General features: G+C 39.6%; 3 protein-coding genes across 5 annotated transcripts; 2 read left to right on the forward strand and 1 right to left on the reverse strand.

Moving 5' to 3' along the window:
- The first annotated feature begins 29,492 nt into the window (after window positions 1–29,492).
- Window positions 29,493–31,337, forward strand: LOC122034760. Its single transcript, XM_042594100.1, has one exon. The coding sequence runs from the start codon at window positions 29,624–29,626 to the stop codon at window positions 31,151–31,153; it is 1,530 nt and encodes a 509-aa protein (XP_042450034.1). The 5' UTR covers window positions 29,493–29,623; the 3' UTR covers window positions 31,154–31,337.
- A 19,760-nt stretch (window positions 31,338–51,097) lies between these two features.
- LOC122034346 lies at window positions 51,098–55,538 on the forward strand. 2 transcript variants are annotated; one of them, XM_042593554.1, is made up of 10 exons: window positions 51,098–51,407; window positions 52,489–52,730; window positions 52,856–52,939; window positions 53,027–53,500; window positions 53,580–53,715; window positions 53,826–53,988; window positions 54,085–54,213; window positions 54,288–54,482; window positions 54,682–54,804; window positions 54,959–55,538. In XM_042593554.1, the coding sequence occupies exons 2-10, from the start codon at window positions 52,505–52,507 to the stop codon at window positions 55,070–55,072; spliced, it is 1,644 nt and encodes a 547-aa protein (XP_042449488.1). In that variant the 5' UTR covers window positions 51,098–51,407; window positions 52,489–52,504; the 3' UTR covers window positions 55,073–55,538. The 2 variants fall into 2 exon arrangements, with proteins under 2 accessions (XP_042449488.1, XP_042449489.1); XM_042593555.1 differs by having other exon boundaries at window positions 52,489–52,724.
- LOC122034345 (protein IMPAIRED IN BABA-INDUCED STERILITY 1-like) lies at window positions 55,472–59,897 on the reverse strand. Of its 2 annotated transcripts, XR_006126688.1 has the most exons (10): window positions 59,221–59,897; window positions 58,664–58,948; window positions 58,243–58,560; window positions 57,648–57,875; window positions 57,391–57,488; window positions 57,107–57,209; window positions 56,475–57,005; window positions 56,257–56,386; window positions 55,861–55,952; window positions 55,472–55,750 (listed from the first exon to the last, which is right to left on the reverse strand). XR_006126688.1 is itself a non-coding variant. In XM_042593553.1 (9 exons), the coding sequence occupies exons 1-9, from the start codon at window positions 59,587–59,589 to the stop codon at window positions 55,927–55,929; spliced, it is 2,088 nt and encodes a 695-aa protein (XP_042449487.1). In that variant the 5' UTR covers window positions 59,590–59,897; the 3' UTR covers window positions 55,472–55,926. The 2 variants fall into 2 exon arrangements, 1 of the variants encoding a protein (XP_042449487.1); XM_042593553.1 differs by having other exon boundaries at window positions 55,472–55,952.
- Window positions 59,898–60,948: the final 1,051 nt, after the last annotated feature.

The following is a 60,948-nucleotide window of genomic DNA, read 5'->3' on the forward strand; positions in this document are numbered from 1 at the left end:
ATTCTGTTAATTGGAACAGTTTTTATTTATTTATCTATTGTCAAATATAATGCGAGGGTGCCCAGAAATGGAAGAAAATAGAGTTGATGATCAGGAATTCATTCCACAAGTTGCAGATGATCTAAAGCCAAAAATTGGAATGGAATTCTCATCTCTAGAGGATGAATATTCGTTCTACAACCAATATGCACGAGAAGCCGGATTTAGTTCAAGGAATAGCATGAGTAGGAAAAACAAAATGACAAATGAAGTGACATGGAAACAAATTGTATGTTTTAAAGAAGGACATACAGATCTAATGTGACACAATAAACATCCAAACCCTGATCAATAAACCCTGATCATCCAAACCCTGATCTAATTCTACAACACCTGATGATTTTGAGAAGTCATGGGAAGAGACTATCAAGGAAGCTAATTTAGATAAGAATGATTGGTTGTCCTTGATGTATGAATTACGACACAGATGGGTGCCAACATATTTTAGTCATGTATCTTCTGCAGGAATGTCAACTAGCCAGAGATCTGAAGGGTCATATGCATTTTTCAAGAAATATGTCTCAAATAAGAACTCATTAATAGATTTTATCACACGTTTTAATAAAGCACTGAAACACCAAAGACACAATGAGTTAGTTACGGACCATATTGATATGAATGAGAATCTCAAAGTTAAAACAACCTGACCAATGGAAAGTCAAATGGTTAAGCTTGATACAAAAAAAAATGGATGGAGTTTCAAAGTGAAATGATCGAGAGTCATAGTTATTATGTGCAACAGACATTTACAGAAATTGCCTCAGCGGTTTACCACGTGATGAAATTTCAAAGTTCCTCTTCCTCAAAATCAAGAGTGCTCATGCATGACAAACAAAGGGATTACATATCGTGTAGCTGCTGAAAATTTGAGTTTGAGGGCATTCCATGTAGACATATGTTAGCTTTTTTTCGTATCAACCAAGTGTTTCATTTGCCTGATATGTATATACTCAAACGATGGGCGCGATATGCAAAAGTTGGAGCAATATATGCTTTAGGAGAGCAAAATTTCATTGATGATCCAGATTCAGAAAGATATTTGATGTCGAGGCGCTCGAGGTTATTCTATAAAGCTTCAGTGTTAGTTGATGATGCATCTTTGAATAATGAGAGGATAACCTTCTTGGAAGAACAATTTGATTGTATTTACAACAAAATTCAAGAGATGTCCATTAATACAACATGCAGTGATAGAAGTCAAAGAAAAAAAATCAATGGATGAGACTCTTAGTATTATTGATCCTTCTGTACTAAGAACTAAGGGATGTGGGAAGAGATTAAAATCATCAAAGGAGAAGTCAACATCAAATTCTAGACTTTGTCGTGGATGCGGACTTTGAGGAGTGTCACATGACAAGCGTAACTGTCCCAATTTGCAACAAAGGTATATGTCGATTTAATTTTTCTTGCAAACAAATTTATTTTATTATCTTTTGTATATGACAATGTGCCAATTATCAGATCAATTGAAAATAATAATCATATCAGTCTTGACGACACATATTAACCGGATTTGGGATCTATAATCGGTACTATCAAAGTTTTAATTTTTTAAATTATAGTAGTTTATTGTTTATTGAGATAATAAAATTAATAAATTATCTTTATTGTTACAGGTTCTAATAACATGCGCTAAGATGTTGTAATTATCTATGGTTGGTATATCTATTTTCTTTATTTGTATTTTGATTGTTTTAGTGTATTTCTTGTATTGAGGTGTTTGTTATTTAGTTTAGTGCATTTCCTGTGTTTATTGGATGATGCTTTTGTTTATTCTGGTGCTTTTGTTTGACGACACATATGAACCGGATTTGCGATCTATAGCCGGTACTATCAAAGTTTTAATTTTTTAAATTATAGTGGTTTATTGTTTATTGAGATAATAAAATTAATAAATTATCTTTATTGTTACAGGTTCTAATAGCATGCACTAAGATGTTGTAATTATCTATGGTTGGTATATCTATTTTCTTTATTTGTATTTTGATTGTTTTAGTGTATTTCTTGTATTGAGGTGTTATTTAGTTTAGTGCATTTCCTATGTTTATTGGATGATGCTTTTGTTTATTCTGGTGCTGTTACAGACACTTAGAACAGAAATAACTGATGGAATCAACACAACGTTTTATTAGCTTTGTTTCCAGCCAAATGTGAGCAATGGAAGGAAAGAAAGTTCCCAAAGTGTAAAATAACTATGCAATTCTTGTCTCTCCTTTCAAGCAACGAGCAACTACACTGTGTCAATAAACTAAGGAAATTAAGGCCACACAAGTTTCAACCATAGCATATCCCTAACTGATGGATCTCTTGTTGATAATAACTCATGGAAAGTGAGCCTCAATTTTTGCATGTTCAAAAGGGTAAAGGAAAGAGTTAAAAACTTTGGAATTAAGGAGTGGTACTGAAAAATGAGAACAATAAGAAGTATGTATAGTAGTGATTTTAGGCAACCATTGCAAGTCTTCTATAATAATGCCAACTGTATATCTTAGTTTGAAAAATCAATTTACGAGTCTGGTGTTGTAACTCTTATTTGCATTTTGGTTTTGGTTTTATTGCAAGGATGATAACCTTTGTAAAGTAATGTGTTGTTTTGATCTCATATCCCCAATGCAATGGTAATACTAGTAAAATGATAATAAAAAAATCCTAATGGTTAATTCTTTTCCTATTTTTGATTTCAAGATTTGTGTTGGTGATGAATAACCAGAAGTAATCCATTAATTTACAAGTTATCTTGGATTCATGTTGAATTTAAAATTGCACTAAATGATTGTCTGTTTATTTATCTATTTCATACTTAACTCATCCTTTATTTGTCTGATTTTTACAGCCATGGGAAACGGATGGCAATGTCACGCCCCAAAGAAGCCCCTGTCCGAAGAAATTTCGGCAGCATCTCCCCTGTACGGGTGACAATATGAAACATTACTACATACAAAATATACATCAGCCACACTCGGCTGGAATATATATACAAAATATAAACAACATGACACGCAGTTTAATATACTCAGCCTACCCGGCTGGACAAAAATGAAATAAACACGCAGTTTAATAAGCTTACATGGCTGAATCCAAAACACACAGCAGCGGAAGACATAAAACGATACGAACGTAAAACCAACAACGACACCGATAAAAATACATGTCATCACAGACTTGACCTAAAATTCACATCGACTTGTTCAAAAGCAAAGTACGCAAAATTAACATACAATCCAAACGATAACAAAACCAAAACGAAAACTATCCTCGAGTGTGACGTAGGACCCAGGACCGGCAGCCGACATCTCTCCAAGCATCCATGACTCATCTACCTGTTACCTGACGAAAGAAAACCATTTTACGGGGTGGTGAGTATTGGAACTCAGCGAGTAAGGAAAGAGATAGTGCATGAACATAATAAACCAATAGAGAATGCAAAAAGGAATACAGTCTCATAAGAGGAATAGCAGATACTACAATAGAACCAAAATAAATGCTCATACCTGAAACCATATCCTAGGCTAGGTATAGTAGGTCAGAACTGGTACTAATCTGCTACAGTACTGCTCATAACTATAGAGGTAATAAGCAAGGTATATATACAAATTTCCAATGACTAAACATCTATAATGAGAATATATCTCAACACAAGTGCATCAGCATATGTGAACATCAGCAGTAAGTAAGTAATAACAGCATATATAACCAGCAGCAGCCAAAACAAATATAATAACAACAGTGTATGCACGGATGGTCACTCCCGCCCACCTCTCCGCACCATGACCCCTGTATGGTCGAGAAGCCAAGTCAGTGACAGACTGTACACCACTCCAGCTACCACTCACACAAGTGGCCGAGGGGACAATTGCATAGTAGCTAACTAGCTACATCTGGACGGGGTCCCTGCTGCTCGTACTCCAGCTACCACTCACACGAGTGGCCGAATGCGGCACGACAGGACAAGCGGCATCAACTCCAGCTACCACTCTCTCGAGTGGCCGAGGATGCGGCATGCATGCAATGACATGATGCGAACAATGCAATAGTCATCATATATAAGCAGAAACAGGTATGCTACATGAAGCCAACATGCTTAATTTAGTACATAAATAAACAACAGTCAAAGCATACAAACATGGTATCTAGTATCTGCTACTGATCATGGACAATAACAAGAGACTGTATAGATATGGAAATGAATTTCTCAAAGATCACGTGGAAGTATCAAGCGCAGGAAAAATAAGAGTGGAGTCAAGGTAAAAATAATTTCTTATCCAAAATAGTTCATGCACCAAGGTCAAAGTACTAAAAGAAACAAAGCAAAAAGTACCCGCCTCAAAAGAATATTGTATCCAAAAATCCTACGTCGTGATGTCGTCTCAATCAGAGTCCTCGATATAGCGTGTCCAACCATCTTCAAGTCAAAGGTCTGCCTCAAACTCGAATCCTACAAGTATAGGAATGAAGTCAATCTAAGTACCAAAATAATCCCCCTAATCAAACCATGATCAATTTAGTTAGTAGATCAATTAACTGCTCAGTTAATTAATCCTATTAGTTATTACATTGATTACGTCTAATCATCCCCGGTTCTGATATTCTGGTTAAGTACGACTTAAAAGGTTAGATGGTATTATCCATATCACCAAGGTGCACCTTCCTTTTCGGAAGCCCAAACTCAAAGAACTCCAAAGTTAAGCGTGCTTGGCTTGGAGAAATCTGAGGATGGGTGACCTCCTGGGAAGTTTTCCAGGGTGCATGCGAGTGAGGACAAAACACGCTGAAAGGACCTACGGTGGTCTATGGAGCTAGTCGTCAACCCGATGGGCAATTCAGGTGGCGTTCCCGGTTCGGTCCGGGTGGGGCCCGCCCTAGCCGGGACGTTACAAATGGTATCAGAGCGACCTTGCGACCGTGAGTGCGCCTGTGACAGGAGCACCCAGGGCACCACCTAGCGAGGGAGATTCTAGGATTTGTCTATGGTGTGATTCATGGTTACACAACGAGGACGTTGTGTCTTTAAGTAGGGGTGATTGTAATACCCCGGTTTTGATATTCTGGTTAAGTACGACTTAAAAGGTTAGATGGTACTATCCATATCACCAAGGTGCACCTTCCTTTTCGGAAGCCCAAACTCAAAGAACTCCAAAGTTAAGCGTGCTTGGCTTGGAGAAATCTGAGGATGGGTGACCTCCTGGGAAGTTTTCCAGGGTGCATGCGAGTGAGGACAAAACATGCTGAAAGGACCTACGGTGGTCTATGGAGCTAGTCGTCAACCCGATGGGCAATTCAGGTGGCGTTCCCGGTTCGGTCCGGGTGGGGCCCGCCCGAGCCGGGATGTTACAGGCAACCTGAGTGGAAGACTATTGTCATTATGCAATCTTGAGATGTTTTCAACTGTGCTGTAATGGGATGCTGATTTTGTTTAGATTTAAGGTTGGAATGTCTAATTGTACCTATTTTACTTCGTGTAAGAAAGATGTACAATGTTGGAATGTCTGATTGCTCCTATTTTTCATATTTTACATCCTATAGGCTGACTTCCTGTATCCTGCTATGGTGGAAGATAGATATTTTTACCTATCCTGCTGTGGTGGAAATGTGATGGCGATACATAATTCATTTATCTGTGTAACGACACAAACATGGTAGCTTAAAATACATAATACTTGTGTGATTATGCATTAATGTGGTCAGATATTTTACAATTTATAAGTGCATGATGATACATTCACTGCAGCATAGAAGATGATGTGAGATTATTGATCAATTAGTTATGTCTTCCCTATTCTTTCATAAGTGTGACTTTAACTTATCGATTATACTTGGTGGGCACGGAATTTGTTTACATTGTCAATTATGCTGTTGTTTCTTTGCTTTACGTTTGGAAAGCTTGATGGACTTTGATTGTGGATGATGTATAGGTCCTTTGTTTACAACATGGCTGATCAGGTTAATCACCCAAGTGTATTATAGAAATTGTCTGGCCAATTCCATCTTAGGTCCCAATTTTCACAAGATGTGTTATCTCAGAGATGTAGCCTGTATAATCCTTCCATGTATGAGAGACGTTTCACGATTGTAAACTGCTTAAATTGGAGGTTTCAAACATCAAGCACACATGCGGAAAAATATATTGTTGTTATCTGCAATGAAGAAAACAAGTTTAATTTGTAAGCAGATCTCACAACTTGTAGCAAATGGAAGACATCAAAAATAAAACCATAATTGAAAACTAAATTACCGAAACCCTTTTGCAGAATGTACAACCTGAGGCTTACCAACATCTCAGCGAATCCAAAGTTTGCATATGAACTCTTGACTAACAAGATAAAAAGTACATGCAAAAATAAAAAATTTAAAATAACGATGAAGTCAAACTCATATAATACCATTACAAAAAATTAAATTACATGTTCAAAAATAAATATGAATTCATTTCACTTCTTTAATTGTACTATGAATTTTAATTGTAGTGTTAGATGATTTATTACTTTTACGGGGAAATTATGCCAAATACATACATTCATTCAACTCTGTCAAATACATTCATTCAACTAAATAAAAAAGTCAACTAAATAAAGAAGTCTACTGATTAATCACTAATATGAACAGAGCCCATTTTTTTAATCTCTTCACACATTTCGGCGATCTTAGCTGCATTACGACGATATTCATCAGCTAAATCTAGCTGACTTTTTATCAACTTCGCTAGTTCTTCAATCTGCTTCATTTTTTCACCAGAACTTGAGGATGCAGTTGAAGTTGAACCCAAAGTTGAGCTTGAACATTTTTGGGCAGTAGGGGCAAAGAAACCATGTTGTTGCTCCTTGTATGAATTAAAAGCTCTAAATGCTTCCTCTTTACTGAGATATGATCTATGCAATGCACCGTTATATTTGTTAACTTGAGTATGAATTTTTTTCCCAACTATCATAAACACCGGGATTCCGTCCAACAAAAACCACATATGTTTTTCCCTACTTTACAATAAATTAACATTTCAAAAATAAATTCTAATATTATAATACAGATTGTGAAATTCAAATAGGAAGCTAAAATCAAATCAAATGGCTCACCATTTGAGTATTGAAATCCGGCTACGACACCAACCTGTTTAATTCAATATAAAAGTTAAAATTTGTTGAATCAAACATATTACAAACAATAGCATCAGCCCAAGATGTTGTACACTCTGGACTTATCATTCTCTGCCCATAATGCGGATTATAAAAGTTTAAAAAAATAACAAGAAACAAATATAATTTGCATCTGATTCTATTTATTCAATGTCTATGATATCATAATCCACAAATGAAATACAGAATTACATCCACCATTAGTCTATAAATGAAAGTATTCACACCATTGATGACACCTATCCTTCTCCAGAAAAGATAACTCGACATATGATGTATGAATCAATAAGGACAAACTAGATGACCTAACAGATGATGTGTGAATCAAGGACCAACTAAGTCCAAACCTGGTTGATCTTGATGCACACATAACCCATTCTTCCTATGATTGATGTCCTCGATAGTCCTTATCAAGCCTAAGTCCCATTTTATGCCTTTGCCTCGCACTATGGGGCTTGAGTTCTTTACCTTCAAATGTAGCTTCAATAATACAATGCCGGGGATAGCTAATTCATCGACACCAACACCAATAGTCTAGCCATTGTCCATCATCTAATATATGAACCATAATGCATGTCCCTAGTGGCTTACTCTTGTGATATGATAACTTTATTAGCAGAATGCATATAATAATTGGGTCAATCTAGGGGAGATAAAGTATTTGAACAATTCAAACATGGGGTGTGCACTGTTAGAATGTCCAAAATCCAAGTATAGTTTGAGAATTTTGTCGGTCTTTTACATCCACCATTAGTCTATAAATTGAAGTATTCACAACAGTTTCACATTGGATATAATTGGGAAAAAAAGAAGTGAAATTACAAAGTTTCTAGTGACTGAAATAACACTCGTATGAATTCTTGATAACATCACTTATTGTTACAACACACTGGCAACAACTCAACATATTGGGCGAAAAAATGTGCCCAGATCAGGAAACTTTGTCTCTTTCAGCTATCATAGTCCTTAGTGCGATAAACTTCAATATTTTTATCCTACAATTGGATTCATTAATGGAATAAGGATATATGTATATTGGAGCAGAAAAAAGCTAGCTTTTATCGGAGAAGGATTTTCCTCGCGAAGAGAGGAAGGAGAGGACGCGGCAGGAGAGCTCGGCGCTTCTGCTAGGACTCCGAGGAGAGGACCTGTCGCCGAAGAGTGGGAGAGCTCGGCGCTTCTGCTAGGGCTCGCGGCAGGAGAGGACTTGTCGCCGAAGAGAGGAAGGAGAGGACGCGGCAGGAGAGGGGAGAGCTCGGCGCTTCTGCTAGGGCTCCGAGAAGAGGGCGCGGCAGGAGGGGACTCGCTTCTGCTAGGGCTCCGAGGAGAGGACACGGCAGGAAGGGACTCGCGGCGCAGATGGAGGACGCAGCAGGTGTAAAATACCAGAAAATGGGTAGAAAAATAATAAGGGAAATTTTCGGAATTTTTGGAGATTTTTCGGGAATTTTTCGGAGCTCGTATGGACGAGTTAACGGGGATAAAATCAGGGGCCCCGGGAAAACCTGTTTAGGCTACCCATTTGATTGAGGAAATGTTTTATTTTCCTTTTAAATTTCTTTTCCTTTTCTTTTATTTCTTTTTCCCGTTTCTTTTCCCGATCCTCGCCGAACCTGCGCCGCACCCTTGCGGTTGTCTCCTCCCAAGCCAACCCGATTGCCCCTTCTCCTTCTACTTCTTCCCTTCTCCTTTCTCCTCCGTCCCTGCACAAGCGCCGGCGAGCACGAGCCACTGCCGGCCGAGCCATCGCCGCCTGATTTGGCCGATTTCCCCCTCTTCTTCTTCCCTCGATTGCGCCACTTCTCTTCCGTCCGGTTGTGTCCTAGATCAGCCCTCTTCCTCTTCTCCTCTCCGGCACCGATTCCTCCAGCGCCGGTCTTCTCCGAGCCGAGCCCTAGATTTCAGTAGCCGCCGTCGCCAGCCGAGGTCCCTACTTCTTTCTCTTCTCTGTGAAGCTGAGCCATCGCCTAACGCCGAGACTCTTCATCGCCGGCACAGAGCCACGGCAGGCTTCACCTTCCGTGCATCGATCCTTAAGGGAATGGGGTGGATCAGTTTAATTCCTTTTTCCTCCTGATCAGATGTTGCACCTTCTTGCCTTTGCTTGTGGATTGAGGTAATAAGGTTGGAGAGGAGGTAATGTGCAGAATTATTGCTGGAAATTGAATAGAGATAGATTATCTTGTTGGATTTCTTGATTCCCTTATTTGATCTGATTGTTGAGGTAGATTCCAATAGTGAGGTTCTGTGCTATGGGGTGTTTTGGTTCCGACAGCCACTCCAATCAGCAACTTCCCTTGTTCTAGCATCAACAGTGGCTACATATTTGGATGAGGTAAGAAATGTGTAGAATTTCATTTCATTTATGAAATGATAGTTTGGATTGGTTGATTTGGCAGTATTATGTCAGCAAGAAAAGAGTGGGCAGCAGTAGATCATCTTTCGATGGTGAAACCCTTTCAGTCGTGAGCCACCATTAGCTACGATAATATTTGGTGAGTTTGTAGGATGATAAGAGTTCATGGATTGAGTTTAATTTAATTGGACTAACGAGAATGGATTCCTAATCAGATTAGGGTAAAGTTAACTATTGGTTCATGATGGATTTAGCTCACTAGTCTATATTTGACCTCGTTGTACTATGTGTTGTGTTTGCAGGACTTTGTTTGGAGACAGATGTCTTGATACGAGATTTATTGCGATACAGACTACGTATAAAGGCGGGTACCTCTTGACTTATCTTTTATGATATTGTCATTTGGATATGCATAGTATTTTATAACTACAAGCAATGAACATGTTTGCCTTTGGTATGTCACTGTTTGATATCCATAGCATGTTAGGTTTGTCGCCTGTGATGTGTCCGTGCTTATATCTCGTGATTTGTTGCCATGAGTACCTTATTGCCATGAGTATCTTAGTTTCTAGAGTGACATACCATGCTTTACTGAGGTTAGGATTAGACTCTGGATTTTTGTGTCTGGCATGTGTATCCAAATTATCTGATACTTAGGTTTTTATGTCATGCCTGGATTGTGTATTTCTATTAGTATATCATATATGATTCGTGTACCTAGACCTTGTGGCTTTGATTTGTGCATATTGTTGGTACATATGCTATGGAAGGGGGATAGATTTAGGATCTAGGTTGTTATACCATAGAGGACATGTATACCCTAGATCCGTGGATTTAACCTACTGATACTGTGGTACACATATTATATATATATGGATTTTTCTATGCTGATCAGGATATACCATACTTGTTATGTTCAGGACATATGTTTTGATATTCTATCTGACTTGTGTACTCTAGATTTTGGTATGTGACCATCGCTTTTACAGTACCCATTTTGTATATATGGATATGGTTATGTTGATCAGTTTTTGCTATGCATAGTGACATGCATCATGATTGCATGCTGTGCGATTGTCGGCTCCACTATGGTTGAGCCCATCGCCAGTTACATGTACTGCACACACCCCCACTCATGGTTTAGTGGTATATCAGGCAAGTGTGTGGCGGTTCTGCTGTTTGGCTCCGTTGGTCATATGACTCAGCGTGGTAACCGACAGTCAGTTCCGCTCTGTTTGGCTCTGCTGGCATTTAGTGTAGCAGCGTGGTAGCCGACAGATGGTGGACTTTGTTTGGCTCCGTTGGTCAGGTGACTCAGCGTGGTAGCCGGCAGAGATATCCTCCCCGTCATCGTGTACCGAGAGATGAGAGCATTGAGCTCCCCCATTTATGATTTGGGGTCAGAGGACAGGAGTACTCCGACAGCATTCCGTACACTCGGTCACAGTTCAGGAGCAGTGATGTTAGAGTGCACGGTCATCACATGCATTGATTGTATTTATTTGCTTGTGTTTGCTGCACTTATATGCTGCATTTTGGTGGATGTATTTGTTTGACATGCATACAGGAGACATACTGCGTATCGGTTTGATGACCCTTTAGTTCAGGATAGGAGTTCCTGGTGAGTACAGCTTCCTTGGTTACTTTTCAGTTTGGTATATTTCCTATATATTATTCGGAAGCTGTATTCCATGTTTATTGCTGTTAGATATATCTTACTAGGCATGTCTATTGGTATTCGCTGAGTTGTTGAACTCACCCCCGTGGACACTATATTTTCAGGTACCAGGTTATTTATGGTGTCGTTTGGAGCATCCAGTTTGCTGGTCCCCGCGTCACATCAGAAGACATGTCGCTATCTTTTTGCTGTTTTATCATGGTATATGATTTGTGAGTTTTTGGTTCTGTGTTCCGGTTTTGTTTCTGGAAATGTTGCTTTGTTTATTGTGTAAGCCTAGTCGGCTAATAGTTTTCGTTTTGGGTGGTATGTGTTGTCTTTTCCCGCTGTGTTTTTGGTTTTAGTACAGCTGTGTAGGTTGTTAAATATATATATAACTGCGTGGTTATTTATTTTGTTCCAGCCGAGTGGGCTGATGATATAAACTGCGTGGTTGTGTGTATATTCCAGCCGCTTGTGGCTGATGTATATTTTGTATGTAGGATTGCTTCAGATTGTCACCCGTACAGGGGAGGTGCTGCCGAAATTTCTTCGGACAGGGACTCCCTCGGGGCGTGACAATTTAGTGGTATCAGAGCAGGTATACGATACTTGCTATGTATTCTGGATTTTGAGATTTATCTGATACCAATTTATTTGGTATCAGAGCTCAGATTACGAGTCTTATTTTCGGTGTTTCGGATTTCGTGATTTGATTTTCTCGATGTGATTTTTTGGGACCTGGCAGCAGCAGGACATCTCCAAGCTATAGGAGGTATGTTGGTATATGATATCCTACCTTTTTGATTAGTTTATGCCTTGTTCACTATTACAGTCTATGACATGTATTAGTATTCTTTATTAGTACATGTCTAGTTGATATAGCATATACTTTATGTGTTAGGTAAATCACTGATTAGGGTAGACCTTGATAGAGATTAAGGGCTACAATTTCTGGTGATTTATCATATCATACACCAGTAGTTTTTAGCTTCTGTTATTACTAGTTGGTTAGCAGATTGAGGTACATACCAGCCTCTGCTTTTATTAGCTGGGTAGTGGATAGTATCTATATCTTTATGTTGACCTAGCCAGTAGTATACCAGGTTATCTTAGTTAATTTCATCCGTAGATAATTGATTTACTCTTGTTAGATCGGTCAGTAGAAGATAGATTGACGTTTGTTGACTTGGGTAGTCGTGATCGATTTACCTTAAATGCTTGTAGAGGCTTTATTTATTCTTGATTAGTTAGTAGATGACCGATTAGTTTTGTTGATCCAATCAGTAGGGGATTGACCTACTTTACTTTTAGATGTTTGAATCTTGGGTTATTCGTGCTTAGTTGGATATCTTGAGCACATCGAGTACCTAGCTTATACTGATGTGGGAAAGGGTTGAACTAGCCATATACTATTGACGACTTGGTCAGTCGATAGAGGATCGATGTATCCTATTCCATGAGTACTTTAATTTTAGACTGTATGTACCTAATTGGATAACTTAGAAGGTGGCATAGGGTTTGTGTGGTAGATTGGATTAAATATGTTGATTATGCATATATATGAAGTGTACATATGATTGTTATGAGTTGAAGGAGTTCTATGATGGATAGTTCATTTGTAAATAGTGTGGGTATTCCCACCTAGATATGGTTATTGTAGGTTCCTTGTGGATTATAGCTATTTAGTTAGTTGTACGTGCCTGATTGACATATTGGAGGTATCTTATCGATTTAAATCGGTGTCGTGGTATGTGCACATGGGTGTGAGTGTCATGTTGGAAGTATCTTGTCGACTACATCGGTGTTGTGATATGTACATATGTGTTTGGTGTGGTATCTTAGGTATCTTGTTGATTATGTGTGATTTGTGAATGCACATGGGTTTTAGTATGCCTTATTGGAAGTATATGTTGATTATACTCTTGACATATGTGTATATTTATCATTTGAGTGTTGTTTGAGGGGTATTGTTGATTTTACCTACGATGATATATGCACACGGGTTCGGTATACATTGTTGGAGGTATCACAGTGATTTATACCTATGATGTGAGTATTTTTGGTGTGTACTAATTGGAGGATTAGGTCGATCATACATATGTTGTGTGTGCACATGTGTCAGATGTATGGTTGGTAGCATCATGATGATTCTACCTATGTTAAATGTAGAATGTTAAATGTCTACATTATGATATTGGTTGTTTTACCCTGTCAACTAATTCTCCCATTAGTGGGTGACCGACCCACTAGGAGGATGATAGAGTTGACTATGGATTTGATTTGCTTACTGAGTGGTTATACCCTAGGCTACCCACAGTGATCTGTGGTAGAGAGATCTCGTGCAGTCTCTAGCTAGATAGTTAGGTGCTTTGGGCACTTATGTATTATTGTGGTAGAGCGTAGCTCCCATATGTTATGGATCGTTTGTGGTAGAGCGTAGCTTCCACATATTCTGGATTCCCATATATTTAGGGATTGTTTTGTAGTGGAGCGTTGCTCCTACATATTGCGGATTGTTTGTAGCGGAGCATTGCTCCCATATTTATTGTGGATACATATTTTGGATTACATATGGAGGATTTTTTGTGGTAGAGCGTTGCTCCCACATATGTGGTATTTCGTGTGATAGATCATTGCTCTCACACTGAAGGTTCTATTCTTTGGTGATTATATATCGTTGGTGATTAGATCTGTTTATTGTTGGGGATCTTATTGTTAGGAATGTCTGTGATATGGACATTATGTGTCTTGGTTTTACCATTAGTGCTTGCGGTGCCCTAGATGTTATCATGGACTCGATGATTTGGGTATCCCTAGAATGTTTGGATCGATTTCCATTGTCTTTGTTGACGATATTGTGATCTATTTCGGATCCGAGGTGAGTCACGTACACCACCTTTGCTTAGATCTAGAGATGTTTCGACGAGAACATCTATATGTGATGATCAGTAGTGCTTATTTGGATTGTCTTATGTGATGATGATTTGGACACACGGTCACCAGTAGGAGTATACCGTGGTTTCACAGGAGATCGAGGTTGTTACCGTTGGGAGTAGACGGAGTCGATATAAGAGGCTCGCAACTTCCTTTGTTTGGCTCGATATTTCCGGAGATACGTTGAGGGTTTCTCACGGATTGCTATGCTACTTACACGCCTGATCAGGAAAGGCGTGAAGTTCACTTGGACTGAGGTTTGCAAGACCAGCTTTTAGGAGCTGACGGAGTTTAGTGTCGGCTCCGATTTTGGTTTTACCTTCGGAGAGGACGAATTTGTGCTCGATACCGACGCATCTCTTCTGGGTTTGACGATGTTTTGATGCAGCACGATAGAGTAGTCTCCTATGCTTCTCGTCGGTTGAAGAAGCATGAGAAGAATTACCCTGTACATGATCTGGAGCTAGTCGCCATTATTTTGCCATGAAGATTTGGCGACATTATTTATATGACGTTACATTTGAGATTCTCACTGACCATAAGAGTCTCAAATATCTGTTTTACTTAGAAGGAACCTAATCTCCGACAGAGGAGATGGATGGAGTTCCTGAAGGATTTTGATTATACCATTAGCTATCACCTAGGAAAAGCTAATGTGGTTGTCGACGCACTTAGCCGGAAGTCTAGAGTGACTTTGGCTTGCCACCGAGTTGTGGTCACAGACTGGTTACCATGGTTGCTCAGTCGTCGATCAGGACGAGGATCCGAGAGCCCTAGGCTGTATTTACGGGTTATTTGCAGCCAGATAGCTTCCGGGTAGCAGACCGAGTTCACACGAGACGAGGAGGGTATTATATACTTCCGAGGTAGATTATGCATACCTCAGTCTCATCCGGTCTTATAAGAGTTACTTCCGGAGGCTCATCGCTCATGATTTGCTGTCCACCCAGGCGGTACCCGTGTGTACCAAGATTTGAGGTGTTTCTATTGGTGAAACGACATGAAGGAAGACATCGCGGATTTTATAGCTAGATGTCTCATCTGTCAGCAAGTGAAAGCCGAGCATTAGAGATCTGCCGGCTTACTTCAGCAGATTTCTATTCCTGAGTGGAAATGAGAACATATTACTAAGGACTTTGTGGTGAGTTTGTCGAGGACATGACGAGACCAAGACGCGATTTGGGTAATCGTTGATCAATTAACCAAATCCGCGCACTTTTTAGCGATCCGGAAGACTGATTTCCTGGATCGATTGGTAGATCTGTTTTGCCGGGAGATCATCAGATCACATGGTGTCCCGTTGACTATTATTTCGGATAGAGGCCCTGTTTCACGTCTCGTTTCTGGCAGAGTCTACAGCAGCCTTTAGGCACTGAGCTCTGTTACAGTACAGTTTTCCATCCGCAGACAGATGGACAGTCAGAGCGGACCTTTCAGACTCTAGAGGATTTGCTGAGATCGTGTGTGTTGGATTTTGGAGGCAGTTGGGAGGACCATCTGCCATTTGTAGAGTTCGCCTACAACGACAGCTTTCTTTTGGCTATCCGGATGGCACCGTTTGAAGCGTTGTAAGGTAGGTCTTATAGGGCACCCACCCTCTGGGATGAGGTTGGGGAGACCCAGTTGATGGGACCTCATAGAGCTCAGCAGAATGAAGAGTTGGTCCGTATTATCAGACGGATGATGTTAGAGGCACAGGATCACCAGAAGTGTTATGCTGATCGAAGATGCAGACCCCTAGCGTTCTCTATTGGCGACCATGTATTTCTGCGAATTTCACCCACAAAAGGAGCGAAGAGATTTGGCTTCAGAGGTAAGCTAGCTCCGCGATACATTGGATTTTTCCATATCTCGGAAAGGATTGGAGTGGTAGTTTACCGGTTGGCACCACCATCGTTCCTGGCAGGAGTTCATGACGTATTTCAGGTATCTATGCTGAGGAGATACATAGCAGACCCAGCTCACGTGCTGTCTGATATCTCAGTTCCTATTCATCCTAACGTCACTTATGAGGAGATTCCAGTACGGATTCTAGATCGGAAAAGAGCGTCAGTTGTGGAACAAGATTATCCGGCTGGTTAAAGTCGGATGACAGCTTCATACGGACGAGGAGGCTATTTGGGAGCTCGAGGATACTATTCGAGCTCGATACCCCCATATGTTTACATGAGGTATGTGATTAAATTTACCGTTCAGTATATATACTCTTTGCCTGTTGTTAGTATTTGCTGATGGTAGATAAGGAAATTTGGAGGACCAAATTTTTATTAGTGGTGGAGAATGTAAAATACCGTAAAATGGGTAGAAAAATAATAAGGGAAATTTTCAAAATTTTTGGAGATTTTTCGGAAATTTTTCGGAGCTCGTATGGACGAGTTAACGGGGATAAAATCAGGGGCCCCGGGAAAGCCTGTTTAGGCTACCCATTTGATTGAGGAAATGTTTTATTTTCCTTTTAAATTTCTTTTCCTTTTCTTTTATTTCTTTTTCCCGTTTCTTTTCCCGATCCTCGCCGAACCTGCGCCGCACCCTTGCGGTTGTCTCCTCCCAAGCCAACCCGATTGCCCCTTCTCCTTCTACTTCTTCCCTTCTCCTTTCTCCTCCATCCCTGCACAAGCGCCGGCGAGCACGAGCCACTGCCGGCCGAGCCATCGCCGCCTGATTTGGCCGATTTCCCCCTCTTCTTCTTCCCTCGATTGCGCCACTTCTCTTCTGTCCGGCTGTGTCCTAGATCAGCCCTCTTCCTCTTCTCCTCTCCGGCACCGATTCCTCCAGCGCCGGTCTTCTCCGAGCCGAGCCCTAGATTTCAGTAGCCGCCGTCGCCAGCCGAGGTCCCTACTTCTTTCTCTTCTCTATGAAGTCGAGCCATCGCCTAGCGCCGAGACTCTTCATCGCCGGCACAGAGCCACGACAGGCTTCACCTTCCGTGCATCGATCCTTAAGGGAATGGGGTGGATCAGTTTCATTCCTTTTTCCTCCTGATCAGATGTTGCACCTTCTTGCCTTTGCTTGTGGATTGAGGTAATAAGGTTGGAGAGGAGGTAATGTGCAGAATTATTGCTGGAAATTGAATAGAGATAGATTATCTTGTTGGATTTCTTGATTCCCTTATTTGATCTGATTGTTGAGGTAGATTCCAATAGTGAGGTTATGTGCTATGGGGTGTTTTGATTCCGACAGCTACTCCAATCAGCAACTTCCCTTGTTCTAGCATCAACAGTGGCTACATATTTGGATGAGGTAAGAAATGTGTAGAATTTCATTTCATTTATGAAATGATAGTTTGGATTGGTTGATTTGGCAGTATTATGTCAGCAAGAAAAGAGTGGGCAGCAGTAGATCATCTTTCGATGGTGAAACCCTTTCAGTCGTGAGCCACCATTAGCTACGATAATATTTGGTGAGTTTGTAGGATGATAAGAGTTCATGGATTGAGTTTAATTTAATTGGACTAACGAGAATGGATTCCTAATCAGATTAGGGTAAAGTTAACTATTGGTTCATGATGGATTTAGCTCACTAGTCCATATTTGACCTCGTTGTACTATGTGTTGTGTTTGCAAGACTTTGTTTGGAGACAGATGTCTTGATACGAGATTTATTGCGATACAGACTACGTATAAAGGCGGGTACCTCTTGACTTATCTTTTATGATATTGTCATTTGGATATGCATAGTATTTTATAACTACAAGCAATGAACATGTTTGCCTTTGGTATGTCACTGTTTGATATCCATAGCATGTTAGGTTTGTCGCCTGTGATGTGTCCGTGCTTATATCTCGTGATTTGTTGCCATGAGTATCTTAGTTTCTAGAGTGACATACCATGCTTTACTGAGGTTAGGATTAGACTCTGGATTTTTGTTTCTGGCATGTGTATCCAAATTATCTGATACTTAGGTTTTTATGTCATGCCTGGATTGTGTATTTCTATTAGTATATCATATATGATTCGTGTACCTAGACCTTGTGGCTTTGATTTGTGCATATTGTTGGTACATATGCTATGGAAGGGGGATAGATTTAGGATCTAGGTTGTTATACCATAGAGGACATGTATACCCTAGATCCGTGGATTTGACCTACTGATACTGTGGTACCCATATTATATATATATGGATTTTTCTATGCTGATCAGGATATACCATAATTGTTATGTTCAGGACATATGTTTTGATATTCTATCTGACCTGTGTACTCTAGATTTTGGTATGTGACCATCGCTTTTACAGTACCCATTTTGTATATATGGATATGGTTATGTTGATCAGATTTTGCTATGCATAGTGACATGCATCATGATTGCATGCTGTGCGATTGTCGGCTCCACTATGGTTGAGCCCATCGCCAGTTACATGTACTGCACACACCCCCACTCATGGTTTAGTGGTATATCAGGCAGGTGTGTGGCGGTTCTGCTGTTTGGCTCCGTTGGTCATATGACTCAGCGTGGTAGCCGGCAGACAGTTCCGCTCTGTTTGGCTTCGTTGGCATTTAGTGTAGCAGCGTGGTAGTCGGCAGATGGTGGACTCTGTTTGGCTCCGTTGGTCAGATGACTCAGCTTGGTAGCCGGCAGAGATTTCCTCCCCGTCATCGTGTACCGGGAGATGAGAGCATTGAGCTCCCCCATTTATGATTTGGGGTCAGAGGACAGGAGTACTCCGACAGCATTCCGTCCACTCGGTCACTGTTCAGGAGCAGTGATGTTAGAGTGCACGGTCATCACATGCATTGATTGTATTTATTTGCTTGTGTTTGCTGCACTTATATGCTGCATTTTGGTGGATGCATTTGTTTGACATGCATACAGGAGACATACTACGTATCGGTTTGATGACCCTTTAGTTCAGGATAGGAGTTCCTGGTGAGTACAGCTTCCTTGGTTACTTTTCAGTTTGGTATATTTCCTATATATTATTCGGAAGCTGTATTCCATGTTTATTGCTGTTAGATATATCTTACTAGGCATGTCTATTGGTATTCGCTGAGTTGTTGAACTCACCCCCGTGGACACTATATTTTCAGGTACCAGGTTATTTATGGTGTCGTTTGGAGCATCCTGTTTGCTGGTCCCCGCGTCACATCAGAAGACATGTCGCTGTCTTTTTGCTGTTTTATCATGGTATATGATATGTGAGTTTTTGGTTCTGTGTTCCGGTTTTGTTTCTGGAAATGTTGCTTTGTTTATTGTGTAAGCCTAGTCGGCTAACAGTTTTCGTTTTGGGTGGTATGTGTTGTCTTTTCCCGCTGTGTTTTTGGTTTTAGTACAGCTGTGTAGGTTGTTAAATATATATATAACTGCGTGGTTGTTTATTTTGTTCCAGCCGAGTGGGCTGATGATATAAACTGCGTGGTTGTGTGTATATTCCAGCCGCTTGTGGCTGATGTATATTTTGTATGTAGGATTGCTTCAGATTGTCACCCGTACAGGGGAGGTGCTGCCGAAATTTCTTCGGACAGGGACTCCCTCGGGGCGTGACAACAGGAGAGGGGAGAGATCGGCGTTTCTACTAGGGCTCCGAGGAGAGGACGCGGCAGGAGGGGACTCGCAGCACAGGAGCAAACTTGTATCAGCTTAGTTGACGTGGCAGCACCATGACAGCTTCACCGCACGCAGCCGCAGCAAACCAACCGCAGCACATAAGTTCTGTGTGTATATATATATATATATATATATATATATATATATATATATATATATATAATTAAAAAAAATAAAATGTATTTTTAATATTTTATTTGTAGGATTCAGACTTCTTAATTAGGTTATAATTTTTAAGTTAATTTTCTTTTTTAAGATTTTACCTCTAGGATTCAGACTTCCCAATTGGATTATAGTATTAAGTTAAAAAAAATTAAAAATGAAATAAATTTAAGTATTTACGGAGTATTGTAATGTGATAAGGGGATATGTTAACGTATTAGGTATTTATATAAACAAATTTTTTTTTTTAATTCAAAATTTCTTTGTTTTTTTTATTTTTTAAATTTTGAATTAAAAAATAATTAAAATATTTTTTTAAGATTTTATTTCTAAGATTCAAGTTTCTCAATTGGGTTATAATTTTTAAGCTAATTTTCTTTTTAAAATTTTACCTCTTGGGTTCAGTCTTTCCAATTGGTTATAGTATTTAATTAAAAGAAAAATTAAAAATGAAATAAATTTAAGTATTTATGGAGTATTGTAATGTGTTTAGGGGATATATTTATGTATTAATATTTTATATAAGGAAATGTTGAATTTTTTAAATTTAAAATCTTAAAAAATAATAATTAAAAAAAAAGAATGTTGATATGCTGCGCGACGTGCACAGTCACTCACTGCAGCGTCACGTAGCATATCACAACTATATATATATATATATATATATATATATATATATATATATATATATATATATGAGAAAATAAAAAAATATTAAAATATTTGTAACATAATCTCATTGAATTTCATAAAGATATTTTGGATTTGCATGTTGCATGATTTTATTAGATTTCTCATAGATTTTGTTATGTTACAATGGATTTATCAAAATCCTACTTTTTTTTTTTTTATCCCTCCTATCAAATCTTTCTTTTCATTGGATTTCTCTGTTATTTTACTCTCTTCTCTTTAGGCCTTTTTCCAACTTGAAGCCCATTTGAAAAAGTGACAAAGGGTGAAACTATGATGCACATTAATTACTTTTTGGTAAAAAATATATTCTTTTCAATTTTTTTAAAGAAAAGTTATTGTTTTATTTCGTTACCTTAAAGTTTAAGGACAACAACTCATTATTTTTTTTTAGTGTATAATTAAATTTATTATTATGTAATGAGATTTTTTTTATCAAAACATTGTGCTCTTTTGGCTAGAGGGAGTATGTAATTAATTATTGTTGAATAAAGAAATCAAAGAATACAAAGATTTAGTGGTAGAATTTCTTTTTACAGAGAATGTAAGATTACTCTAAAAATAAATTGAACAAGATGATGATTTAGGAAAGAGAATGGGAAATGATAATTATTATTATTTTAAAAAATTGATTTAATTTTGAAATATATTGATTGTATATTGATTAAATCATTTTATTTTTTTCCCTTTTATTTATAAAAAAAATGTCTAAACGAATGCTTATTATATCTGTATAGTAGGAGTCAAATTTCGAATTATCATTATATTAAAATTATAAGATATAAATCAAATTTTTATTCCTTTAATTTTTAATATTTTTATTTTGATAAATTAATAGGGACTTATATTTATTATTATTATTATTGATATTTTTTAATATAAATATGTTTATTAAAAAACTCATTATTGTTCATCTCAAGTTATGTCCGAATGAAAAAGGATGAGAGATTTTTTTAAAATATCAAAGTCATAATCTTTTTCCACCTAAGGCCTCAACTAGACTTGAGCTAGCACTGTGCAAAATATTAAAACTCAACTATGCTTGAGTCGATCATGTAAGACATATTAAAACTCCATATATAAAGAAAGATTTATTAGCTCGCATACTTTACCATGCACACTTATGAGCATCTAAATTATTTTCATTTTAACATTTTTTGTATATTTAATGTTATAATTTAATCCCTAAACCTTATATGTAAAATTTTAAATGACTTAACCTTAAGGAAAAAAAAACAACTATCGCCTACGCTGAGTGTTCATCTTGTATAAAAAAAAAATAATCTATTACATAAATCCTTAATAAATACATTTACTAATGGATTATATATATATATATATATATATATATATATATATATATATATATATATATATATATATATATATATATATATATATATATTTTTTTTTTTTTGATCCGGTAGTAAGGAGGGGGACCCCCCTTTTAAGCAGAGTCAACGCCACGTGAAGGTTAAAAGGTAAAAGGTCAACCAAGGGTTTGTCCGAGCGGATAAAGGTCGAACGTTCCGAACGGAAGCAAAGACACCCCAGTGGGGAGTCGGGGTTCCGATGCTCATGTTGAACAAGGTTGTATGGCCGAGCGGGTAGCCCGCTCGGCCGAGGGCATAAAGTAGTAATATTGCGAACAGTCTCCACAGAGCACACAACCGGGAATCTCCCGAGCAGACTAGCACATACGACCGACTGAACGTGAGGGGGCTGCCGACCGGCCGGACGCTCGGAATGGGGTAAGAAGAGACAAAAGGACAAGGGAACATCTTCTGACAGCGGGTATGTTCAACGACCAGGTCATACGCAGGATCTTACGACAGAGGGTTCCGCTGTCTCATCAGAGATGTGCTCGGACTATAGCAGTATGGTGTCAGGTAAGCTCTTTTGACAAGCTCATACTGAGGTATGGTTAGAGGACACGTATTCACTTCGGTATGTGTGTGTGAGCCTCTTCACAGCTCTATATAAGGAGCCTCACACTTCGCCGGAGGTACGCGATCTCATACATTCGAAGCCACATCTTAGTTTCCTCTTGCCTGACTTGAGCGTCGGAAGGTCGTCGCCGGGAACCCCTTCCCGGCCTGACTTCCTTACAGGTTCGCTGGAGGTCCATACAATCGGTCGGAGATCTACGTCAGCAATTTGGAGAGCGCCACGTGCCCAGCGTCCGTTGATTCAGCGTTCAGACATGATCATATATCATTTAAATATTCAAATTTCACTCAATAAATTCTAAAAATAGACAATTTTTCTCCTAATTCGTCTACTAGTAAATCTGAAGAGTAGTACATATAAACTCCTGGAATGAATATATATTGTATAAGCATTTTAAACCGTGGAAATTCATAAACTCATTGTAATTTTTCTTTAACACTTGACCTAACAGCTACATTGTAATTTTTTTTTTACTTTAAAGTTACCAAATTTTCACTAACCAATGCACTTATTACAAAATAAATCTTCTATCATTAGAAAATCTTACCCAATCAACATTGACATATGCTTATTGTTTGGTTTTCTTAGGGTGGTACGATGATTGAGATACGATGTTGATCCCGTCCGGAAGCTGAATCAGACGGAGATCAGTTGTGCTGTCGTCGGCGTTGACGGGGGTCGTTGAGATACGTCACTGGCGCTGTACTTCTTGCGAGGGTTATCACGGGAGGATGACGGAAGACGATGTCTAGGACGACGAGTTGGGAGTCTCCTGCGTACACTCAGACAAGCACTCAGGTCGTTAGAGACCAAGAACCAGGCAAAAAGTCCCCGGATCAAGCCCTCCGACGCTCAAGTCAGGTACTTTTTCCCCAGAAGTACAGTGAAAGGACAAAAAGTAAAGGACTAATGTGAAAACATGAGTGAGTGTACCTGCGTAAGGGAAAAACCTCCCTTTTTATATGGCAGTGGGTACTTCTGGAGTCTGACGAGTGTCAAGCAATGTCGGGTGTCAGGATTTGTCTGGCGGGGAATGACACATGACATCTTCTTATAGGTCTGAGGAGGGATCGGTGGGCAATGAGCCCTAGACCGTTAGCATATTCCCTGACATGCGATAATTATTTTCTGACAGGTTGTTACGATTCTCTGCCTTGATTATCGTATAGTGTGTGCCCGCCCTGGTCTGTCAACCCTGAACTAGGTCCTCATACCTCTTGACCTGTGGGCACAGACCTGCATTCCCTGGCTTGTATTTGTTGCCCCGTAAATCCAGAATTGTATGTCTAGCCCTATATTTGTCATTCGGTAAATCCAGACCTGCGCTTACCGTCCTGGCAATCGAGACCTTCGCTTGTCGTTCCTTAAGTATCATCCCGTATGCACGACCCTGCTCTATATTTTATCCTGTAAGTCCTGAAGTCGTATGTGTTAGGACCTTCGGATGGCTAGAGAGGGGGGTGTGAATAGCCTCCACTAAAACTCAGTCAATTTCCTCACAAAATTTTGTTAGCACAGCGGAAATAAGTAAAAAGAAAACTGATGCAAGGAAAGAAAACACAACCCACAGATTACACAAGTATGTACGAGGTTCGGGGATAACTTGCCCCTACTCCTCGGCGTGTCCGTAAGGTGGACGATCCCTTGATCTTTCGGTAGATCACACCCCGGACAAATTCCGGCTAAGTATTTCTCCTTCTCGGTGGAGTAACCTCTCCACAAAGTCACAGAAATGATTTGAAATGAAGCACAAGACTTACAGAGTTTTGTGGCTGACAGAATGAACAAATGAACTTACAACCACGAAGCACAACGCAAAGACAGAAGGAATTCCTCAGCCAAGAGCTCAATAATACACAGCCTCTTGCTTTGGTTCACAGAGAGTTTCAAAAACTTTTCGTTACCAAAAACCTCTCTTCTTCCTTCTTCTTATCCCTCTGCTTTCTCACTGTCTTCAGCCAGAGCCGAATCGCTGTCACCTGTATCGAATCACTGCGATCAACTCAAGCTTCGCCAATCACTCTTCCTCCTCATCTGGTTCTCTGAACTCACACCAATGTCATCCATGGTCTTCACTGGTGTCTCTGAGCTCGAACCAATAAGCAAGAATCAAGTTGTCGCAACCAGTGAACGTTGACGCTCGAATTGCACCACTTGCAGTGAAACACAGCAGAAAGGATACTTGGTCTTATTCTTCTGATGGAGCTTAATTTGAAATTAAGCACTGGCACGACACCTGCAACCTGTAACTAAAAAATCTCACAGCAGATGATTTGATCAGGTGAATCAGAAATCGCAGAGAAATAGCAGAAGACAAACGACATTGTTGTGGATCGGTCTACAGACCGATCCATAGCCTTCCGGACCGATCAGGACACACCCTGATCGGTCTGGGATGATTCTGATCGGTCTGTGGACCGATCCCCCTATCTCTTTGAATCCCATCGCATCCTTCTAATCGGTCCAGGTCCCGATCTGATAGCCCACAGATTGCTTCTGATCGGTCACCAGACCGATCAGATAGTCCACAGATTGTTTCTGTGTGGTTACTGATCGGTCACGAGACCGATCAGATAATCCACAGATTGCTTCTGTGTGGTTACTGATCGGTCATGAGACCGATCAGTTCACTTAAGGTATCACTGGATCGGTCTGTCGACCGATCCAGTCAATTAAAGTATCACTGGATCGGTCAACAGACCAATCCAATGTCTCTGTGTTAGTTTTAGAGCTTCCCAGCCCTAAACCCTAACGTCTTCCTGGTCCAGAGATCGAGCTACCAAGCCCTCTCTGACTTAGTCTGGAGAACAAGCTACCGAGCCCTCTCCGACTTCCACACCCGGTCCAGAGACCGAGCTACCGAGCCCTCTCTGACCTAGTCCGGAGAACGAGCTGCCGATCCCTCTCCGACTTCTCGTGCCAAGTATCCGTACTTGGACTTTCCTCTCCACACGATCAACCTTGATCATTAATCAGTCTTAGTTTAATTAATATCTGATACAAACTTAAATCAGTGTCAATCATCAAAACAACCGCCAGGTCAGACTGTATTAACAGTATGTCCTGACCCACATACCCTGTTCTGCATGTCCCACCCTGTAAATCCCGACCTGTAAACCTTAGTCCGCTTACCCTAAACTGTACGTCCTGGTCCGTATATCTTGACTTGTACGTCCTGGTCCGTATATCCTAATTTGTACGTCCTGGTCCGTATATTATGTTCTGCATGTCTTCCTGTATCCTGTCAGTCCTGACATGTAAGCCTGAGTTCGCCTATCCTGAGCTGTACATCCTACCTTCCGAGTTCCTTCTTGCCATGTAGGTCTAACCCCTGAACACCGCTTATGCCCGACCCGGACCGCCCTATGATCTGGACTTTTGATCACCACGTAGGTCAGACTTTTGACCACCACGTAAGCTGGACCTTTGACCACCACGTAGGCTTGACTTCTGACCGCCACATGGGCTTGACTTCTAACCGTCTCGTGAGCTTGACTCCTGATCACCACGTGGTCTTGACTTCAGACCACATCAGCTATCCGACCCCTCTACCATGTACTATATCAGATGTGTTATCATATTATATTTTGGAGTCAAAATTCGACATGTTCGAATATGTCTTCTTTACCTTCTCTCTTGCAATAGCTAATAAATATTCATGATTTATTTTTTTTATATCCATCAAACGATAGAAATTGAGACAGTTAAATTTTATTAAAATAATTTCATTAGCTCCAAAAAAAATATTATAAATAATACTATATATCTGAAATCTATTTTATTAGATCTTCTAAAATGGATCAAATTTAGTGCTATAATATATATTTTATAGGACTATTTTATAATAAATACATAATGAATATGGATAGACTCAATAATCCTTAAGAGTGCTACAATATTTATTTAAAAATAACTTTCTGAATTATTAAAAATTTGGACAAAACATATTAGATAGTTTAAAAGTCTTAAATCTTTAAAATAAAAATAAAAAATATAGATAACTTTAATGGATCATTAAGAGAGTAATATAAATTTAAAATATTTCAGATCGTCGAACACTTTTAGATATATGCTAAAGTGTTTTATGAAATATACAAATAAGTCAAAATCAATTCAACGCTTTAAGTAACAAACTTAGATGCATATTTGAGTATTATTTAAAATTGATAGAGGATGAATTAAAAATTAGCAGACACAAAATTACTTGAATTATGGATTACTAATCTAGATTATTAACCCAAAATAATTTTGGATAAACAATATATTACCGGAGATATACCGGATATTAACTAAATTTAAATACTCGAATTAAATTCAATTTACAGTTGAAATGACCTGAGCTGCTAATCTCAAGTTGCTAGCAAGTTGCTAGCAGAGATTAGTTTTTACCAAGTGATGAAGGCATTCTGCACAGTTTTGACAGAGCGAGCTGAGCGGCCAGGTAGAAAGTTTGTGCAGGAAGATCAGTCGGGCGAGTAGAGCAACTGACCGTGATGTAGAGGTGAGCGGTCAAGCAAACTGACCGAGCGAGAGGCCGGTTGGGTTGAGCAGACAGGCAGGGCGAGAGTCAAGCCGGTTGGCAGACAGGTCAGGCGAAGCAAACAGGCCGAGGAGCAAAGAGACTTGTCGAGAAAACAGGTGCCGGTCGAGCGAAGATTTCGAGCGAGTGTAGAGATTGAGCAAATGGTCGGTCGAGCTTTGACACCGAGCAGGACCAGTAGAACAGAGCGAGCAACGAACCGAGGCCTGCGAGAGTCGCAGTTTCCTTGAAATAGATTCGTTCCATCTCCGGCTGTGCTTCGAGGCTTACTAGGGTAGCAAAAGGTTGGTTGTTCCACTTGGATAAATTTTGCCCCAACTGGTCCGACATTCGACGCGCGCAGGTCGTGCCCGCACACGAGACGAGTCAACATTGTTTAGTACAATCTGAGCCCTAGATTTGCACCCCCCTTGCTCACCCACTCATAAGAGAGAGTTTTTCCCCATACATTTATTCAAATCCTCAATGCATGTGAATCGATATAAACCAATCAACATGTCATGAAACTCTCAATATGGGACTAAAGTCTCATTCACAATGAAGTTTCTATCTTCTTCCACCTCTTCTTCATTCACACATATTCAACAAATGTTCCCTCGGGACAGTCTAGTGGTTAGCGCATGAGGTGTTGCCATCATGAGATATGGGGTTCGAATCTTGGTAAAGCTGAGGTAAATGTCTTCCTTATGTACTAGTATTATTCCAAAAGGCTAGCAGTCGCTCGTGATTTACCTCCTTCGTATTAGTTCTGAGATAGATGGGTGGAGATGTTGGGCGGACGTATTCACCTTTTTACCACCCCATATATTTAAATAATAATTGATCCGGATATGTGAGGGGGGCAAAGGCAATTAAGGGAAAGAGGAAGGGCATTTTGGAGATTTGCCCTCAATTAGGTTTTGGGTTTTTAAGTGGAGGCACTGTAGCAACCAAAGAAGAGGGGGGGCTTGGCTCGGGGTCGTCGCCGCACAGCACAGAGGAGGCTTCGTTCCTTCCTCCACCAACTCCTTTCACAGACACCACCACGCGCTGGCAGTCCTCTTCCCTTCTTCCTCTCCTCTCGCCGACAGAGAGCCGTTGCCGGGAGCATATCGCCTCCGCCGGCTTCAGCTGCCTTCGAGGCCGACAACCATCCCAGCCACCGCCTCTCCACCTCCTCACGTCGCCGGTCTCCGCCCCCTCTGGCCATCCCTTTTCTTCCTCCTTCCTACTTGTGCCGCCTTCGTTACCGGCCATGCTAGCCCCTCGCCGATGCCGATGCCATGGAGGAGCCGCCGTCTCTAGCGGGCGTACCCGCTGCCACCTTCTCCCGCAGCCACTGCCGCTGCCTCCGGCAAGCGCTACTGGAGGCCAGCCGCTGCCTCCGGTGAGTGCTGCCGCCCCCGGCGAGTGCTGCCGCCCCCGGCGGCCATCACCGCTGCCTCACGCCGCCTCCGGCGGCTACGGATGCCACTACCGACGCCCCCAGCGGGCATCGACATTTCTTCCAGCGGCCACCGGTGCTTCCCGCCGCTGCCACCGACGTCGACGCCTACAGCAGGTGTCGCCTCCAGCGATAGTCGCGACCACCTCTAGTTGTCGCCGTCATTCTCTGGACAGCCGCCATCTGGCGAGCTCAGGTTTGTTTACTCCGGCCTTCGGGCTAAGATGATGTTTGGCTTGCGAGCCGATTTGGTTCCGGCCATCGAGCCGTGGTATTTCATTCTTCGTACCATTATTATACTTGTGAGTTATCTATACTATCCGGCCTGCGTGCCGCGTATCGGCCTGCGAGCTGTTGTCATATCCCGGCCTATATGCCGCTTTCCGGATCCAGGCTTCACCGGATTCCGTGCTGTCACCCTCAGATCTGGTTCCTCAGCGGGTTCACATCCATCCACTCGTCAGGGCCGTGACGACTCGATCAGCAGCGAGATCAGTTCACCCATCCATCCGAGGGCAGCCACCCCGGGGCCAGGGTACGTTACCGTACCTTTCCTATATTTATTTCACTATTCTGTTATTAGTATTTGTCTGTTTATATATTTGTGGGATTCGCCTCAAGCACCGGGGTACCAGAGACTGGGACGACCCAGTCGCTGGCTATAGGGATTATTGACCAGAGGACTTTTGGCAACTCGGTCAACACAGAAGACAGCTCACCCTCTGGGTCATGGAGATGCGGTCAATATTTCAGCCACGTCATGCTGACAGATCCATCTTCTCAACTTTCCGACAGAATCAATAATAATAATAATAATAATAATAATAATAATAATAAATCCAAGGTCGCCCATGTCTGTGTGTGTTGTTTGTACGTGGTCACGTAGAAGAGGAGGAGCGACTGCACGTGGCTCAGCTTCATCCGCCAACGCTTCATGGCCAATTGGCCACAGACTGTAACGGTTACATTCCGCGAGTCACACAGCCGCCACATCAACCACCGGAAGAATATTAATTAATCGCGCGATTTTTGTGATCCAAAACCAAACGACGTACGGATGCGGCTAAGGCTACCTCTGTTCCACACCAATCTATCGATCTCCTGGTGGCTGTGGCTAAGGCATATAGAATTATAGACCATGTCTGCCAAAGAGAACCTTAGACGACGAGCACAATTGCCCACTAGACCAGCAGCGATCGATGGACGACGTGTGGTCGTGGATCTCCTCTCTCCCTGATCCTTCTCAATGGCCTTCGACTCTCCCCTCGCTCACCCTCGCCTCGTCCGCCGACGGCAGGTCTATCTGCCTCTCTGCCGACCGCACCGCCGGCTCCGACTCCGAGGCGCTTCTCACTTTCTCCCTCACCCTCCACGGCTTCCACCCCATCGGCCTCTCCCGCACCCTCTGGCTTTCCGACCCTGTCACTCCCTCCTCCCCTCACATCTCTCTCCTACTCCAGCTCCTCGCCGAGTCCATCTCCACGTCGACGTCGTCGTTCCCGCTCCCCGCGGCGAAACTCGAGGAGGAACTCGTCTCCCTTGGCGGCGAAGAGGACGACGAGCAGGCTGCGTCTTTCCTCTGCCTCGTTCTGCTCATCCGCCTCTTCTGGCTCTGCGCCACCGAGGCCCCTGCTGACGCCGGCTTCCTCTTCTTCCGCTCGCTCGACGGCCCCCTGGAGCGGACCCTCTCCGGAATCCGCCTCGCCCTGGGCAGAGTCCTCCTCGCGCTCGGGCCAGATGCCGAGGGTCGGCTCATGCGCTCGCTCGGCTACATGCTGTGCAAGTGGTGCATCCTCCGCGAGCTGCAGGGCGGCGGCGGCCCAGCCGGGTGCTGCCCTTCGTACGCGGCCGAGAGGCACGGGCTATGGGTGTTGAAGGGGTTCGCGCCGGTGCCGGCCATGGCCCGGTACGGGACATCCGCGTCCACCGGCGGCCAGAGCCTGGAGGCGAAGGACTCGGTGCTGCGCTACGCGCTGGCTCACCAGCAGCTGGAAGCGGTGGTCCAGTTGGAGTACACGGTGTGTCTGCGGGACCCGCGGTTCATCCGAGTGAGCGTCCGGGTCGACAACGTGCGCCTCCACGTGGTCCGGCTCCGGTTCGGGCGGCGCAAGGATGAGGTGGGGAAAGAGGAGCAGGAGGTGGATGCGGAGCTGCACTTCCCGTCGCGGGCTCGGGTGTGGGTGGGGCCGGAGCTGGGGGCGAGCTACGCGACGGGGCCCAGCCTGGGGCGGTCGAGCGGGAACCCAGAGCGGGAGCTGGAGGCTGCCCGGACGCTGAAGGGGCGGTTCGGGGGAGGGAAGGCGGCGGGGGTAAAGGCCACGGCGCGGACGGCCACAAGGGCGCGGGGGCGAAGCTGGCGGTGGGAACAGGAGGCGGAGGGCGGGGTGGGAGTGTTCGAGGGAGTCCTGTGCGACGGGGCGACGGGGGCTGAGGTGGCGGAGTGGAGACCGGGGGGCGGGGGAGTGGATCCGAGGGGAGGGATGCGGAGGAGGTACAGCGGATGGGGGAGGGCGTTCAGCAAGGGGGGAGGAGTGGTGGTTGCTGGCGATGAATTGGCGGAGGCGGTCGAGTGGAGGGTGGGGCGGGAGATGGAGGGGCGCGTGGCACGGTGGCGGGTGGGAGGAAGAGTGTGGGTGAGCTACTTCGCAAACGAGATGAAGACCGGCTACTACGACACCAGGAGCGTGGAATGGAGGGAGGAGGTGGAATTGGCCTTCGTCGCCGCCTGAGTTGCAATTACCAGTCTCCCTGCATGATACAATCAAGATTTGTCCCTTCTTTTGCTGAAAATAAATGGTTAAGTGGCTGGTAAATGTTATCCCACCTAAAAATTTTAAGAAAATTTTATCTTAAATTATATTTGATATGATGTATAAAGGTGGGGCTCAATAAAATCATATAATCATTAGTCAAGGAAATATGACAGCTAATAATCAAAGTGATGTGGTAGTCAAAAGTCAAAAGGACGTAGCAGTCAACAATCAAGGGAATGCGGGAGTCAAATCGCCTCGCGTCATCAGCAGTATAATTCTTGGTCTAGCACAAGCAAGGCAGGTCTTCAGATCTTAGACATAACACGCAGTCTGGACTAGTTCTTGGCTTGGCCCCGACTCATCGGGTTTCCCCAGCTTGAGCTTTGTAGATGGTCCTGCTACTTTTGCTAAAATAACTCACGACTGGCTCTTCAACGGTCACGTCGTTAGTTCATCAAGGCTCAATCTTGGTGGTGCCTCAAAGCGGTCATTCCGAACTATCTGTAGCTAAACCTGGACGGCAACAACAATGTCAGAGAATCGTAACCTCCTGACAGAGAATAATTGTCATATGTCAAGGAATATTTTATTGGCCTACTATTACTTGAAAGTAGAACCTTCCTTCCATCAATAAGAGGTCGTCATACATCCTCTCTCACCCGACAGATCCTGACACCTAACATTCTCTGACAATAGTCAGACTCTAGTGGTATGTAGTGTTATATAAAAAGGGATGTCATCTTCCTTGGCCAGGTACGCACACATACACACTTATCTTCAACAGTTCTTTTTCTATAGTATACTGTTATTCCGCGAAAAAGGGATCTGCCTTGAGCGTCGGAGGGTCTGCGCTAGGGACTTTTTCCCTGGTTTCTGGTCTCTAACACTCTGAATGCTTGTCTGAGTTTGTGCAGAGTTTAAGTACCGCCAGCCCTCATACTATAGACCTTGGGGTTCCATGTGAGGGTTAGCTTTTGAGACGTACATACCCAAGGTGCGTCAAAGTTGCCTCTCCATCAACACCAAAGTCATCTATGTCAGCCTCCGTCTGACTCAAATTCCGGACAGGATCAATTTGGCGCCGTCTGTGGGAATCTTCTCCACCTGCTCTGGAATGTGATAATGGAGGATAGTGGTAAAATCAACGTCACCGTGACAGTCGGAGAGTATGAACTGTTCAAAGAAGCCAAGAGACAAGCGGTTTCCAAAAAGCACACCACCGCTTCACAACCACATAGGCTGCATGTAGTCTAAGAGGAAACAACCTGAGGATTTCCCTCGAGCCTTCTATCGTGACCCATGACTAGATTATTACAACAAGAAGGAGCAGCATCAGGCCTTCTCGGCCAAGAGTTCCCCACCCAGAGATTCAAAAAAGGGGAAAACCATAGTTATCATGGAGGAAGGAGTTGCCTGAGGAATTATAAGTACCTTTCTCTTTGAGGGTGCTCGAGGAGAAACTGCTGAAGGGGTATAAGCCCCCATCTATTGGAGAGTATAACGATAGCAAGGATCTAGAGGATCATCTTTGCAAATTTCAGAACGTTGCGCTATTATACCAGTACAGCAACACCATTAAGTGCTGAGTATTTTTAAACAGTCTATCTGGCTCGGTACAAAAGTGGTTCAACGGATTGTCTATTGGATCCATCACCTGTTTTCAGGATTTCAAGAACGCTTTTCTACACCATTTCATCAGTAGCAGGAAATATCAGAAGACTAACCATTATCTATTCGCGCTCAGGCAGGGGTCTGTAGAGCCCCTCAAGGCCTATATAAAATGCTTCAACCATGTAACCCAAGACGTCCCCTCCGCTACCTCGGATATCTTGATGAGTGCCTTCTCTCATGGTTTGGTAGAAGGGGAGTTCTTCCGAGCTCTCATTCAAGAGCCTATGAAGAATTTTGATGAAATGCTATGGAAAGCAGCAAGTTACATTAATGTAGAGGAAGCCCAATCAGCTAGGAGGAAGGTAGACAGAGCGCCTACTCCTGTCAACAAGTCAGAGAAAAGGCCGCCACAACCTCCCGCTCAACCCTTGGCCCGCTCCAAGGATTCCCAATCGGGATTTTCACCTGGTCATGAATTTAGGGTGGCGCAACGAGTCGAAGCAGTCCAAGCTCCTAAACCCGGCCAGTGGGGGCCTTATTATTGTACCTATCATAGGTTCCACACCCATTACACAGGATATTATGTCCAGTTTGCCCGTGATTCTCGGTGGACAGCCGAACATAACATGCCTCCACCCGAGATCGCGCCTAAACTCCAGAGGCTGCTGGACAATCCGGTTACCGCCGCAAGACAACCAAGAAAGCCCCTGCCTGAGAGCGGAAGTCAGGGTAGTCAGCAGGTTGGCCGAGGCAAGGAGCCGATGGAATCCCCTAAGGAGGAGAATAGGGGAAATATCATCATCCGAGAAATCGACATGATCTCTGGGGGGCCCACGGATGGAGACTCCGCTAGAGCCCAGAAGTCTCATGAACGCCGCTTAGAGATACACACGGTAAGTTATGTAGGACCGTTAGATTCGATAGAGGGGGGGTGAATATCGATTCGAAAAATAAGAGTTTAAACGCAGCGGAAAAATAAAATAGACACAGATGTTTTTACTTCGTTCGGAGCCTGTGACGACTCCTACTCGAAGGCCCGTGGTCCTTGGCCACTTTCGTTGGGCAATCACTATCAATTCGAATATTACAGAGTTAAGTACAAGAATTGACAGATAAAGAAAATACCGACAATAGAATTAAAACAAAACCAGCACTGAGTCGGAGAGCTTTTCGTGGCGTCGCAAGAGCACAGAGCAGCAGATCTTGGATTCTTAGTTGATATCAAGCTCCACCCTTGCCCCTTCTTTTATATGAAGCTCAGGGCGCCCCGGATCCCTTCCAGGCGCCCTGGTGAGACGTGGCAGGTCCAACCAGTGAGCTCCACGGGCACCTGGATTGCCTCCGGGGCCCCGGACCCTGTTTTCCCGCAGAATCCGTCCTGCAAGACAAACGTTAGTCCGGAGGCAAATATATATCCTGTAAAACATATTGTTAGCACAATTAAAGTTCAACAAAGTAATAGCAAAGAGTATGACTTAGATTCCGTCTTTCCGAGACCGGAATCTAGTCACGATCTCGACTTAGATATCCGAAATGGATCTAAGCCGGATCGACGCCTAATGTTCCCTTCCCGGGAACGCGTCCTCGCAGTCACTCCCCTCCAGTGACTTACCTTACTTACCTGCCAGACGTCCGGTCAGCCCTTCGACCCGTCTGGACTTCTCGCCAGCTATCCGGTCAGCCCGTCGACCTAGCTGGACTTCTCGCCAAGCGTCCGGTCAGCCCGTCGACCCGCTTGGACTTCTCGCCAGCTATCCGGTCAGCCCGTCGACCTAGCTGGACTTCTCGCCAAGCGTCCGGTCAGCCCGTCGACCCGCTTGGACTTCTTGCCAGCTATCCGGTCAGCCCGTCGACCTAGCTGGACTTCGTGCCAGACATCCGGTCAGCCCGTCGACCTGTCTGGACTTCTCCTGCACACTCGATCAAAGTGTCAGACAACAACAAAACTAACTTAACCTATTTGTCATTCATCAAAACCTGGGTTAAATCGTTAGTGCTAACCGCACCAACAATCTCCCCTTTTTTGATGTAATGACAACCTGGTTAAGTTAGTGAAAACATATGCAAGAAACAACATGCATTTATGTGGTTTTAAAGTTAGTTTGTATTTTCAAATTGGTTTAGCTAACTTAACCACCTCCCCCTCCCCCTTTGTCATTCATAAAAAATAAGCAAGGGTAAACAATCATAGTGTAGAGTTACTGTAAAAAGTAATCAAATTTTGAAACATATCTAAGTTTGGTTCAAAATTGAAAGATAAAAGTACAATTTCTAACACCAAGTTAAAAAAATAATCAAGTTGACTTGGGGGAGACAAGTTGAATTTTGAAAAGTATAAATTTAAAGTTAATCAAGTTTAACTTTTCAAGTGTGTAAAAATTTTCAAATCAGGTTTTTCAAATTTACTTTTCATGTTTAAGTAACATTTACTTTTCAAAAAGGTAAATTTTCAACTTCGATTTTTCAAAACAAAGCAAAAATTAAACAAGTAAGAATAATTTTTCAAGAAGTAAAATTTTTGGCAAAATAAATTTTTAAGGCTAATTTGATAAAAGATAAGTTTGGAAAGTTGAATTTTCAAGCATATGTTACAAAACTGAATAAGTTTAAATTTGCAATATTCAACTTTTAAAATCAGGTTTAAAAATTAGGTGGGATTAAACTTAGTTAAATTTAACTTTTTGAAAACTGGTGTTTTAAAAATAAGTTAGTTTTAAAATAGATGTAAAAAAGTATTTTTCAAACACACAAAATTTTAATTAATTTCTCCCCCTGAACTTGATACTTAAAAGTTTGAAAATATTTGCTAAAAATATTCAAAGAAATTTTTTTTTTTAAATGATTTTTAAAAGAGTTTTTAAAATAATTTTTTTTTTTAGAATGTTTTAAAAGAGTTTTTAAAAATATTTTAAAAAGTTTTTTTTAAAGAATTTTAAAAAATAGTTTTTAAAGAATTTTAAAAATAGTTTTAAAAGAATTTTAAAAATAGTTTTTAAAGAATTTTTAAAATAGTTTTTAAAGAATTTTTCAAATAGTTTTTAAAGAATTTTTCAAATAATTTTTAAAGAATTTTAAAAATAGTTTTTAAAGAAAAAAATAGTTTTTAAAGAATTTTAAAAATAGTTTTTAAAGAATTTTTAAAATAGTTTTTAAAGAATTTTTAAAATAGTTTTTAAAGAATTTTTAAAATAGTCTTTTAAAGAATTTTTAAAAATAGTTTTTACAGAATTTTTAAAATAGTTTTTAAAGAATTTTTAAAATAATTTTTAAATATAGTTTTTAAAGATTTTTTTAAAATAGTTTTTAAAGAATTTTTAAAATAGATTTTAAAGAATTTTTAAAAAATAGTTTTTAAAGAATTTTAAAAATAATTTTTAAATATAGTTTTTAAAGAATTTTTTAAAATAGTTTTTAAAGAATTTTTTAAAATAGATTTTAAAGAATTTTTAAAATAATTTTTAAATATAGTTTTTAAAGAATTTTTAAAATAGTTTTTAAAGAATTTTAAAAAATAATTTTTAAATATAGTTTTTAAAGAATTTTTTAAAATAGTTTTTAAAGAATTTTTAAAATAGATTTTAAAGAATTTTTAAAATAGTTTTTAAAGAGTTTTAAAAATAGTTTTTAAAGAATTTTTAAAATAGTTTTTAAAGAATTTTAAAAAATAGTTTTTAAAGAATTTTAAAAATAGTTTTTAAAGAGTTTTAAAAATAGTTTTTAAAGAATTTTTAAAATAGTTTTTTAAAGAATTTTTAAAAATAGTTTTTAAAGAATTTTTAAAATAATTTTTAAATATAGTTTTTAAAGAATTTTTTAAAATAGTTTTTAAAGAATTTTTAAAATAGATTTTAAAGAATTTTTAAAATAGTTTTTAAAAAAATTTTAAAATAGATTTTAAAGAATTTTTAAAATAGTTTTTAAAGAGTTTTTAAAATAGTTTTTTAAAGAATTTTTAAAAAATAGTTTTTAAAGAATTTTTAAAATAGTTTTTAAAGAATTTTTAAAATAGATTTTAAAGAATTTTTAAAATAGTTTTTAAAGAATTTTTAAAAATAGTTTTTAAAGAATTTTTAAAATAGTTTTTAACGAATTTTGAAAATGGTTTTTAAAGAATTTTTAAAATGGTTTTTAAAGTTATTATAATTTGAATTTGAAATTCAATTTGAAATTCGAAATTTAATTTTAATTAATTTTAATTTAATTTGAAATTTGAAAATTAATTTTAATTTGAAAATTATTTAATTTAATCCTTATTCATCTCACCCGATCTAGATTATCAATCAGGGAATCCTATAATTTTGTGAGATGAATTAGATTTAATTACAGAGTTTGGTTTAACTTGTGTTAGATTCAGGTTTAGCTTTGGTCTCAACAAATAGGCATTCTTCGGATAAACTTTTAAGCTTGGTGAGTCACCTGGACATCATTAGAAGTAACCAACCCTTTGAGGTTTTCCGAATAGTCCTATCCACGGAGCTTAGTACTAAACCTTGGTCTACCTAGTTAGGATCCGTAAGGGGTAGCTTCGGTCAGTTCCACTTGGTCAAATGCACCAGATCGAAGTCATATCTTTCTAGACATGCGATGCCCAAGCTTCCCCAACGTACTATCATCCAAAACTTCACCAGTACTACTTGTCAAGTTAAACTTTTGTCCCTGTTTATTCTATTCCTAACTACCCTGCCAGGTAGGTTGGTTTTTGGGTACCCTACCGGGTAAGTTTGTTTCGGTTACCCTGTCGGGTAAATTATTTTTGGAGGTGCCAGCTATTCTGGAGCCTCCCCCTAAATTGTTGATTTTTATTTTTAAGATTTCTTGTATAATTAGAGTTAGTTTTAGTTAAGTTTTAATGTTTAATTTGTAATTTAAATTTAAGTTTTTAATTTTGAATTAATTAAATTGGTCAAATTATCTTTCTTTAAAAGAGTATATTTAATATTTAAATTTTCTTTCAATTTTAATTTTATTGGGTTAATTGACTTATCTTTCTTTAGTAGCTTATTTTTAAAGTTTAGGTTTTTATTTAATTTTGAGTTAATTAAATTGTTTGAATTATATTTCTTTAAGGGTTTATCTTTTAACTTTTTATTAATTGTTAATTTTGAATTTTCTAGATTATTTTTGTTTAATATGTTATCTTTAACATTTAATTTTAAGTTTGTTAACTTCCGTTTTAATTTTATCAAAGTGTTTGATTTTATCCTTATATTTTCTTTACCTTTTAAGTTGATATAATTAGTGGAATTTATTAAATAAGTCTTATCATTAAAATTTAATTTTTTGTTAATTAAATTATCTTGGATTTGGATAGAATTTTCTAGATTGATATTGTCTAGATTATTAAACAATTTATTAATTGTGTCTAGATTGATATTGACCTTGTCATCCTTTTTGTTTGAATTTTCAAATTTGTTTAGGTTTAAATTCGAATTTTTAGATTTATTAATTATTTTCAGATTTTCTGTATTTTCTAAATTAATTATATTTGTTTTATCAGAAAATATCCTAGGGGTATTTTCTGTATTTTCTGAATTAATTATATTTGTTTTATCAGAAAATATCCTAGGGGTATTTTCGCAAGTATTGTCATGTACACTATTTTCACATATACTTTCAGATATATCCAAATTAACATGCACATATTTTAAACTACTACTAGCAAGGGTGTTTTGGTAAATATTACTAACCTTGAGCGCAACCCCTAATTCAGTTGGATCTGACTCGAGTCCGGATTCGACTTTAACTTGATCTTCTAGCTCCATTGGCGTCTCGTGAAGCTTGATCAACTGGGTCCACAGCTCATATGCATTCTTGTATTTTTCTAGTCTGCATATGATATTGTTAGGTAAAATATTACAAATAATTTTACTTACATTTTTATTCAGTTCCGAGTTCTGAGAAGGTTTTTTCAATATTAGCATATAATCGATATCTACGCTTCCTAAGAAGCATTCCATTCTTCGCCTCCAGTAGTTGAAATCTTCATCGTACGGTGGTGGTTCATTGGGATTCCATCCTTCTTGAAAAGACATTGTTCTTGCACATAATGAAACAAAGACAAAATCCCAAGACTTGGTCTTGGATTAGCAGTGCTGGAAAAAATAATATTTCACTAATTTTTTTTTAAATAATAAAATATTATTAAAATATTAATAAAAAATATTATCTCAAATTTTTGAAAATGTAATATTTTGTCGATACTAAATAATAGTGAAAAGATGACGATGTATTTTTCAAAAACAGTTTTGGAGGGAAAAAACGAAAGGCGTAAGGTTTTATTTAAAAGACAAACGATATCTAATTTTTCTTTAAAAAAGTCCCCCCTTTGCCTGATTGGTGGTTGCACCAAATCAGAGCGGTACCTGCTCTGATACCACTTGTAAGACCGTTAGATTCGATAGAGGGGGGGTGAATATCGATTCGAAAAATAAGAGTTTAAACGCAGCGGAAAAATAAAATAGACACAGATGTTTTTACTTCGTTCGGAGCCTGTGACGACTCCTACTCGAAGGCCCGTGGTCCTTGACCACTTTCGTTGGGCAATCACTATCAATTCGAATATTACAGAGTTAAGTACAAGAATTGACAGATAAAGAAAATACCGACAATAGAATTAAAACAAAACCAGCACTGGGTCGGAGAGCTTTTCGTGGCGTCGCAAGAGCACAGAGCAGCAGATCTTGGATTCTTAGTTGATATCAAGCTCCACCCTTGCCCCTTCTTTTATATGAAGCTCAGGGCGCCCCGGATCCCTTCCAGGCGCCCTGGTGAGACGTGGCAGGTCCAACCAGTGAGCTCCACGTGGCGACGCGCAATCAGGATAAAGTTTGCCTCCCGGGCGCCCGAATCCCTTCCGGGCGCCCGGACCTCCGGGCGCCTGGATTCCTTCCGGGCGCCCGGACCCTGTTTTCCCGCAGAATCCGTCCTGCAAGACAAACGTTAGTCCGGAGGCAAATATATATCCTGTAAAACATATTGTTAGCACAATTAAAGTTCAACAAAGTAATAGCAAAGAGTATGACTTAGATTCCGTCTTTCCGAGACCGGAATCTAGTCACGATCTCGACTTAGATATCCGAAATGGATCTAAGCCGGATCGACGCCTAATGTTCCCTTCCCGGGAACGCGTCCTCGCAGTCACTCCCCTCCAGTGACTTACCTTACTTACCTGCCAGACGTCTGGTCAGCCCTTCGACCCGTCTGGACTTCTCGCCAGCTATCCGGTCAGCCCGTCGACCTAGCTGGACTTCTCGCCAAGCGTCCGGTCAGCCCGTCGACCCGCTTGGACTTCTCGCCAGCTATCCGGTCAGCCTGTCGACCTAGCTGGACTTCTCGCCAAGCGTCCGGTCAGCCCGTCGACTCGCTTGGACTTCTTGCCAGCTATCAGGTCAGCCCGTCGACCTAGCTGGACTTCGTGCCAGACATCCGGTCAGCCCGTCGACCTGTCTGGACTTCTCCTGCACACTCGATCAAAGTGTCAGACAACAACAAAACTAACTTAACCTATTTGTCATTCATCAAAACCTGGGTTAAATCGTTAGTGCTAACCGCACCAACAAGTTACACCTAGGAACCCCTCAATCAGCTTCGGACCGCAAGACTTGGAGGGAGTGGAGCTCCCCCATGATGATGCCCTCATAATCAAAGCTGTCATCGCCAATAGTCGCGTGGCCAGGGTTTTCATTGACACCGAAAGCTCTATCAACGTGTTGTTCAAAAACGCATTTGATGGCATGCAGATCAACGCCAGCAAACTTCAACCTGCAGCCAGCTCGTTATATGGGGTTCACAAGTAATGAAGTGCGACCAATGGGTGAGATAAAGCTAGCCATATCTCTGGGTAGGGAACCATTAGTGAGGACGTGGAGGAGCACCTTTATCATAGTGGATTCTCCATCTTTCTACAATGTTATTTTAGGGAGGCCCGCCCAACATGAATTTCGAATGACAGTCTTCACCTTTCATCAAAAGATAAAATTCCTGGTGGGAGACCAAATCAAGGAAGTTAAAGGCAAACAACTGGTCTCCCGTAGGTGCTATGTGGATATGGTGAAGGTTGAGGCTCGGAAAACTCAAAAGACCTAGGATGGGAGAATTCACGTCATTCAAGAGAGCCCTTACCTATAACGGAAGAACCCATTCCTTGGGAGGAGGTCTAGCTTTATCCTTATCATCCGAAAAGCATCACTTGCGTCTCAAGCGACTTGCCGACTGAAATTAAGTCGAATTTGGTTGAATGTCTGGTGTGCAACAGGGACATCTTCGCCTGGTCCCCTAAGGAGCTGCTGGGAGTCAAACCCGAGGTAGCTGAGCACAAACTTCATCTCTTGCCTGATTCTCGACTGGTCAAGCAGAAGAAGAGAAACTTCTCAACCGAGAAAAATAAGATAATCCAAGCTGAAGTCGATCAGCTCTTAAAAGCAGGACACGTTAGAGAAGTGCAATTCCTGCCCTGGCTCTCTAACGTGGTCCTAGTGTCCAAACCCAACAATAAGTGGAGGGTCTGCATCAACTTTCGGGACCTCAACTGGGCCAGGCCTAAAGATTGCTACCCTTTACCGTGGATCGATCAGATGGTGGATTCAACCTCGGGCTGCTAAAGGATCTGCATGCTCGATGCCTATCAAGCATACCACCAGATTCCTCTAGCTCGAGAAGACAAGGAGAAAGTTAGCTTCATCACGACCAACGGTACTTTCTGTTATACAGTCATGCCGTTTCGCCTACAGAATGCAGGAGCTATTTATCAGAGGATGATGGACAAGATCTTCCGAGAGCGCCACTATAAAAAAAAAACTGATAGACAACGCTTTAAAAGTGTTGTCTATGTATTTGAAAAAGTATTGTTAAAAACACTATTGTTAAAGTCCACTCAATGACAACACTTTAAAAGCGTTGTAATTTGTAGCAAAGATAACGCTTTTGCAACGCTTTAAAAGTGTTGTTGGTTTTTTTTGCAACAACAACATTTTTGCAATGCTTTAAAAGCGTTGTCGTTGGTAGCAAGGACAACGTTATTGCAATATTTTAAAAGTATTGTTGTTTTTTGCAAAGATAATACTATTACAATGCTTTAAAAGCATTATTTTTTTTTTTAAAAAAATCTATTTACAAAATCATTGTTTTTATATTTACAAAACTATTATTTTTCTTTTAACATGTCCAGATTCAAATTTGACATATAATAGCAGTTAATCAGCTCGGTTAATGATTTCAAACTCATATCAAAATAATAGAATTCAACTATAAAGTAGATATTAATTAGTATTTACAAGAGAAGCAAATATCAAATTAAAATCTAGTTCTATTTCAAAGTAGATAGTAACATTCAAATTTAAAACAAAGGAGCACAAAATAGCTAGTCGACCTCGAAGCCAACTATCTGTTTACTTCTGCTAGCTACACTAAAAAATGATTGCCGGCTTGAGACCGAGACAAAACACATAGTAATTACTAGCACAACAATGAAGAAGTAGCTTGTCTTTCTCAATTTGATTGTTTAAAGAGCACAACACTTGTATCCCAGAGTTATTTCTTGGTCGAGTAAATTCAATTGCAGGAAGAAGCAATTGGATTTTGTTTAGGATCTTTGTGAGCTCTAAATAGATTGAACAGTTGGCCTGAAATATAAAAAAGAATTACAGTCAACAACTTGAATCAAAAAATTATTTCTACTAACTATTATCTATAAATAAACCAAAACTCATTGCCCAGAAATGGAGATTGTTGTTTTAACTACATGTCTACATGTTGCAATTTCTCCATTATAATATTGAACAATTCTAATATTGAGCACAAAATAAATGCTGCCATTCAAAATAATAAATTAAAAAATGGAACTCTCGAGCCACATCATGATATCTGTAATTCAAATTCTAAAGTACATTTTACTTCCTAACCTGAACAAGATTTTCCATTGTCAAAACATATTTATTGAATAATATGACAACTATAAAAATATGAACAACAACTAGTATTAGTAGTAGCAGTATAAAATTAGTTACTTACTGGAAGTTCTTGAACATACTCTATGTTGAACACCAATAGCCTGTTTAATATACTTAAAACTATTGCACAATCTGAGGAAGAAAATTATAATATAGTGAAGGATTAGGAATCTACTAATAAAGAATTAGCTTAGATATTTATACAACCACTAATGGTACCAATCCAACTACTCAAAACACTAGATGATAATTATTTGACATACGGTATTCCTTTAAAGAACATAATATTCTGAGTCATCCTTCTTACAAAAGCTTCCCATTTGATGTACAAAAGAGGGAACACAATGCTATACAGACGGAGGAATCAAGGCGCCTCTCTAAATGAAAGATAATAATCATTTCAAACCAACAAACAAATTTAGAGATGCCATTTATGATAATGAATATATTTGGCAGCTAAATCTCCTGTGTTGATTATGGCAAACATATGAAATATTGATGTGCCAGTTTTTGGCAAACTACCATTATACCTGCACACATATATAGTTGTTAAAGTAAAAGGAGAGTGTCTAAACAAAAATACATTCAATTCATATGTTAACTTTAACTAAATGGAAAAAGATGATCATCATTCCATAAATTTAAATCTAAATAAAGTTATGACAACTACCATTCCATACCTACTCATAAATATAATCTTATATACATTCTGCCAATTCAAACCACACCTCATCAATTTCTTCCCGAGAATACTCCGTTTTTGTGAACTGTGAACACACTTAGGTTATGTTAATAAAAAAAACAATCAAGACTCACTTTGCAAATTTTAAATAGTTTACTTCAAATAATTTGAGATAATCAAGATAATATTACTATTGATCGTAGTGAATTTCTCTCGATAGTTTCAACTTCTTCAATAATTTGTCTCATAAATCTCATCACATAATAACCATATTATTTCGCATCTTGTTGCTGAGGAGTCTATGGTAATTATAGACAAATTGTTAATGACAAATATACATATTAAAATATAAGTTAAGCATAATTACACATACCTTTACTACTTCCCACTTAGCATTTTTTTCTATCTTTCCTTCCTTTGTTTGAATTAAACAATCTTAAGGTCCTTCATACGTTAATAATATTTTATATATGAGTTTTTTTATTGAGTAAAATAAATGCTTAATAAAAGAAATATGAACTCACATTTCCACTACATATTTCCAATCCTTATCGCGAATGTGATGACTTAGGGAATCCAACAAATAAATAACATCCTTGTAAGGTTCAATGGCAGTGAGAATCCAATGAAAACTAAGCACAGACACATAATTAGTGCATATAATTTCTATAAATTATTGAAAGGAAGCAATTAAAAGTGATGTTTTAATTCTTACTTACCCGATATTACATGACACCAAAACTAGTTGATCTGCTGATGCACCACTCAACCTATCTGCTAAAATACTTGCCCTTTGGTTTAACCTTTCAAGCTTACCTATTTTGACATGAGTAGTTTTTGCAATATATGGGATGTTGTGTGGATTCATAAATATGAATTTCTCTTTCTTGTTATCTTTTAGCATCTTTTTATAAAGATACCTGTCATTGCAAAGAAAAGGATGATTGTCATAAGCTGAAGAAGAGTGAAAAAGAAAAAGATAAAGGGTCAAGATGAACGAAACACAAAATTTAAAAGTCATCTGGGACAAGTCTTCGTCAGAGTCTGAGATCGAGGCATACGCCGGACTTGTACTTATGGCAAATCATCAAGAAGTCAAAGAAGAAGTAAGCTCGTTTAAAATGAACATTGAGAGCATCGATGAAAGGAAAGTTTCAAATTATGAGTCTGACATGGTAAATGAAGTACAACTGTTATCTCCTGATCAGCTATATGAAGGTATGAATTGAAGATACTATCTAGATCATTATGTAAACTACGGACTAAATGCATAGATTTAAAAATAGAAAACAAGGAGATAAAAATAAACTTAATTAAAGCATGCCCATTAGAACTTTTGACAAAAATCAAATGAAAAACTTAACTTAAAAGATCAAATAGGAATATTGAAAAAGAATTATGCATGTTCAAATTCTAGAAATTTTCAATGGTTAAAATGGTATTTTAAACATCACAAGAGCCAAATTAGAAAGATTCCTAGAAATCATATATCACAATTTTTTTTTGATAAATCCAATAAGTAGGAACTTATTTTGGATTCCTAAATCATGTTTTACTTGATTAAAATTAATTATTATTTTTTACTTAATTGTAAATTACTTTAAAGTTAAATATTGTTTATAAAATTAATTAGTTTGTATACCTACTCTTCATATTTTCTATTGAAATTTTTTCTTGTGATGCACAAATCAATTAACCGTTAGTATACAAATTTTTGAGATTTTTCGACGATTATATAATTTTTGTCAATTTTTGACCAAAAATTTGAAGTTTAAAATTTCTAGGAGATGAATTTTGAAAAACCTAATTTTTTTAGGCTAATTACCGTTATATTTTGAATGTCAAGAAAAATCAGCTAGATTCTTAAGATTCAAAAACTATTTTTAATATTTATTCTATGAAAATAACTTAATCTGTTAATATATTTTCTACTGTTAAAATAAAAAATATTTAATACTTGAATTTTTTATATCATGGTTTTAAATTATTATGATTATTATTGAAAATTTTTCAAGATTTTTTGTGACAATAAAATAATTTTAAAATTATTTTTATAAAAATTCTGATTAATTGATTAAAAATTATTCCTTTCTGAATTTAAGTTTAGTAAAAAGGTATATAACTTATAGTTCTATCCTACACCCCTAGAAACAATTTCACTATTTTATAAATTTTTTCATATTTTTCTTTTTTTATGTGATAAAAGAGGGAGAAAAGTTAATGATTAAGTTTAGGTGGAGGTAAATTTTTACTTAGAAAAATTACAAACTTTTGGTAGTAAATTGCAAAATTAGTATTTCCTTATTTTAGTATTGGTTTTTATTATCCTAACTTAATTTGGATTGATACACATAAAAAATGGGGAGATTGTAAATACCCCGGGTGAGTTTTGATATGATCAACAGAATTAAGTTAGGTCATGTTGTATTTGATCATTCTGTCTAAATGTATAGAAACTTAAGAGCACAAGAAGTTGAGTAGAAGATGCAGCTAGCGAGAACGATGACATGGGAAGCGAGTCAATGAGCTTGGTGCATCCAAGGGATGAATACCGATGAACGAGAAGAATGCGCGTGGCGCTTCTGAGGAAGATAATTCAGAGCGGAAGACTACTCGAAGAGAAGGTCGAAATTGGATTCGAGTGAGTTCGACTTTAGATAGTCGGAGAATCACCTGAGCGACCAAAGCAACAGTCGAATAAGTCAACATGAAGTTGACTTGTCCATGCGCTTGGACTATCGAACCACTTTGGGCCAACACAAGCGTCTTTCGGAAATGTTGCAGCGAGGATAGAATTTGGGTCCACGTCAGCAATACTCCAAGTGCCCTGACCAATCTAGACGCTCAAGCGAGGATATTTATAGACTGTTGAAAAGCCATTGTGAAGCAGATAAGGTGCATCACTAGGGGTGTTTAGACCTGCTCCAGGAATCCGGAGATGCCACATTAGTCAACGGACGAATTCAACCAGTTGACTATAAATAGAGCTCTGGTTCTCTTCATTCAGACAACACACTCTTGTACTTCATTTGTAATTCTCTTTTTCTTGTTTGTGCTTCCACTTTTGTAAGAGGCTTCTCCATCTACATCGAAAGAGAATTTAGTGAGTTTCTACTGCCTTGCATTAACAATCTTCTTGATTACAAACCAAGTAAAATCTCTAGTCTCTACTTCCTTGTTTATGTTTTTATTTATTAACTAATGTGTATTGTCTTTGCTAAGAAGAAAGCAAAAGATCGTTCTTATTCTAACTTACAAGGTAATTCATCCTCTTCTTGTCAGTCTACTCGGGACCAACATCTTTGACCGATCAAACGAGATAGCTCGATCCTAGCCGAGAAGCTTAGCTAAGAGAGGATAGTTGTGTGGCTCCATGGCCAAGCAGCAAAGAGTCTCCAACACCACCAAATGTGATAGTTTGATCCTAGTTGGGAAGCTAGGAAAAGATATTTGTGTGACCTCATGGCCAAGCTGCAAAGTGTCTTCGACACCATCAATGAGATAACTCGATTCCAATCGGAAGTTTGGAGAGAGTGGCTGAGTGGCCAAGTATCTTTGACACTACCAAGTAAGATAGTTTGACATACCCGAGAGGCTGGGAAAGAATGTCACTAGTTGTGAGATGATCGACTCGGGTGGGTTCCCCTTCTTGACTCTCTCTATGATTCAAGTTTATCTCCAGCTGTACACAGAGCAAAGACTTCGATGTTGTCGAACTTTTGTTTAATTTGGGTCCTTTCTATGCATAAGAATAGAGATTTGATCACTCTACCAATAGTAGATGTAGTCGGTTCACTGTCAAGGTTGTTGCCACCTGCTTCACAGTTCCTGCAAATGTACTTCATATTGACTTGGGTAGGCTTTGTACAGTGAAACAAGCGATCCTGGTTCTGTGGTGCTGCAGACGATCGTTTGAACGTATGGTTGTAGAGGCCATTAGAATTAGCTGATGCCTTTACTTGGAAGTCCTTAGTCTTTGAATTTCTCAACGTCTTTTACTCATGTTTCCATAGGTTCTCCCTTTCCAAAATGATGCAATTAATTAGATTCTCCCTTTCCAAGGCTCCGGACCTTCTGCTCTCCCACACCACTTAAATTGGGTTCTCATCGATAGAGCTCTTCCTGTTTTGCACCAAAGCTGGCTTCCTATAGTACCAAGATATGTTCTCGTAGCTGGGATGACGACACCACCTGTTAGACTGCTAGTTATAAAGACATTAGCAAGAATGATGAAGTAAAGTAAGCGGAGGGATAGAAGTCCAAGAGAGATGTTCCTAGTCGAGGGTGTTCTCGTAGCCTGGACAATGTATTGAGGACGTTTCCGACTGGTGGCGCTCCCATGCTAGTTGAATATGAAGTGCCCCCAAACAACATGATCATTAATTACATGAGAAACTAATTTAGGTTCGATGTACATTAAAACTGGAATTACCTCTCGCAGTTCCTTGATTCAAAGTGATCTCCTTCAGCCGGTTAGACTTGTGAATCTAACCAAGGACAAATGATAAATAACCATTATCCTTTTTATATTTGTATTGTTATATCAAGGGAGGTGAACCATTGTTCATGTGAATTTATGATAAAACTAGTTTGTTTCAGAGGTATTAAATTTGAATTGATGATTTAAAATAGTGAGATCTACCAAACAACTCTAAAAGCGGTCTATAACTTTGTCCATTAATATATTAATTTAGACATGGATCAGACAAATGCACGTCTGGTGGGGGACAAATTTTTAGGTCGATTGAATTCTTTAGGTTCCAGTCCATCATTGCTGCTGAAAGAAGGCTCCAACCTCTAATCATTAATTAAGCATAAAGCAATCATTCTAATTGATCCCGTCCGTAAATCAAGGAAGTGGATATTGAAGACGTGACGTTCCTACTGACTGCCGATGGACTCTGCGCCTATCTATAATACAAGCAGCGTCAGTGCCGAGTCAGAGAAGGGATCCCCGCGATTGTCCTCCGACGTTCAAGTCAGCCTCCGACGAAGTAAGAAGTAACGAAATTGTAACATAATTGTAGAGATCACGAGAAAAGCATACCTTCGCCGATGTCTAGACCCCTCTTTATATAGGGCTCTTGTAGCGTGTGTGCATGCTTCTTAAAGCGGACACACCATCCCAAGCTATCCGTGAAGAGACATGTCAGAAAAGTGTTCATGACACAGTACCTGAATGGACCGAGCATATCTCTAAAGTGATAGTGGAAGCTTCCGCCGTACGATCCTCTGTCTAGCCATGCTACCCATTGGCGACACTAACTCCCAAAAGAATGTCGAAGGATATCCTACCGTACCTGTGGCTTGGCCGAGCAGAATGACCGCTCGGCTGAGAGTCCTTTGTAGTGTCGTCCATTGCTGGGTCAAACCAGAGCCGTACCTGTGTTTGACGGGGCCTGAAGCGCATACTAAAAAGTGACTTTTTTGATACGGTAACTAATAATAAAGTTCAATTTACAAATAACATATATGTTAAATATATAAACAAACTAAAAATAAATATATTACATCAACAAAAAGTTAATAAATATTTAAAACAATTATATAAACACTATTCGTTTAGCTATTTTAAAGATAAAAATATTTATTAAATCTACATAATTCAATTGTCGAACTATTTCTTTCTCAATCGATAACATTGATAACACATTTAGTGTATCCTGTAATACTGAGACTAATGCGGTGGCCGCAGACAGTAGCAAGGCGACAAGTAGTGACCACCATGCAATTAGGTCGCAGTTCGTACAAGCGACTGAGGTAGCGTGCGACAGTCCCATGCTACATAATTAGGTCATGCGAGCAAAGATCAACCGCCAACCCGTGTCGAGTGAGATAACCACTGTGAGAATCTATGCGATTAGGTCACACAAATGATCCTTATTACACAATTAGGTTACAATTAGTGCCACGTATTGCAAGACAAAGAAGATGGTCGAAGAAGAAGATTATGATTACCTCTTGTTCAGTAGATCCATGCCTTGGTAGAAATAACGTCGTATAAGAAATCGCTTGCAAAAAAAAGCAACACCGAAGAAGAAATTGTGTGCAAAGAAGAGTCATGCGTCGAAGTGTGTCTCGGAGCCGTGAGAATAGGTTTAACGACCATTTAAGGTCTATGTCTCTCATTTTTTTTAATATAATTTAAAAAAATAGGCCCTTCATTGGGCTGGGCCCTGAGGCGGTTGCCTCTTTGGCCTCATGGAAGTTACGGCTCTGGTTCAAACGAGATAGTTGCTCGACCTGAGCGTCATCCGGATGATGAATTCATTACTTGACCGAGCGGGATAGCCGCTCGTCTGTAGTGGCGTTGTATGGCTACTCGGTCATATCTCTACTTCGCTGTTCTGAATATTGATGTGAGATCGAGCGGGGTAATCGCTCGGTCTGCTTCTGCAAACACTTGGCGTTCATTCTCATGTTGAACGTCAGGTGCTTCAGCTAGTAGCTAAGCCAGTGATGTCATCGGGTCGAGCCTCTTCGTATCTCGATTTTGGAATCACTTGTCCGATCAACGAATTATAATAAGGTGTTGAGTGTCTTGATTCTAACCTTCGTTAACCTCCAGCATCGCAGCATGATAAATCCCTCAGTTTCTGGAACAACGTAACTACCATCAAAGGGCATGTTGCCCCTATGCCATTAAATTCATTAACTATAAGGGAACATCATGATTTGAATCGATTAAAAACTCTGGTTTAAGCCTTTTGCCTTTTTGATGAAACATTAGCGAGAAGAGAATCAATCATAATAATTTTTCTCTAGAATATCATAATTTTACGTAAACACAGCCATGCAGGTCACCACGTTCACTTCTTCTTTGTTTTCTTTTATGCAAAAAGAAGTACCAAAGAGCATCACATCATTGTTCTACACCTGCAACTGCAAGCGCCGAGTCGAGTCACCTCATGCATCTCCTCCTAATTCATCATGGGATCCAGCAAATCGCCAACAGAAGTATTCATTTCCGTGGACCAGCTACAGGGACGAGTTAGTAGATGAGGAGAAGAAGCCATGGCAGAGCAACAAGCGTTGGATCGCCCAAAAGCGACAACAAATTCAGAGAGCACCCTGGCGTGCATGTCCACCCACTGGAAAAGCCTAGTGGCAGTAGCTGAGCAAGAATACAAGGAGAGCCGACAGAGGACCGATGACTGCATACACGTAATCGTAGTCCGGGGAAGGAGGATGAAAGCGATCGTACCTGCTCTGTTCTTCTCTGCTCCGCTCTGCTCTGCTCATGTATTTTTCTCGCTGACGACTTGAATTCTGCTGCTTCAATTAGGATCTTTTGACCATGGTTTTATTATCAGATGTGTCGTGGAGCTACAGAGATCTCATTGAAGGAATTGGGAAATGAATGAACGGCCAAAAGACCTCTAATAAATGCTGTAATGATATTGACAAGATAAGTCATGGAGGAACAACGTGGAGGAACAGAAGAAGAAATTGAGACAAATTAGGAAGATGAGCTTGATCTTAGATATTCGTCGAGATATATACATTTTAAAAATAGTACTATCTGATTAATATTTAATTAAATTTTGAATGAAATTTAATTGATGATGGGGTTATGGAGAAGATTGCCCAGGAAAAATAATACGGAGGACAATATCATTTTCCGAGGGTAAACAGGAAGATGGACCGCCAGCTTTGTTCTTTCTTGGCCTTCGCCTTTCCACATCTTCTGCTTCCTTCACGTGAGGAGAGCGACCGTGTCCCGACTTCGACTCTTCTCAGTCTCCATCAATCATCAGGGAGGCCGCATTGCCATTTCAGCTGGCTCGCCAACTATAAATACGCGAAGAACGCTGCTACCATTGTCTCTCTTTCTATCACTCGCCTCCCTTCTCCTAGGGAAAGGAGAGATCTTTTTGGTAAAATATTTACTCTGGTTTCTTCTATTACATGCGAGTGCCATTCTTCGTCTGTTCCTGGCTCGTATAGCTCGTCTTTCTCTTATCTAACGATGGAAACCAGCTTTGGACAGGTTTGTTTTCTCTTCCTCCGTTTGTATTCCTGGAGTTTATTGGATGTATTGTCCCAGTTTTTAGGCTTTGGTAAATAGCTAGTAATTGGTCTTATTGTTCGAACTTTGTTTTTTTATTCGATTAATCAAGCGAGGAAGCTAAAATCGTGAATTTTTGAAGATAAAGTTCATCAAAAAAATTTTTTTTTCTGGGCAAAAGATACCTAATCAATGCATGGTCTTCGTCGGTTGGTCTTCATAATAATGGCGAGCTGTTCTCTGCCTGTTGAGTCTCATTCTGCTGTCTATCTAATTAAATGTTTGGAAGATCACTGATGGATTTGGGGCATTTACACTATCTCCTTTCCTGCAAATATCTGATTCTGTGAGTTTAGGAGCTATTAGTCTTTAGACAGGTCGTTTTTATCTTTACCTTTGTCCTACTCCATGTTTTCTTTTTGAGGTCAAAGTCTTTGGCTTCTGCTTCAGGTTGGTGCAATTATAATGTCCTTAGCCTACTAGTTCTTGCAAGATCATCTTGCTTTAAAGAGTTAAACTGCTGCTTAGCTTCTTTTTTCTTCTTCTCCCTCTCTTTCTGGTTTTGTATTTTAGGCAATTTCTCTTGTTGTAACCACCTTTGAAACATAGTGCTATTGCCATACCGCCATATATTCAATTTTTTTTCCTAAAGCTTCCCCTTTTCTTTTCCACTACTTTAATCATTGATGTTGGATAAGTTTGGCTGTGATTTGTTTGGAGGTATCAGACAGGCAGCTCCATAACGTAGGATGCAGCAGGCAGCTCCATGATGCATTTAGTTGATTAAACTAGTTAAAGTATCCGAGTAAATCTTTCTTTTCCTAAAGGGTGAAGATATTGTAATCTTCTTCTTCTTTCCTTCTCTCACTTTTATTTCCTTTGTAGGGTGGTTGAACCCTGCTGAACATATTAATCCTATTGGCTTCAAAGTTTTGAGTAGATCTAATTTTACGTCTAATCATGCTGAACATATTAAAATTACATATATGATTGGTTCAAGACTTCAAAAGTAGACTTGAGCTTAATTCACAATGAATTGATTTTGCTCAAACAATCTTTGTAGGAAACTACTTAGTGTCATGGGGGCATGTGCATCAAAACCAAATTATAGATCCAGAAGGAGGTGGGGTTCTCACTGGTACAGAAGATCCCAAGGAATGATTTCGGCTTCGATTCCTGATTCCACTAAAGCTCAGATTCGGGGTGATGAGCAACACTCTGTGGAACTTGAGAACTCTTCTGCAACCTATGGAAAACCTGAGGTCTCTAATATGATAGTCCATCTCACTCAGTTGAATGGTAATGGTATATTTTTCATCTCTAGCACCCAAATATCTTATTTAGTTTATATTGTTTTTCTAGTGGCATTCAGAGAGGTGAAAAATGCTGCATTTTTTATTTCTCGATTTCATCTTCCTTTGTGTTTGCAGTGATGTGCCAGGAAGATGCATGGTTTGATTCTGTCAGTATCTTGGAATCTGATTCTGATGATGATTTCTTAAGTGTCTATGGAGGTAGTATTAGTTTACACTTTAATTGTTCATCATGATCACGTAGCAGACCTTCCATATAGGGTTGATTTTATTTTCATTTTCTTGCAGACTGCATACCCTCGGCAAATGCAGCAGGGACTCAGACATTGCAGTATGAAACTGCTTCATGCTTTATGGATGCCATGGCTAAGTTGGAGGATGCTAATCCTAGCACTCCATTGACAATGCCACCTGAAAAACATTTCAAAATAGAAAGTCCAAATGATAGGGTTCTGTGCAACTGTGATCCACATGGTGGTTCACATAGAACACAAGGAACAGACATTTACACCAAAAATAAAACAAATTTAAGTGATTCACATGGTAGTTTCAAAGGTTCCAAGGAAGTGCATGAGATGGATGACAAATCTCATGTCAACAAGGCATCGTCGCATATCTGCAAATTGGTTCCTTCTGTTTGTTTTAATAACAGAATTCAGCAGATGCCAAATGGTAGCCCGCCAAGTCAAAATAAAAGATCCTCAGTTATCAAGCTTTCGTATAAAAGAAAGTCATATGATGGAGAAGACATTACTGAGTTCTGTAAGCAACACATTTCAATTTTGTTGTTTTTTGGGGTCTCCTTAGTGATGCTGCAAACTGATGCTATTTAATGTATTAGGTGCATCAAACAAATTTGTTTATCGCCCAAAAGGAGGAGCGGTTATTCCATGTTCTTCAAGGGAGAAATCAATGCTCGGATGCTGGTCCTACCTTGAACCATCTACCTTTAAACTTCGTGGGCAAAATTATTTCAGGCATGAACCGCGCAGTTTTGTTTGGTTTTGCACTATGCAAAACTTTGTCACTGCTAGTTGCTAACAACAATTTTCTACTTACTAATTTGAGCTGCATTTTGAATGTGCAGAGATAAGAGGAAGCTTCCTGCACCAAACTATGCACCATATTATCCAATCGGTGTAGATTTGTTTTTATGTCCACGAAAGATACATCATATCGCTCAATATATCGACCTTCCATCTGTTAAGTTACATGACCAAATTCCCTCACTCTTGATTGTCAATATTCAGGTACTACAATGAACTTTTTTTCACTAGTTCATCATGAGGTTGCATGATTTTTCTGTTTCAGCTCTACATGCCATGAAAATTTGCACTTTCCTGCAGATGCCTACTTATCCGGCTGCAATGTTTCTCGGTGATAGTGATGGGGAAGGAATGAGCCTTGTAATGTACTTTAAGATTTCTGAATGTTTTGACAAAGAAATTCCTTCTAGTTTCCAGGATTTGATAAAGGTTATTTGCCACAATGTTTCTGAATGCACTTCAATATTTGACACAATGCTGAACTATTCTTACCTTTTGTGCAGAGGTTTATTGATGATGAAACTGAAAAGGTTAAAGGCTTTGCGATGGATTCTAGCATTCCTTTTCGAGAGAGATTGAAAATAGTGTCTGGTGTGGTTAATCCTGAGGATCTTTGCCTAAGTGCAGCAGAAAGGAAGCTTGTTCAAGCTTATAACGAAAAACCAGTGCTCTCGCGCCCTCAGCACAATTTTTACTTGGTAAATAAAGGGTTCCTCTTTCTGCCTCCGATGTGATGAAGTGAGAAAGCTATCAAAATGGTCATGATTGCCTCATTTTGATGTTCACAATTTTGCTATTCTGCATATTCTCAAAGCACAATTTGATATGCTAAAATTTACCCAAAGCTAGTGTGTATATTTCTTTTGCAAGTATTTAACAGTATGGCTATTGTTGCAGGGTACGAACTACTTTGAGATTGATCTTGATATACATCGGTTTAGCTACATATCAAGAAAGGGTCTTGAAGCATTTCGGGAACGTCTAAAACATGGAATCCTTGATTTGGGCCTCACCATCCAGGTTAGAGCAGAGTTTTTCTCTGATTTGGTTAGAAATTCCTATTTGTTGTGTATGTAATGCAGTTCTTCCATGCTGAACAAAGTTCTTAATTGCCATCTTGAGACAACAATCCAACTCAACTTTCCTGTAGTTTTAAGTACTTCAAAAAATGCAGGTGCAAAAGCAGGATGAGCTGCCAGAGCATGTTCTCTGCTGCTTGAGATTGCACAAGATTGATTTCATTAATCATGGACAGATACCAACCATCGTCACACGTGAAGATGATTGATTCATTCGTCCCCTTGAAGAGACCTTATGCTAAAGAGCATAGAACTGATTGTGTACCAGAGCAGGGCAAACTCAATGTCTTCTTTACTTTGAAGAGTGCCTGCTGAGGAACTGTAAATTTGACACTCATGTAGAGAAAAAAAAAAGGTTGCAAAGCATTCTAGGAAGCCATTCCATGGTCGACTTTATTTTTATCCCATCGTATCTATTTTCTTGGACAACAGCTTAAGCAAAAAAACCTTCTCTGACCACGGGTTTGATGTCTTTTCCTCCCAAAGTTAGAACAAAAATGTTTTTACCAGACAAATCAAAGCTTTGACGTTGGCCATCATTTTTGTTTTCATTTCTATAGAGATTGATAATCATGGAAGGATTAGGGTTTCAATGAAACCACAACACATGATATGAAAAGAATGTTTTATGTTACTATTGGATTTCGGCATACATGTATCTTTTACATCAGAAAATGCATGCAAAATAATGTGTTTACAAGGGATTCATGGCTCTACATCTTTACAAGGGAATAGCTCCAATTCAAGGCTTTTGCAGCGTACCCAAACTAAATTGTTAGGAATTTATTTGATGTCACCTTTTGAACTTCTTCAACGAAGAGCTTAGATCTTTGATCGCCACCAGAAATAGATGAATGAATTAGACACCGCTATAAATGCATCTTCTCCTGACAATGTTATATACAGGAAGTAGTAGACTTGTAGAAACAATTATAAACATCTATAGCAGCTAATCAGTTAATTCAGATGCCATTGCTGGATTAGCGGTTCCTTTCACCTTGGGAAACTCTGTTGATCAACTGTTTTTTACTTCTGTATGCTTCTCATCCTGACAAACAAACGTTTACTTCCTCATTCTTCTCCCTGTCACTGAATGTCAGCAGACAACATTAAAACTGATCAAAATTTTTTAAATTGAGTTTCATGCCTCAACGCACCACTCTATCCAAGATTAACTTGAAATATTTAGGAGAAAAATTATATTAATAAATGCCGTGCAATGCACACAGTTCTGTAACTCAAATAAATGCCGTGTAAAGGCACATAACAACCGCTTTCCTTTAAGAAACAAGTAAACTTTGGCTAATTAGCTTCAGGTTTAATGCTAAGTTGTTTCCTATTTTAAGGATTATCTAAAGATTTGGACAACATTTGTAAAAATGTCTTGGCATACCTCTTTGGAACCATGATCTTCTAACTGCTTGCCGAATCTGTCGTTCGTGCTTCTGCAGGAGTTCATCGACCTTGTGAGCCTGAGACAGCAAAGGCCCTGAAAACTCAACTCTGTCTTGGTTGTGGAAACCCTAAGATTTATCAAAATGAGTTTAGTTAGTCATCAAGGCAAAGTGTTAAACGTCAGACACATCTGACCAAGCCAGACTAGCTGCATACCAAAAAATTATGTCGCAGTGAAGATGGATCTCCATTGTAGCAGGCTTCAGAGAAGTCCTGAGAAGGGAATGCTTCAGATGCATCAAATGATCCTGGATGTTCTAGTTGCGCCCACCTTTTCAGCATTGCAACTTTAACCAACTCCTGTGACTCATGGTGTTTGAAACCAGCATGATGAAGATCACCATTTTGCAGACCCTTGCACTCTATCTTACTTTTGACATTTTCAATACCGGATGGATCTCTTGCAGTAGACAAATTTCTTTTTGAATTGCGTCTACTGTGAGATTTTTTATGTGCATCATCTTCTCTCTGCCTCCTTGCCCATGAAAAACCATTGGAAGCAGAAACTTGTAATGGTCCTGAAAAGACAATATCCTGCTCAGAGTTGTGCTTCATGTGACGACCTTCATCTGGTTTTTTAATTGATGGCATTGACTGCAGATCTACAAACAGTCTGCTTTCACCATCTACTCTTGGGGGATCTTTTTGTTCATTGCGTTCAGTGGCTTCAGCATTTTGCTGTTTATCCTGAAATTAGACAGTATTATTATTGTTATTCACAAATCTTCCACCATTATAACTTGTCCACCACTAGCTAAAAGACCTCATGCCAAAACAAGGTGAGTTACCGTTTTGCTATCTGCTAATTTGTTGAGGCCACCTGATTGTCGCAAAGTTCTATCTGCTTTTAATGGTCTTCTCGTGGCTTCTTGTCTTCCAGCAACTCTTCTTCTAAAAGACATACAAGTATACTAAGTTAAGCACATCCAACATTTGAGTTGCATTTACAATGTTAGGAGGTCCTTTATTGACAATAACTCATCAAAATAGAAACATGAGATTGCAACATATCTTTCTAGTTTTTTTTCCTAATGAAATTGATTTATAGACCTTCGCTACGAATAGAATTTACCTGCGTGATTCTTCTCGATTCTTTATATCTATCTCTTTAGTGGGTGAGTACTTTGGCAAACTTGAGGGTTCACAAGCAAGAGGCATTGTTCTAAAATACTGAAAGGAAACATATGAAAGAAATCATAAAAGGTAAGGCAAGAATGGTATTGTTAATTGAATGTTTGTTAGATAAACAAAATAATCATTTTGAGGGGCTAAGAGAAAACGATAGCATTGTCTCAGTCTCATAGGGACATATACCAGAATCATACTCACCTCGGATCCAAGGGCACTTGACGCACTACCACGCTTATAAGGTTCAACAGATAGAAAAGTCTCTAACAAACTAACAGCAGTTCTTGGTAGATTTTGGAATGTCCCATAGAGGCTACTTTGATAGGGACGATGTGGTTTGAAAATTGTAGCATGAGGCAACTTGGACTTCTTCCAATATTCTTCTGGTGGTGAACCGCATAGCCTGAATATTTTATGTAATTGTTCAACCTGACAAAGAACAATAAACTTGCATCTTCAAATAGAACAAAAAGGGATAAAGAGTTAGAAAACAAAGGAAACAAGTTTCCAAGTCCAAGAACACTAATGAAAAAGTACTTTTAACAAGCAAAATCTAGTTGGGATGATGATAACTACACCATTAACGGTTACCAAAGTTGAAAATAGTTTATTATTATTTCTCTAAATAAAGCTCAATGACAACAAAAGATACAAATCCAACCCAAATACTAAGGCCATTATGGATTTTGGTAATTGTTCTTTTGGTCTAGGTAATCCATTTCCTTTTTGCTTGTTTTGGAGATCTAATAACACACAAGAGTTTGGCTGGAAAACCTTGAGTTCTAGAGATTATTACCTCAGTTCTGCCTTGCAAAATAGGTTTTCCCACAAACATTTCTGCAAAGACACAACCAACACTCCACAAGTCTACAGTGGCTTCATAGTCAGTCGAACCCAACAGTAGTTCAGGCGGCCTATACCATAGAGTCACGACGCGGCTGGTTAGTGGATACTTATGCCCTGGACGACAGAAATTTGCAAGGCCAAAATCAGCCATTTTCAGAATTCCATTATTATCAACCAGAAGATTTGCTCCTTTTATGTCCCGGTGTATAACACCATGCGAGTGGCAATGCTCAAGTGCAGATAGCAACTGATACATGTAACACTTAACCTGCAAATCATGGACAGATAGTTAAAGTCCGTACTTCAGCATGTAACCACTAGGAAATTTATGGAAAAACTTCCCGTTGAGCATTCAAAGAAAATAATCAAACCTGTGATTCAGAGAGTACGATATCAGGCGAAGTGGAAAGTCCCGCGAGATCATGCTCCATATATTCAAATACAAGATAAAGGCTGCATGATAATCGAGAAGCAATCAACCCTTCCAACTTCATAATATTTGGATGGTCAAGCGTGCGCAGTATCTTTATCTCTCTGGCCATAAACCTAACACTCTCCGGTTCAAAATTGTCAAAGCGCACCTTCTTCAACGCAACCATCTTTCCAGTGTCAAGATCACGCGCTCTGAACACACTGCTATAAGTACCTTGTCCAACCTACATATGCAAAAATTCAGCTACAATGACATCAAATCACAATTAATTCAGCGGCAAAAAAGGAAAGCCTGGTGAACCTGAATTCCAACCGATAATTTTGCAATTAAACTATTCCAGTTGGTCTAGCAAAATTAAGGAAACATCTTGATCCTACTAATGAAGCAACAAGAATACAAACTATTGTGGCAAAGTTGGGGCTTTTTCAATTGTACATACGAGTTGTTAAAAAAAATGATAGGCAGATGGATAAATGGTCATGATCTCAGCATTACCTTCTCCAGTTTCTCAAAGGAGTCAGCTTTAAGAGGCACCCAACCCTGAATAGCTTCCCCAGCCACGGCACTGAGCCAAGAGGGCCACCCTGCGGCGACCTGCTCCCCTTCTATGTATTTGTGAAGGTTCCGCAACCGTAGGCTCTGTAAGTTAGTATTATCCGAGCTCACCTTCCCATTTTCCCCAGATTCAAGGCGACTCTTTTCTTCCTCCCTCTCCGGCTGGCCGTTCTCTGCTCCCTCTCCTGTCCGGTGCCGCCGTAAGGACGCTGCGATCGGCCCCGCCCGCTTTCGGTGGTTCTTTAGAATGCCGGAGGAATCAGCGACCGGCGTAGCCGAGACCGCATTCTTCGACGCAACGCAGCCCATAGCCGCCGGGTCCTACAGCATTAGCGAGGCCGTCGGAGATAAAAAGAAAAAAGAAATATGCCTCGAATCAAGGAAAACTAGGGAAGGCGAAGGAGCCCACGGAGTTGAAGATTAGGGGGAGGAGGCAACCCAAAGCAGTAGATGAGACAAATCGGGTGGCCCGGAGATCCGGAAGCGCTGGAAGCACCCTTGAAATAGGAAAAAAAAACGACACCTTTGGTATGCAATCTTTAGGGTTTCTCCTTGCTGGCGAGATTAGCGGTGGATGGGGCGATTCGTAGGACCTCGCAATGGAAGAGCATGAGAACGATTGAAAAGGATGGAAACGTAGGAAGATGACCATTCCACCCCTGTCGCGCTCAGCCAAATCAGATTGGGTGCGGAACTTGAGTTATCGAATTAATGAGTCGATTTAAGAACTAGATTTAAATTTTAGTATAATTGAGATAAATACTTCTTATTTTAGTATAATTGAGATAAATACTTCTTGCGTCAGTCATGATTAAAAAAATAATAGTTATTCATAATTAAGTCAAAGCCTAGGGCTTGGAATCATTGATAGCGATATCTCAAGCTGTTTGCCTTTACATGGGCGGAGTGCTACCGCCGCCACAATTATCTCTGCTGGTTTGATTCGCTTAGATTCGCGTGTACGTCATCTAAGTATCAAAACCACAAATGATTGACGGCGGCGATGACGTGGCACAACTGCACATATTTATCGATTATATCTGATTATTCTTTCGACAATTTACTAAAGGATAATTTAAAATTTAAAATTTATTAAAAGACATATATTATATTATTATTTATTAAACTATCTGTCCACGAATTTAACTGTTTTTTTTTAATTTTTTCTATCATTTCTCTTTTTCTTCTCTTTTCTTATATACATACATTTATTCTCTTTCTTTTTTTTCCCTCTCTTTACACAATTACACCTATATATACATGTATGATAACGTAAACTTTAACTCCTTATAACCTCATAAATCTACATAAACTAAAATAGGTATAATTGAAATTCTCTAGATTCATTAATGGATTTCGATCAAAATCACTTATGGATCTAAAAGCTCCGATTATACTCATTTCAGTTCTTGTGGATTTCTAAGGTTGCAAGGAGTTCAAATATGCTATCCATTATTTATTTCAACTTCTCGAAAGTATTAAAATATAATAAGGAAGAATCGTCAAAATTCTCCACGTTTGACATGATATGTATCATATCAGGTCCACATTGAGTTTGATATGATTCCATATCAGATTCAACATGAAAAATTTTGGTAATTCTTTCTTATTATATTTTAACACCTCTGAGAAGCAGAAATAAATAATAAATATATATTTGAACTCCTT

This window comes from Zingiber officinale, chromosome 11B, assembly GCF_018446385.1.
Source record: "Zingiber officinale cultivar Zhangliang chromosome 11B, Zo_v1.1, whole genome shotgun sequence".
NCBI lineage: Eukaryota > Viridiplantae > Streptophyta > Magnoliopsida > Zingiberales > Zingiberaceae > Zingiber > Zingiber officinale.

Bases quoted from the DNA above. Each gene is read 5' to 3' on its own strand.
- LOC122034346 (XM_042593554.1), top strand. From the start codon at position 52,505: ATGGGGGCATGTGCATCAAAACCAAATTATAGATCCAGAAGGAGGTGG. The intron at 52,940-53,026 runs GTAGTATTAGTT...ATTTTCTTGCAG, and splicing joins TTTCTTAAGTGTCTATGGAG to ACTGCATACCCTCGGCAAAT. The intron at 53,716-53,825 runs GCATGAACCGCG...TTGAATGTGCAG, and splicing joins CGTGGGCAAAATTATTTCAG to AGATAAGAGGAAGCTTCCTG.
- LOC122034345 (XM_042593553.1), bottom strand. From the start codon at position 59,589: ATGGGCTGCGTTGCGTCGAAGAATGCGGTCTCGGCTACGCCGGTCGCT. The intron at 56,387-56,474 runs GTATGCAGCTAG...GATAAATCTTAG, and splicing joins CACTGCGACATAATTTTTTG to GGTTTCCACAACCAAGACAG. The intron at 55,953-56,256 runs GTATGCCAAGAC...GCTGACATTCAG, and splicing joins AAGATCATGGTTCCAAAGAG to TGACAGGGAGAAGAATGAGG.
- LOC122034760 (XM_042594100.1), top strand. From the start codon at position 29,624: ATGGACGACGTGTGGTCGTGGATCTCCTCTCTCCCTGATCCTTCTCAA.